The 71,181-nt window shown below is 46.8% G+C and overlaps 4 protein-coding genes and 1 pseudogene across 5 annotated transcripts in view; 3 read left to right on the forward strand and 2 right to left on the reverse strand.

The window, feature by feature from the left end:
* Positions 1 to 649, reverse strand: part of LOC125554086 (putative cyclin-dependent kinase F-2) — a 1,214-nt pseudogene extending 565 nt beyond the window's left edge.
* A 40,145-nt stretch (positions 650 to 40,794) lies between these two features.
* On the forward strand, positions 40,795 to 43,500 carry LOC125552561 (Phototropic-responsive NPH3 family protein). Its single transcript, XM_048716161.2, has 5 exons — positions 40,795 to 41,082; positions 41,291 to 41,360; positions 41,466 to 42,047; positions 42,136 to 42,684; positions 42,767 to 43,500. The coding sequence occupies exons 1-5, from the start codon at positions 41,030 to 41,032 to the stop codon at positions 43,337 to 43,339; spliced, it is 1,827 nt and encodes a 608-aa protein (XP_048572118.2). The 5' UTR covers positions 40,795 to 41,029; the 3' UTR covers positions 43,340 to 43,500.
* Positions 43,501 to 43,924: 424 nt separating this feature from the next.
* On the reverse strand, positions 43,925 to 48,885 carry LOC125552562 (CASP-like protein 5A1). Of its 2 annotated transcripts, XM_087518800.1 has the most exons (4): positions 48,302 to 48,440; positions 46,038 to 46,610; positions 44,786 to 44,918; positions 43,925 to 44,411 (listed from the first exon to the last, which is right to left on the reverse strand). In XM_087518800.1, the coding sequence occupies exons 2-4, from the start codon at positions 46,379 to 46,381 to the stop codon at positions 44,220 to 44,222; spliced, it is 669 nt and encodes a 222-aa protein (XP_087374926.1). In that variant the 5' UTR covers positions 46,382 to 46,610; positions 48,302 to 48,440; the 3' UTR covers positions 43,925 to 44,219. The 2 variants fall into 2 exon arrangements, with proteins under 2 accessions (XP_087374926.1, XP_048572119.1); XM_048716162.2 differs by lacking the exon at positions 46,038 to 46,610 and having other exon boundaries at positions 48,302 to 48,885.
* A 6,592-nt stretch (positions 48,886 to 55,477) lies between these two features.
* On the forward strand, positions 55,478 to 56,248 carry LOC125552559 (uncharacterized). Its single transcript, XM_048716160.2, has 2 exons — positions 55,478 to 55,699; positions 55,798 to 56,248. Exons 1-2 carry the CDS (start codon positions 55,615 to 55,617, stop codon positions 55,971 to 55,973), a joined length of 261 nt encoding a protein of 86 aa, XP_048572117.1. The 5' UTR covers positions 55,478 to 55,614; the 3' UTR covers positions 55,974 to 56,248.
* A 13,136-nt stretch (positions 56,249 to 69,384) lies between these two features.
* LOC125554085 (uncharacterized) overlaps positions 69,385 to 71,181 on the forward strand; it is a 2,532-nt gene continuing 735 nt past the window's right edge. Inside the window, exons 1-4 of the mRNA XM_087518801.1 lie at positions 69,385 to 69,647; positions 69,754 to 69,981; positions 70,585 to 70,853; positions 70,940 to 71,181. The exon at positions 70,940 to 71,181 is cut by the window's right edge and continues 735 nt beyond it. Coding sequence (XP_087374927.1) covers positions 69,619 to 69,647; positions 69,754 to 69,981; positions 70,585 to 70,639 — 312 coding nt within the window. The 5' untranslated portion in view covers positions 69,385 to 69,618 and the 3' untranslated portion in view covers positions 70,640 to 70,853; positions 70,940 to 71,181. The remainder of the gene's footprint in view (positions 69,648 to 69,753; positions 69,982 to 70,584; positions 70,854 to 70,939) is intronic.

Raw genomic sequence — 71,181 nt, forward strand, 5'->3', positions numbered from 1 at the left:
GCCAAGTAGAACGCCGTGCCGGCCTGGGTGTAGGGCGGCAGCTCGGACAAGGAGATCGCCAGCCCAAAGTCGCAGATTTTGACCAGTTCCCCGTCTTGGCCGATGAGGATGTTGGCTGGCTTGATGTCGCGGTGGACGACGTGGCGGTCGTGCATCTTCTTGGCGCCGGTGAAGAGCTTCCACATGATGGCGCGCACCGTGGACTCCGGGAGCGGCGGCCGCCGCCGCGGCACCTATTCCACAGGAACTCATGGAGGGTCGGCGCGGCGACGTACTCCATGACGAGGCCGTAGGCGCCGTTATCAGGGTCGCGCACCAGGCCCTCGAAGCCGACGGCGTACGGGTTCCCGTCGCAGGCCTCGAGGAATCCGGCCTCCCGCAGAAGCTCGGCGGGGTCGGGCGCCTCCGTGGACCCGTCCTCCCAGCTGAGGTACTTGATGGCGACGATCTTGCCGGTGGCGCGGTGGCGCGTCCGGAGGACGCAGCCGAAACCGCCCTCGCCGAGGCATGTCTTCTCCTCGTAGTCCGCGCTGCTCCGGATGTTGTTGATGCGGCTCCTCTTGCAGCGCGTCGGCGATCCTTGGGTGGTGGTGGCGTGTCCGGCGCCGAGGACGGCAGCAGCAGGTCGCTTGCGCGCGGCCATCGCCATCGCGCGAGCTCGACGGAAGGACTACGCGCTTCGGTTCATGGAGGCGGGGAGGATGGCAGCGGTGGATCGAGGGAGGAGGGGAGGTGGGTGATGAGCTGATGGATGGATCGATCGACGCGATTGGGCGTGGAAATATACGCAGGAGCGGCCCCGATTGGAGTCGGATTCAAATTCAAATCCGAGTTTTCGTTGGATTGCCGCCCGCGTTTTCAAAACGCAGCTTAGCTGTGCACTGCAGACACGACGATGTTTGGGGTCTTTTTTTTTTCTTTCTTTCTTGGCGATTGCGTTTTCGATTGCAATCTTCTCAAAAAAAAATTAAAGGAGGTTGTAGCATGAAGACATTTTATTAATTATTATTCATAAAGATCTTAAAAAGTAATAGTACTTCAATAAGCTTGAAGTCACCGTCTTGACAACGCCTGTCGCTACTCCTATCCCCTAGATGAAGGGCGTCGAGCCTAATATACCAAACAGACATCGCACCAAAATCTAACATCTAAAGTCGGATGCCCCTCCAAGCAACTACCTGGACCGGGTCACACACCAGTCCGGCACAGTTCCAGTGGGCACCACATGCGCACGCTGCAAGGACCGTCTCCTCCATCTTCCATCGCTCCATGCTCAGAGCAGAGCTGATGCATCGACCTTGCCAGGCCTCTCTGCCATCGAAGCCACCACGCCACCACACAACGTCATCCTCCTGCGCAAGTCCATCGCCACATATCGGATGCCGAGTCTCCACTGCGCCACGCCGCTGAGATATGCCCCCATCAATGTGTAGGATGAAGCACCGCTTCACCGAGTCTGACAAGGCTGCTGAAGACCAAGCACCGTGGAAGGACTTCGAGGCGGAGCACACCGCCACCAGACGAACTCCGACCACGCCACCAACCGCCACCAAGCAACCAAAGCATCACATTCACCCCAAGCTCACCACGACGACACCCCCAAGAGGGTGATGACGCCCGAAGCGCCGCTGTCACTCGATCCGGCAAGGATTTGGGATTTCACCCGGCATACGAGCTGGGGGAGTAAGAGGGGAAAGAGGCAACCTGGATGACACCGACAAGAAGGGTATGGCGCCCTTGGGCATCGCCGCCGCCGTGGCCAGCAGTGCTGGCCTCGGATTTCTTCGGAGCCACCTCCAGCCTCCACACTGGTCCAACTCCGATGGACGAAGGCCACCCAAGGGATGACCATCAGAGGCAGCCCTGGTTGAAGCAGATGGAAGCATCCAGATCTAGATCAAGCATCACCGAGCTGCCCGCATCACAAACACCACCCCCGCTAACTCCCTGCCCCCGCAGCCGAGGAAGAACGGCCGGCACAAACGAGCGCCGGACATCGCAGGCTTTATGTCAGCCAGGGTGGTTGTCGAGGCGTCGTGGGGGAAGTGAGGGCTCCTCACGTTCCGTCGTGCGCCACGCGTCAAGCCTGGCCCGCAGGTGGTTGGGGTCCGCGCCGTTTCGTCCTCTAACAGACGGAGACGTGCGCGCTGCGGGCCCGGGAGCTACTGTCGGGCCCGCGGGACTGGGGTTACCCAGGCCCGTCTACCTTCGGCCCAGGGCACGGCATTTGTCGAGGGCCCAACGGATGGCCCATCAGCAAGCTTCACAAGCAAGACTCCTCACGAGGCCCTCGTCAGCAGCCGTCCCGAGCTGACCGGATGGCGCCACCAGGAGCCTCCCGAGCCCCCTCTCGGAGGCGAACAAGTCAGGAGCTGCTCAGCCTGGTCGCGCGGCCCTAAGTCTTCACGTGGATGACGCGCACGGCGACAAGCAATGGCAGAGGCCTGTTGGGGAACGTAGTAATTTCAAAAAATTTCCTACGCACACGCAAGATCATGGTGATGCATAGCAACGAGAGGGGAGAGTGTGATCTACGCACCCTTGTAGATCGACAACGGAAGCGTTAACTTGGTTGATGTAGTCGTACGTCTTCACGGCCCGACCGATCAAGCACCGAAAGTACGGCACCTCCGAGTTCTAGCACACGTTCAGCTCGATGACGATCCCCGGACTCCGATCCAGCAAAGTGTCGGGGAAGAGTTCCGTAAGCACGACGGCGTGGTGACGATCTTGATGTACTACTGTCGCAGGGCTTCGCCTAAGCACCGCTACAATATTATCGAGGACTATGGTGGAAGGGGGCACCGCACACGGCTAAGAATATGATCACGTGGATCAACTTATGTCTCTAGGGGGTGCCCCTGCCTCCGTATATAAAGGCTCAAGGGGGGAGTGCGGCCGGCCAGGAGAGGCGCGCCAGGAGGAGTCCTACTCCCTCCGGGAGTAGGACTCCCCCCCTTTCCTAGTTGGAATAGGATTCGCGGAGGGGGGAAAAGAGGAGAGAGAGGGGGAAGGGGGGCCGGCCCCCTCTCCTTGTCCTATTCGGACCAAGGGGGGGAGGGGCGCGCGGCCCATATCTGGCCACCTCTCCTCTCTTCCACTAAGGCCCACTAAGGCCCATATACCTCCCGGGGGGTTCCGGTAACCTCCTGGTACTCCGGTAGAATCCCGATTTCACCCGGAACACTTCCGATATCCAAACATAGGCTTTCAATATATCAATCTTTATGTCTCGACCATTTCGAGACTCCTCGTCATGTCCGTGATCACATCCGGGACTCCGAACAACCTTCGGTACATCAAAATGCATAAACTCATAATATAACTGTCATCGTAACCTTAAGCGTGCGAACCCTACGGGTTCGAGAACAATGTAGACATGACCGAGACACGTCTCCGGTCAATAACAAATAGCGGAACCTGGATGCTCATATTGGCTCCTACATATTCTACGAAGATCTTTTATCGGTCAGACCGCATAACAACATACGTTGTTCCCTTTGTCATCGGTATGTTACTTGCCCGAGATTCGATCGTCGGTATCCCATACCTAGTTCAATCTCGTTACCCGCAAGTCTCTTTACTTTTTCCGTAATACATCATCCCGCAACTAACTCATTAGTTGCAATGCTGGCAAGGCTTCAGTGATGTGCATTACCGAGAGGGCCCAGAGATACCTCTCCGACAATCGGAGTGACAAATCCTAATCTCGAAATACGCCAACCCAACATGTACCTTTGGAGACACCTGTAGAGCTCCTTTATAATCACCCGGTTACATTGTGACGTTTGGTAGCACACAAAGTGTTCCTCCGGCAAACGGGAGTTGCATAATCTCATAGTCATAGGAACATGTATAAGTCATGAAGAAAGCAATAGCAACATACTAAACGATCGGGTGCTAAGCTAATGGAATGGGTCATGTCAATCAGATCATTCAACTAATGATGTGATCCCATTAATCAAATGACAACTCTTTGTCCATGGTTAGGAAACACAACCATCTTTGATTAACGAGCTAGTCAAGTAGAGGCATACTAGTGACACTCTGTTTGTCTATGTATTCACACATGTATTATGTTTCCGGTTAATACAGTTCTAGCATGAATAATAAACTTTTATCATGATATAAGGAAATAAATAATAACTTTATTATTGCCTCTAGGGCATATTTCCTTCAGTCTACCACTTGCACTAGAGTCAATAATCTAGATTATACTGTAATGATTCTAACACCCATGGAGCCTTGGTGCTGATCATGTTTTGCTCGTGGAAGAGGCTTAGTGAACGGGTCTGCTACATTCAGATCCGTATGTATCTTGCAAATCTCTATGTCTCCCACCTGGACTAGATCCCGGATAGAAATGAAGCGTCTTTTGATGTGCTTGGTTCTTTTGTGAAATCTGGATTCCTTTGCCAAGGCAATTGCACCAGTATTGTCACAAAAGATTTTCATTGGACCCGATGTACTAGGTATGACACCTAGATCGGATATGAACTCCTTCATCCAGACTCCTTCGTTTGCTGCTTCCGAAGCAGCTATGTACTCCGCTTCACATGTAGATCCCGCCACGACGCTTTGTTTAGAACTGCACCAACTGAGAGCTCCACCGTTTAATGTAAACACGTATCCGGTTTGCGATTTAGAATCGTCCGGATCAGTGTCAAAGCTTGCATCAACGTAACCGTTTACGATGAGCTCTTTGTCACCTCCATATACGAAAAACATATCCTTAGTCCTTTTCAGGTACTTCAGGATGTTCTTGACCGCTGTCCAGTGATCCACTCCTGGATTACTTTGGTACCTCCCTGCTAGACTTATAGCAAGGCACACATTAGGTCTGGTACACAGCATTGCATACATGATAGAGCCTATGGCTGAAGCATAGGGAACATCTTTCATTTTCTCTCTATCTTCTGCAGTGGTCGGGCATTGAGTCTGACTCAACTTCACACCTTGTAATACAGGCAAGAACCCTTTCTTTGCTTGATCCATTTTGAACTTCTTCAAAATCTTGTCAAGGTATGTGCTTTGTGAAATTCCAATTAAGCGTCTTGATCTATCTCTATAGATCTTTATGCCTAATATGTAAGCAGCTTCACCGAGGTCTTTCATTGAAAAACTCTTATTCAAGTATCCCCTTATGCTATCCAGAAAATCTATATCATTTCCAATCAGTAATATGTCATCCACATATAATGTCAGAAATGCTACAGAGCTCCCACTCACTTTCTTGTAAATACAGACTTCTCCAAAAGTCTGTATAAAACCAAATGCTTTGATCACACTATCAAAGCGTTTATTCCAACTCCGAGAGGCTTGCACCAGTCCATAAATGGATCGTTGGAGCTTGCACACTTTGTTAGCTCCCTTTGGATCGACAAAACCTTCCGGTTGCATCATATACAACTCTTCTTCCAGAAATCCATTCAGGAATGCAGTTTTGACATCCATCTGCCAAATTTCATAATCATAAAATGCGGCAATTGCTAACATGATTCGGACAGACTTAAGCATCGCTACGGGTGAGAAGGTCTCATCGTAGTCAACCCCTTGAACTTGCCGAAACCCTTTTGCGACAAGTCGAGCTTTGTAGACAGTAATATTACCGTCGGCGTCAGTCTTCTTCTTGAAAATCCATTTATTCTCAATTGCTTGCCGATCATTGGGCAAGTCAACCAAAGTCCACACTTTGTTCTCATGCATGGATCCCATCTCAGATTTCATGGCTTCAAGCCATTTTGCGGAATCTGGGCTTACCATCGCTTCTTCATAGTTCGTAGGTTCATCATGATCTAGTAGCATGACTTCCAAAACTGGATTACCGTACCACTCTGGCGTGGATCTTACTCTGGTTGATCTACGAGGTTCAGTAGTATCTTGTTCTGAAGTTTCATGATCATGTATGGATATAAGTTTCTATAAAACAAATCCACCACCGTGCTCTAAAAGATATAAGTGAAGTACTAGAGCAAAACTATATAACTCAAAAGATATAAGCGAAGCACATAGAGTATTCTAACAAATTCCAAATCATGTATGGATCTCTCAAAAGGTGTGTACAGCAAGGATGATTGTGGTAAACTAAAAAGTAAAGACTCAAATCATACAAGATGCTCCAAGCAAAACACATATCATGTGGCGAATAAAAATATAGCTCCAAGTAAAGTTACCGATAGAAGTAGACGAAAGAGGGGATGCCTTCCGGGGCATCCCCAAGCTTTGGCTTTTAGGTGTCCTTAGATTATCTTGGGGGTACCATGGGAATCCCCAGGCTTAGGCTCTTGCCACTCCTTGTTCCATAATCCATCAAATCTTTACCTAAAACTTGAAAACTTCACAACACAAAAATCAAAGTAGAAAATCTCGTGAGCTCCATTAGCGAAAGAAAACAAAAGACCACTTTAAGGTACTGTAATGAACTCATTCTTTATTTATATTGGTGTTAAACCTACTGTATTCCAACTTCTCTATGGTTTATAAACTATTTTACTAGCCATAGATTCATCAAAATAAGCAAACAACACACGAAAAACAGAATCTGTCAAAAACAGAACAGTCTGTAGTAATCTCTAGGTGAATTTCTCAAACAATTTCAAGATTACAAATTCCTCCATAATTCATGCCTTTCCATACATTTTCAACATTACAACCAGTGCGATTACCATAACTACAAATGCCCAAAAGTACTTGCAAATGGGTATTGGTAGTGCTTGATCTTCAAGCTTCCTAACCTTTTTCTTCAACATCCTAAGCTCAACAGCTAGCTCTCTGTCAGTGCGTGCTTTGCCCTCCATCTCTTCTTCCAGAGCTCGTGGTGCGGCCACTGCCGTTCGTGGCAGCATGCGCAACCATTCTTCATGCTCTTCTTGCAGTTCATTCATCAGAGTCTTGGCCAGAGCATCGACCCAAAGAAAGAAGCATGTCACCTTCATGAACACCAAACAGATCAACCCATTGCTCAAAGATCCTGACCACGAAAATGGTGCAATTGCCCCGATTCATACCCCATTCTCGCTGCACACGTAGAACGGACGATTCTTGTTCCTTGGTGTCTGAGAAACCCTCCGATCAACGCCCGCCCGGCACCGCGGACAGACGAAGACAGGCATGTCCACACGCACCTGGCTCTGCATCCGCGAGGTGGTGCGAGAGCTTGAGGAAGACATGGAGCTCGGAGCCGAAGGGGATCTCAACGCCGTCGCGCCCTCCACTGCTAGCTTCCCACCGCCGCGCCCTCCACAGCTAGCTTCCCGCCGCCGTGCTCTCTCTCTCGCTGTGGTCACCGCCATGCTCTCTGTCGCTGTGGTCACCGCCGTTGTCGCCCACTTATATAGCACACCCGCCAACGGCTCTCTGCTCAACGGCTCTCTGCTGGGTCCCACAAGCCACTTGTGCAATGGTCTGAATAAAATTGGTCGTCTCTGCCGCCTGGTCCCACCTGTAAGGGCCGAGTCAAAAGGTTGACTGACGGAGACGGCAGAGTTCATGGAACGAGTCGGTGCGCACGGACTAGGGGCAAAACTGAGCACAATTCGCATCTGAGGGAAAAACCGAGTACATGGACACCACTGAGGGCAAAAGGATAATTAACCCTTTTTTTCTAGCTCAAAAAAGAGCATGGACTTCTAAAGACACGTTTTCATCCAAGAGAAATACTGATGGACTCTTTCCCCTTTTATCGTTGGACTGTTTTCTTTTATATACGGGAAATCAGTCAAATCCTGGATTCTGTCCCCTTATGTTGTTGGACTATTTTCTTTTTACATTTATCGTTGGAGTTTTTAACGTAGTCCTTCTTAATTTCAGGGAACGGATGGAGCCTTTCCCTTTTCTAAACATGAGGCTTTCATTAATTATTTTTACGTGAGGTTGTCCACTTTTTTTCACACGAGGCTTTCATTGTTTTGTTTCACCAACATTAGTCGTGTCAGATGCGTTTTTTATAATACGGAATGATTGGCATTACATAAGGTTTCCTTTTATCCAGATCGTTAATTTTTCAATCTAACAGTTTAATTAATTTTGATGATGTGGATTAATGAGAGGTCATGAATGCCAATTAGTAAATATAAGATTATTGCCAAATTTTTATTGTCAATTGCATTACAATATACCAAAAGGGGCAATATCCTTATGCCAAAGGACAACGACATGTACCGATCCATCGAAACGATATGTTTCCTTGCTGTTTGGTAGCCAGCACACGCATACGCGACAGTGGCTACCAGCAAGTCATTGATCAACAACATCGGAGCAGACGTTGCAGCCTGTAGTGGCCATGCATGCAGCTTCCGTGCCACACGGCATGTCGTAATTTCGTCTTGCTCTCTTAGTTTAACAAAATAGTGATATGTTTTTACACTCATAACTATCTTTCTAGAATCTCTTTTTGTGTTGTTTTTCTTTTATACTATTATACAAGTTGCAACAATTGTATATATGAACTTGAGCTAGTAGACTAAAGCATATTTTAATACCCTTAAACGTATGTGTTCCGTGCTGAACATTTTGATATATTATACGGTTTTTTTGACATCGTATGCAAAACTTATAGTAGTTTTACTTTTTCATGACACTTTTTTGCAAAACATGTCCAAATTTAAGTTTTTTAATTTTCCTAACTAATAGATGTAGTAATATAACTACATCTCGAAGGATTTTACTTTTTGAAGTTTTTATCATTTTTTTTGTTTTTTCAAAACTGAAATGGCGATACACCGGGGGGCTAAAGTTTGATGGCGCAACACGGCCTGCGCCTCGACGATAAATTGTGCCAGTTTCATTTAGTGTGAGGTAAGGGATGTCATGATTGTGCCAGTTTCATTTAGTGTGAAGGAAGGGATGTCATGATTGTGCCAGTTTCATTTTGAGACGATTTCTATATACAACACATATAGTGCTTGAAAAGACCAGCATATTCATCTGCACTGAGTACGTTCAGCAACGACGTCCTCGCGCTCACGAGCGCGCGGCGCACCTGCTCGCATCCGTCCTCCGCCGTCACGACGCACTCCTCAAGGCTCCGCAAGCGTTTCATTGCCTTAGCAGGAGATGAAGCCATCAAGGAGGTCAATGCTCGCAGGGCAGAGGAGGCCGAGAAAGAGGCGATTCCGGCGAAGATGACAGCGGATGCGGCTGCCGCTACACACGTGGCGGCTGCAATGACCTCTGCTAGCGCGGCCTCGCTGGGGTTGGATGTGGCCACGGTGGAGGAGAAAGAATGGTGCAAGAAGGCGCGCAATGTGGATGCCAGGCGGGAGAAAGCATGATCGCAGCCACGGTGCTATTGCACCGCGGCAGCGAGGCGCGCGGTGTCATGATGGCGCAACGCGGCCTGCGCCTCGACGATGAGTTGCTTCAGGGACTGTAGCACGTCGCCGAAGCATTCGTACGCGTCGGCGAGGATGAAGAGTTCGTTAAGAAGCCGCTAGGTCGACCCCATCGCCGATCCATGTGCAGGATGCCTGCGCGGGTGCCTCGGTCCACCCGAGGAGAGCATCAGTGGAGTCATGGAGGCCTGCAACGGCAGGGTCGGAGGGGGTGCGGGAACGGGAGGAGGTCTTGCCCACGGTGATAGCCGCGAGCCGTCGGCGAAACCCCATTTTTCCTAGGAAGTGGAAATGCTGTCGGTGTGCGTGGAGTTGTGGAGTTGCTGGCTGAATTGGGATTGGCGACTCTTGCGTGGGAGGTGGAGTAGGAAGAGAATGTCTTTTATAGGGACGCGACTCTCTACTCTGCAGAGCACACCCCTTTATTTTCGTCGTGACCGATTGTGTATCCTACCACGAGTCTTACCGACTAACAAGGCATGACTTAATCATAAACTAAAAGTGGCGCACCGCAACTGTCGTGACGTCCCTCTGCCCATCGCCATGCATGGCTTAAGTTTTGCCACATCGTCGAGGGCACCATGTGAACTCAGACTATCGACATCACCACCTTTTGTTTTTCTCAACTGACAACCTTCTCTTTGAGCTTTAAATGCCAGTTCCCAATTGCGATTATTGTCTATTATTGCCAAATTTTTATTGTCAACTGCATTACAATTTACCAAAAGGGGCAATATCCTTATGCCAAAGGACAACGACGTGTACCGATCCATCGAAATGATCTGTTTCCTTGCTGTTTGGTGGCTGGCACACGCATACGCGACAATGGCTGCCAGCAAGTCGTTGATCAACGACATCGGAGCGGACGCTGGAGGCTGTAGTGGCCACGCATGCGGCTTCCGTGCTACATGGCATGCTGTAATTTCGTCTTCCTCTCTTAGTTTAGCAAAATAGTGATATGTTTTTACACTCATAACTATCTTTCTACAATCTCTTTTTGTGATGTTTTTCTTTTATACTATTATACAAGTTGCAACAATTGTATATATAAACTTGAGCTAGTAGACTAAAGCATATTTTAATACCCTTAAATGTATGTGTTTCGTGCTGAACATTTTGATATATTATACGGTTTTTTCGACATCGTATGCAAAACTTATAGCCGTTTTACTTTTTCATGACACTTTTTTGCAAAACATGTCCAAATTTAAGTTTTTTAATTTTCCTAACTAGTAGATGTAGTAATATAACTACATCTCGAAGGATTTTAATTTTTGAAGTTTTTATCATTTTCTTTTGTTTTTTCAAAACTGAAATGGCGATAAACCGAGGGGGGGGCTAAAGTTTGATGGTGCAACCTGGCCTGCGCCTTGACGATAGATTGTGCCAGTTTATTTAGTGTGAACTAAGGGATGTCATGACTGTGCCAGTTTCATTTAGTGTGAAGTAAGGGATGTCATGATTGTGCCAGTTTCATTTTGAGACGATTTCTATATACAACACGTATAGTGCTTGAAAACACCAGCAGATTCATCTGCACTGAGTATGTTCAGCAAAGACATCCTCGCGCTCATGAGCGTGTGGCGCAACTGCTCGCATCCGTCCTCTGCCACCACGACGCATGCCTCAAGGCTCCGCAAGCGTTCCATTGCCTTCGAAAGAGAAGAAGCCATCAAGGAGGTCAATGCTCGCAGGGCAGAGGAGGCCGAGAAAGAGGCGATTCCGGCGAAGATGACGACGGACGCGGCTGCCGCTGCACACGTGGCGGCTGCAACGGCCTCTGCTAGCGTGGCCTCGCTGGGGTTGGATGTGGCCACGGTGGAGGAGCAAGAATAGTGCAAGAAGGCGCGCAATGTGGATCCAACGCGGGAGAAAGCACGATCGCAGCCACGGCGCGCATGCACCGCGGCAGCGAAGCACGCGGTGTCATGATGGCGCAACACAGCCTGCGCCTCGATGATGAGTTGCTTCAGGGACTGGAGCATGTCGCCGAAGCATTCGTGCGCGTCGGTGAGGATGAGGAGTTCGTTAAGAAGCCGCTCCGTCCACCATGATGACGTTGTTGCCTGTAGGTGGCAGAGCAGGTCGACCAGTCGCTCTAGGAGTCGGCCTAGGTGGTCGACCTCATCGCCGATCCATGTGCACGATGCCTGCGCGGGTGCCTCGGTCCACCCGAGGAGAGCATCAGTGGAGTCATGGAGGCCTGCAACGGCAGGGTCGGAGGGGGTGCGGGAACGGGAGGAGGTCTTGCCCACGGTGATAGCCGCGAGCCGTCGGCGAAACCCCATTTTTCCTAGGAAGTGGAAATGCTGTCGGTGTGCGTGGAGTTGTGGAGTTGCTGGCTGAATTGGGATTGGCGACTCTTGCGTGGGAGGTGGAGTAGGAAGAGAATGTCTTTTATAGGGACGCGACTCTCTACTCTGCAGAGCACACCCCTTTATTTTCGTCGTGACCGATTGTGTATCCTACCACGAGTCTTACCGACTAACAAGGCATGACTTAATCATAAACTAAAAGTGGCGCACCGCAACTGTCGTGACGTCCCTCTGCCCATCGCCATGCATGGCTTAAGTTTTGCCACATCGTCGAGGGCACCATGTGAACTCAGACTATCGACATCACCACCTTTTGTTTTTCTCAACTGACAACCTTCTCTTTGAGCTTTAAATGCCAGTTCCCAATTGCGATTATTGTCTATTATTGCCAAATTTTTATTGTCAACTGCATTACAATTTACCAAAAGGGGCAATATCCTTATGCCAAAGGACAACGACGTGTACCGATCCATCGAAATGATCTGTTTCCTTGCTGTTTGGTGGCTGGCACACGCATACGCGACAATGGCTGCCAGCAAGTCGTTGATCAACGACATCGGAGCGGACGCTGGAGGCTGTAGTGGCCACGCATGCGGCTTCCGTGCTACACGGCATGCTGTAATTTCGTCTTCCTCGCTTAGTTTAGCAAAATAGTGATATGTTTTTACAGTCATAACTATCTTTCTACAATCTCTTTTTGTGATGTTTTTCTTTTATACTATTATACAAGTTGCAACAATTGTATATATAAACTTGAGCTAGTAGACTAAAGCATATTTTAATACCCTTAAATGTATGTGTTTCGTGCTGAACATTTTGATATATTATACGGTTTTTTCGACATCGTATGCAAAACTTATAGCCGTTTTACTTTTTCATGACACTTTTTTGCAAAACATGTCCAAATTTAAGTTTTTTAATTTTCCTAACTAGTAGATGTAGTAATATAACTACATCTCGAAGGATTTTACTTTTTGAAGTTTTTATCATTTTCTTTTGTTTTTTCAAAACTGAAATGGCGATACACCGAGGGGGGGGGGGCTAAAGTTTGATGGTGCAACCTGGCCTGCGCCTTGACGATAGATTGTGCCAGTTTATTTAGTGTGAACTAAGGGATGTCATGACTGTGCCAGTTTCATTTAGTGTGAAGTAAGGGATGTCATGATTGTGCCAGTTTCATTTTGAGACGATTTCTATATACAACACGTATAGTGCTTGAAAACACCAGCAGATTCATCTGCACTGAGTATGTTCAGCAAAGACATCCTCGCGCTCATGAGCGCGTGGCGCAACTGCTCGCATCCGTCCTCTGCCACCACGACGCATGCCTCAAGGCTCCGCAAGCGTTCCATTGCCTTCGAAAGAGAAGAAGCCATCAAGGAGGTCAATGCTCGCAGGGCAGAGGAGGCCGAGAAAGAGGCGATTCCGGCGAAGATGACGACGGACGCGGCTGCCGCTGCACACGTGGCGGCTGCAACGGCCTCTGCTAGCGTGGCCTCGCTGGGGTTGGATGTGGCCACGGTGGAGGAGCAAGAATAGTGCAAGAAGGCGCGCAATGTGGATCCAACGCGGGAGAAAGCACGATCGCAGCCACGGCGCGCATGCACCGCGGCAGCGAAGCACGCGGTGTCATGATGGCGCAACGCAGCCTGCGCCTCGATGATGAGTTGCTTCAGGGACTGGAGCATGTCGCCGAAGCATTCGTGCGCGTCGGTGAGGATGAGGAGTTCGTTAAGAAGCCGCTCCGTCCACCATGATGACGTTGTTGCCTGTAGGTGGCAGAGCAGGTCGACCAGTCGCTCTAGGAGTCGGCCTAGGTGGTCGACCCCATCGCCGATCCATGTGCACGATTCCTGCGCGGGTGCCTCGGTCCACCTGAGGAGAGCATCAGTGGAGTCATGGAGGCCTGCAACGGCAGGGTCGGAGGGGGTGCGGGAACGGGAGGAGGTCTTGCCCACGGTGATAGCCGCGAGCCGTCGGCGGAACCCCATTTTTCCTAGGAAGTGGAAATGTTGTCGGTGTGCGTGGAGTTGTGGAGTTGCTGGCTGAATTGGGATTGGCGACTCTTGCGTGGGAGGTGGAGTAGGAAGAGAATGTCTTTTATAGGGACGCGACTCTCTACTCTGCAGAGCACACCCCTTTATTTTCGTCGTGACCGATTGTGTATCCTACCACGAGTCTTACCGACTAACAAGGCATGACTTAATCATAAACTAAAAGTGGCGCACCGCAACTGTCGTGACGTCCCTCTGCCCATCGCCATGCATGGCTTAAGTTTTGCCACATCGTCGAGGGCACCATGTGAACTCAGACTATCGACATCACCACCTTTTCTTTTTCTCAACTGACAACCTTCTCTTTGAGCTTTAAATGTCGGTTCCCAATCGCGATTATTGTCTATCATTGCCAAATTTTTAATGTCAATTGCATTACAGTTTACCAAAAGGGGCAATATCCTTATGCCAGAGGACAGCGACATGTACCGATCCATCGAAACGATCTATTTCCTTGCTGTTTGGTGGCTGGCACACGCATACGCGACAGTGGCTACCAGCAAGTCGTTGATCAACGACATCGGAGCGGACGTTGCAGGCTGTAGTGGCCACGCATGCGGCTTCCATGCCACACGGCATGTCGTAATTTTGTCTTCCTCTCATTGTTTAGCAAAATAGTGATATGTTTTTACACTCATAACAATCTTTCTAGAATCTCTTTTTGTGTTGTTTTCTTTTATACTATTATACAAGTTGTAACAATTGTATATATGAACTTGAGCAAGTAGACTAAAGCATATTTTAATACCCTTAAATGTATGTGTTTCGTGCTGAACATTTTGATATATTATTCGGTTTTTTCGACATCGTATGCAAAACTTCTAGCCGTTTTACTTTTTCATGACACTTTTTTGCAGAACATGTCCAAATTTAAGTTTTTTAATTTTTCCTAACTAGTAGATGTAGTAATATAACTACATCTCAAAGGGTTTTACTTTTTGAAGTTTTTATCATTTTCTTTTTTAAAATAAACTGAAATGGCGATACACGCGGGGGGGGGGGGGGGGTAGAGTTTGATGGCACAACGTGGCCTGCGCCTAGACGATAGATTGTGCCAGTTTCATTTAGTGTGAAGTAAGGAATGTCATGATTGTGCCAGTTTCATTTAGTGTGAAGTAAGGGATGTCATGATTGTACCATTTTCATTTTGAGACGATTTCTATATACAACACGTATAGTGCTTGAAAAGACCAGCAGATTCATCTGCACTGAGTACGTTCAGCAACGACATCCTCGCGCCACTACTAGAAAAAGGGCTGCTAGTGGCGCACCTATTTTCGCTACTAATGGCGCACTACTGGTGCGCCATTAGAATCTGGTATTCTAATGGCGCACCGCTGGTGCGCCATTAGTATGGCCCACGGTGCGCCATTAGTATCTGGTATACTAACCAGATACTAATGGCGCACCACATAGAAGTGCGTCATTAGTAACAATTTTTTTTCAATTTTTTTCAGAATTTTTTTTAATTTTTTTCAAAAAAATTCAATTTTTTTTCAAAAAATTCATTTTTTTTTGTTTTTTTCTTAATCTCAGGTCATTATGTCTTAATCTCGGGTCAATATGCTTAATCTCAAGTCAAATCGCACTCCGTGGTCAAACTTCCCGAAAGGTCACCCATCCTCACACTACTCTAGCCCAAGCATGCTTAACTTCAGAGTTCTATCCAACCCAAGCAACAGCTCACTTCACAGGCAGTTGTTGATATATCTAGCATATCAATCCTATTATACCTTGTTGATGTCTAGGACTTTGTTCATGTTCATGACTATGATGAAATTTTGAAAAATATTTCAAACTTCCCGGTCATATTCCGTATCATTTTTTGAAAAAAAAATTAAAAAAATATATTCAAAACCTTTTTTTTGAATTTTTTGCCTCTAGATCTTGAAAGCCCCGTAACTTTTTTGTGTTAGGTTTTTGGGGATTTTGAAAATGTTTAACAGGGTTCCCATTTTTCATATATAAAACTTTTTAATCCGAGTTAGTATGCAAAAGTTATGCCCATTTTACAAATTTCCAGAGAGATTTTGCAAATAAAGTCAAAATTTATATTTGTAAATTTTCCCAACAACTAGACCACATATCACATGGCAAACTTATTTTCTTTTATTTTTTTGACATTTTTATCATTTTTTAATTTTTTTTAAACTGAAAAGGCGGTCCACGGGAGGGGGGGGGTGGGGATGCATTCGGTGGAAGCCGGGCAAACTAGTAATGGCGCACTGTGGAGTCGTGCGCCATTAGTAGTTAAACTAGTAATGGCGCACCACACCCACAGTGCGCCATTACTAGTTTTGAAAAAAAAAAGTTTGAAATTTTTTTGAATTTTTTTAAATAAACTTAGTAATGGCGCACTGTCCACTGGTGCGCCATTTTTTTTTGAATTTTTTTTTATTTTTTTTACTTTTTTTTCAAAACTTCTAATGGCGCACCGTGGGTGTGGTGCGCCATTACTATGTCAACTAGTAATGGCGCACCACACCCACGGTGCGCCATTAGTAACAAATTTTGTTTTTTTTTCAAAACTTCTAATGGCGCACCGCACACCGGGTGCGCCATTAGTAATATATTACTAATGGCGTACCTGTATGTGGTGCGCCATTGCTATATTCTAAATGGCGCACCACACACGTGGTGCGCCATTAGTGACCATTTCATCTATAGCCGTTTTCCTAGAAGTGCGCTCACAAGCGCGGTGCACCTGCTCGCATCTGTCCTCTGCCGCCACGACACACACCTCAAGGCTCCGCAAGCGTTCCATTGCCTTCGCAGGATATGAAGCCATCAAGGAGGTCAATGCTCGCAGGGCAGACGAGCCGAGCAAGAGGTGATTTCGGCGAAGATGATGGCGGACACGGCTGCCGCTGCACATGTGGCGGCTGCAATGGCCTCTGCTAGCACGGCCTCGCTAGGGTTGGATGTGGCCATGGTGGAGGAGCAAGAATGGTGCAAGAAGGCGTGCAATGTGGATGCGAGGCGGGAGAAAGCACGATCGCAGCCACGGCGCGCATGCACCGCGGCAGTGAGGCGCGCGGTGTCATGATGGCGCAACGCGGCCTGCGCCTCGATGATGAGTTGCTTCAAGGACTGGAGCACGTCGCCGAAGCATTTGTGCGCGTCGGCGAGGATGAGGAGTTCGTTAAGAAGCCGCTCCGTCCACCACGACGACGTTGTTGCCTGTAGGTGCACTACAAAAAAAAGACACATCCGTGACATTTTGGGCCGAACGAATTTTTTTTCTGTCATACATATGACACTTCTATGACGATAATTGTGAAAAAACTCGGTATCATCATAGATGTGCTGGTCTCCTACTTCAATGAAAAAAAATCATGACAGAAAATGGGCTTTTCGTCCTGGGTGGGCCGGAGACGCAGCTGCATGACATTCTTTGGGCCGTCCATGATGGGAAAAACCATGGTAGAAGCAAGGGGGAGGAAAATTTTGGGGAGTTCCCGGTTATGGTGGGAGGTCGGGGGCCGAGCGATGCGCGTTTCTCTCGTACACGTACGCGCGTGTGTGCGAGGCGTTGGCTCTAACTGAACCCGAGCGAGGCGTTGGGCTCTAACTGAACCCGAGCGATTGCACTTCAGGCTATGCATTACTGAACTCGAGCGATCGAGTGGTGGCTGTTAACTGAACCCGATCGAGCGATTCCTTGGCTACTGTTGCTAACTGAAGCCGATCGATGGGATGAACAGTGAGCGTTGCGGCGGGTTTTGAATGAACAGTGAGCGGTGGCATTGCCTCTGGATGAACAGGACCCCGTGGTGTGGTGGAGGGCTGGATGAACAGTAGACGGTGGAGGGGTGCCCGTGAGGGGTGGATGAACAGGACCCCGTGGTTTGGAGGGCGGGATGAACAATAGACGGTGGAGGTTGCCCGTGGAGGGGTGGTTGCACAGGACCCCGTGGTGTGGAGGGCTGGATGAAGAGTAGACAGTGGAGGGGTGGTTGAACAGTAGCCGGTGGAGTAGCGCGCGGTGGAGGCTGGATGAACAGGAGCCCGTGGAGGCTGGAGGAGGTCGACGGTGGATGAACAGTAGCTCGTGGAGGCTGGAGGGGGTCGACGGCGGAGATGAACAGTATCCCGTGGAGTCCCGTTTTGCGGTCCCAATGAACAGGACCTCCGTTTCGACCGTAGCGATCCAACACACGTCATGAGTCGTATAGAAGATACGATCAACATGAAGATGTTCACCGACGTTGGCTAGTCCGTCTCACGTGATGATCGGACACGGCCTAGTTGACTCGGATCATGTAATCACTTAGATGACTAGAGGGATGTCTATCTAAGTGGGAGTTCATAAGATGAACTTAATTATCCTGAACATAGTCAAAAGGTCTTCGCAAATTATGTCGTAGCTCGCGTTTCAGTTCTACTGTTTAGATATGTTCCTAGAGAAAAATTAGTTGAAAGTTGATAGTAGCTATTATGCGGACTAGGTCCGTAAACTGAGGATTGTCCTCATTGCTTCATAGAAGGCTTATGTCCTTAATGCACCGCTCAGTGTGCTGAACCTCGAACGTCGTCTGTGGATGTTGCGAACATCTGACATACACATTTTGATAACTGCGTGATAGTTCAGTTAAACGGTTTAGAATTAAGGCACCGAAAACGTTTTTGAAACGTCGCGAAATATATGAGATGTTTTGAGGGCTGAAATTGGAATTTCAGGCTCGTGCCCACGTCAAGAGGTATAAGACCTCCGACGATTTTCTTAAACCTGCAAACTAAGGAGAAAAGCTCAATTGTTGTGCTTGTGCTCAGATTGTCTGAGTACAACAATCGCTTGAATCAAGTGGGAGTTGATCTTCCAGATGAGATAGTGATGTTTCTCCGAAGTCATTACCACCAAGCTGCTAGATCTTTGTGATGAACTATGATATGCCAGGGACATATATGATGATCCTTGAGATATTCGCGATGTTTGACTCCGCGAAAGTAGAAATCAAAAGGGAGCATCAATCGTTGATGGTTAGTAGAACCACTAGTTTCAAGAAGGGCAAGGGAACAAAGGGATACTTCACGAAACGACAATTCAGCTGCTGCTCTAGTGAAGAAACCCAAGGTTGAACCCAAACCCGAGACTAAGTGCTTCTGTAATAAGGGGAACAACCACTGGAGCAGAATTACCCTAGATACTTGGTAGATTAGAAGGCTGGCAAGGTCGATAGAAGTATATTGGATATACATTGTGTTGATGTGTACTTTACTAGTACTCCTAGTAGCACCAGGGTATTAGATACCGGTTCGGTTGCTAAGTGTTAGTAACTCGAAATAAAAGCTACGAAATAAACGGAGACTAGCTAAAGGTGTGCTGACGATATGTGTTGGAAGTGTTTCCAATGTTGATATAATCAAATATCGTACGCTCCTTCTACCATCGAGATTGGTGTTTGTGTTGAGCATAGACATGATTGGATTATGTCTATCGCAATACGGTTATTCATTTAAGGAGAATAATGGTTACTCTGTTTATTTGAATAATACCTTCAATGGTCTTACACCTAAAATGAATGGTTTATTGAATCTCGATCGTAGTGATACACATGTTCATGCCAAAAGATAGTAATGATAGTACCACCTACTTGTGGCACTGCCACTTAAGTCATATCGGTATAAAACGCATGAAGAAGCTCCATGTTGATGGATCATTGGACTCACTCATTTTTGAAAAGTTTGAGACATGCGAACCATGTCTATTGATGTGTATGCATGAAGAAACTCCATGCAAATGGACCGTTTGGACTCACTTGATTTTGAATCACTTGAGGCATGCAAATCATACCACATGGGCGAGATGACTGAAAGCCTCGGTTTCAGTAAAATGGAACTAGAAAGCAAATTGTTGGAAGTAATACATTTTGATGTGTGCAGTCCAATGAGTGCTGAGGCATGTAGTGGATATCGTTATGTTCTTTCTTCACAGATGGTTTGAGTAGATGTTGAGTACGTTTACTTGATGAATCACGAGTCTGAATTATTGAAAGGTTCAAGTAATTTCAGTGTGAAGTTGAAAGATCGTCGTGACAAGAGGATAAAATATCTATGATATGATCATAGAGATGAATATCTAAATTACGAGTTTGGCACAGAATTAAGACATTGTGGAAATTGTTTCACAACTAATACAGCCTGGAACACCATAGTGTGATGGTGTGTCCGAACATCATAACTGCACCCTATTAGATATGATGCATACCATGATGTGTCTTATCGAATTACCACAATAGTTTATGGGTTAGGCATTAAAGACAACCACATTCACTTTAAATAGGGCACCACGTAATTCCGATGATATGACACCGTATGAACTATGGTTTAGAGAAACCTAAGCTGTCATTTCTTAAAAGTTTGGGGCTGCGACGCTTATGTGAAAAAGTTTCAGGCCGATAAGCTCGAACCCAAAGCGGATAAATGCATCTTCATAGGACAACCCAAAAACAGTTGGGTATACCTCCTGTCTCAGATCCGAAAGCAATTGTTTCTAGAATCGGGTCCTTTCTCGAGAAAAGTTTCTCTCGAAAGAATTGAGTGGGAGGATGGTGGAGACTTGATGAGGTTATTGAACCGTCACTTCAACTAGTGTATAGCAGGGCACAAAGAGTTGTTCCTGTGGCACCTACACCAATTGAAGTGGAAGCTTATGATATTGATCATGAGACTTCGGATCAAGTCACTCCCAAACCTCGTGGGATGACAAGGATGCGTACTACTTCAGAGTGGTACGTAATCCTGTCTTCGAAGTCATGTTGCTAGACAACAATGAACCTACGAGCTATGGAGAAGCGATGGTGGGCCTGGATTCCGATAAATGGCTTGAGGCCATAAAATCCGAGAGAGGATCCATGTATGAAAACAAAGTGTAGACTTTGGCAGAATGGCTCGATGGTCGTAAGGCTATTGAGTGCAGATGGATTTTAAAAGGAAGACGGACAATGATGGTAAATGTCACCATTAAGAAAGCTCGACTTGTCGTTAAGATGTTTTTCTGACAAGTTCAAGGAGTTGACTACGGTGAGACTTTCTCACTCGTAGCGATGCTAAGAGTCTGTTGGAATTATATTAGCGATTACTGCATTATTTATGAAATCTTGCAGATAGGATGTCAAAACATTGTTTCCTCGACGATTTTCTTAAGGAAAGGTTGTATGTGATACAACCGGAAGGTTTTGTCAATCCTGAAAGATGCTAATAAGTATGCAAAGCTCCAGCAATCCTTCTGAGGACTGGAGTAAGCATCTCGGAGTTGGAATGTATGCTTTGATGAGATGATCAAAGATTTTGGGTTTATACAAAGTTTATGAGAAACTTGTGTTTCCAAAGAAGTGAGTGGGAGCACTATAGAATTTCTGATGAGTATATGTTTTAACATATTGTTGATCGGAAATGACGTAGAATTTCTGGAAAGCATATAGGGTTATTTGGAAAGTGTTTTCAATGGAAAACCTGGATTAAGCTACTTGAGCATTGAGCATCAAGATCTATAAGGATAGATCAAAACGCTTAATGGTACTTTCAAATGAGCACATACCTTGACATGATCTTGAAGGTGTTCAAGATGGATCAGTCAAAGAAGGAGTTCTTGCCTGAGTTGTAAGGTATGAAGTTAAGACTTAAAGCTCGACCACGGCAGAATAGAGAGAAAGGACGAAGGTCGTCCCGTATGCTTAAGACATAGGCTCTACAGTATGCTATGCTGTGTGCCGCACCTGAAGTGTGCCTTGCCATGAGTCAGTCAAGGGGTACAAGAGTGATCCAAGAACGGATCACAGGACAGTGGTTAAAGTTATCCTTAGTAACTAGTGGACTAAGGAATTTTCTCAATTATGGAGGTGGTAAAAGAGTTCGTCGTAAAGGGTTACGCCGATGCAAACTTTGACACTAATCCAGATTATTCTGAGTAGTAAACTGGATTCGTATAGTAGAACAGTTATTTGGAATAGCTCCAAATAGAACGTGGTAGCTACATCTAGGAGATGACATAGAGTTTTGTAAAGCACACACGGATCTGAAAGGTTCAGACCCGTTGACTAAAACCTCTCTCACAAGCAACATGATCAAACTCTAGTAAACTCTTGGGTGTTAGTCACATGGCGATGTGACCTGTGAGTGTTAATCACATGGCGATGTGAACTAGATTATTGACTCTAGTGCAAGTGGGAGACTGTTGGAAATATGCCCTATTGGAACCCCAAAAATTCTAAAATAAATTTCTAGATGTGAGGCATTTATCTATTAATCATCTGAAAAAATAATTAACAAAATATCACTTTCCAAATAAAAATGGCAGCAGTTCTCGTGAGCGCTAAAAGTTTCTGTTTTTTACAGCAAGTGTAACAAGACTTTCCCCAAGTCTTCCCAACGGTTCTACTTGTCACAAACACAAAAAACACAAACGAAACAGAGGCTAGATAAATTATTTATTACTAAACAGGAGCAAAAGGCAAGGAATAAAAATAAAATTGGGTTGCCTCCCGACAAGCGCTATTGTTTAACGCCCCTAGCTAGGCATAACAAGCAAGGATAGATCTAGGTATTGCCATATTTGGTAGGCAATTCTTCAATGAGGCATCTACCATCTTTAGGAATTTATTTATTTTTATTGATTATCAAACTTTTAGGCACAAGATCGAAAAAAATCATTTGTAGCAAATGGTTCCTTAATGATAGCAAAAAGATTGGGATGAATACTTATAGATTTGAGATCCGCAGTTTCCTTACTAGAGGATTCATCCTTATTTTTAGGAACATACATAAGCTTGGAAATTTTAGCGGGAGGACTTGGAGTATTCTTTACGGAAGAAAAGGCGGTTCCCAAGTTGGTAATAATATCCTCAAGTTTATCGATTCTAGTGGAATCGTGATTTATTTTCTCATTAACTATGGGTTCCTTCTCTTTAATATTTTTCAAAGTGGCTCCTACTTTAGATCCATATTGAGAGATTCGGTTGTGGATCTTTTTATCCAAATTTTCAATTAACTCTACGGTAGGAACCTTATTTTCAATAATTTCAAGTCTTTGCATTACATGCTCCAAAGTTAATACAGTTCCATTAACCAAAAGAGGGGGTGAGCCAAACAAATCTATCATAGCATTATAAGAATCAAAAGTATGACTACCCAAGAAGTTCCCTCCAGTAATAGTATCAAGGACATATCTGTGCCAAGGAGTAACGCATACATAAAAATTGCGAAGAAGAACAGAAGTAGATTGCTTCCTGGTAGATCTATTTTGAGCATTGCAAATTCTATACCAAGCGTCTTTTAGATTTTCCCCCTCCCTTTGCTTAAAATTTAGAATTTCATTCTCGGGAGATAACGGAGAAGATAAGGGACTAGCCATAACGACAAGCAAATGAACTAACGCACAAGCAAACAAAAAGCAAGCGGGCAAAAAGAGGCAAATAGAGAAAGAGAGTGAAGATAGAGAGAGAGGGCGAATAAAACAGCAAGGGTGAAGTGGGGGAGAGGAAAACGAGAGGCAAATGGCAAATAATGTAATGCGCGAGATAAGGGTATGTGATGGGTACTTGGTATATTGACTTTTGCGTAGACCTCCCCGGCAACGGCGCCAGAAATCCTTCTTGCTACCTCTTGAGCACTGCGTTGGTTTTCCCCGAAGAGGAAGGGATGACGCAGCAAAGTAGCATAAGTATTTCCCTCAGTTTTTGATAACCAAGGTATCAATCCAGTAGGAGGCTACGCGCGAGTCCCTCGCACCTTCACAAAACAAATAAATCCTCGCAACCAACGCGATAAGGGGTTGTCAATCCCTACACGACCACTTACGAGAGTGAGATCTGATAAGATAATATTTTTGGTATTTTTGTGATAAAGATGCAAAGTAAAATAAAAGCAAAGTAAAAATCAAAGGAAATAGCTAAGTAGTAGGAGATTAATATGATAAAGATAGACCCGGGGGCCATAGGTTTCACTAGTGGCTTCTCTCGAGAGCATAAGTATTCTACGGTGGGTGAACAAATTACTGTTGAGCAATTGACAGAATTGAGCATAGTTATGAGAATATCTAGGTATGATCATGTATATAGGCATCACGTCCGAGACAAGTAGACCAACTCCTGCCTGCATCTACTACTATTACTCCACTCATCGACCGCTATCCAGCATGCATCTAGAGTTTTAAGTTAATGAAAACAGAGTAACGCCTTAAGCAAGATGACATGATGTAGAGGGATAAACTCATGCAATATGATGAAAACCCCATCTTGTTATCCTCGATGGAAACAATACAATATATGCCTTGCTGCCCCTACTGTCACTGGGAAAGGACACCGCAAGATTGAACCCAAAGCTAAGCACTTCTCCCATTGCAAGAAAGATCAATCTAGTAGGCCAAACCAAACTGATAATTCGAAGAGACTTGCAAAGATAACCAATCACACATAAAAGAATTCAGAGAAGATTCAAATATTGTTCATAGATAGACTTTATCATAAACCCACAATTCATCGGTCTCAACGAACACACCGCAAAAAGAAGATTACATCGAATAGATCTCCACAAGAGAGGGGGGAACATTGTATTGAGATCCAAAAAGAGAGAAGAAGCCATCTAGCTACTAACTATGGACCCGTAGGTCTGAGGTAAACTACTCACACTTCATCGGAGGGGCTATGGTGTTGATGTAGAAGCCCTCCGTGATCGATGCCCCATCCGGCGGAGCTCCGGAACAGGCCCCAAGATGGGATCTCGTGGATACAAAAAGTTACGGCGGTGGAATTAGGGTTTTGGCTCCGTCTCTGATCGTTTGGGGGTACGTAGGTATATATAGGAGGATGGAGTACGTCGGTGGAGTAACAGGGGGCCCACGAGGGTGGAGGGCGCGCTTGGGGGGGGGGGGGTAGGCGCGCCCCCCTACCTCGTGGCCTCCTCTTTTGTGTCTTGATGCAGGGTCCAAGTCTCTGTTGGGTTTCGTAGTAATTTCAAAAAAAAATCCTACGCACACGCAAGATCATGGTGATGCACAGCAACGAGAGGGGAGAGTGTTGTCTACGTACCCACGCAGACCGACTGCGGAAGCGTTGACACAACGTAGAGGAAGTAGTCGTACGTCTTCCCGATCCGACCGATCCAAGCACCGTTACTCCGGCACCTCCGAGTTCTTAGCACACGTACAGCTCGATGACGATCCCCGGGCTCCGATCCAGCAAAGCGTCGGGGAGGAGTTCCGTCAGCACGACGGCGTGGTGACGATCTTGATGTTCTACCGACGCAGGGCTTCGCCTAAGCACTACAACGATATGACCGAGGTGGAATATGGTGGCAGGGGGCACCGCACACGGCTAAGGAACGATCACGTGGATCAACTTGTGTGTCCTAGGGTAACCCCCTGCCTCTGTATATAAAGGAGCCAAGGGGGAGGGGGCGGCCGGCCAAGGAGGGCGCGCCAAGGGAGTCCTACTCCCTCTGGGAGTAGGATTCCCCCCCCCCCCAATCCTAGTTGGAATAGGATTCCTCGAGGGGGGAAAGAGAGAGAGGGGGCCGGCCACCTCTCCTTATGCTAATAGGACTAGGGGAGGGGGGAGGCGCGCAGCCCACCTTGGGCTGCCCCTTTCTCCTTTCCACTAAAGCCCACTAAGGCCCATATAGCTCCCAGGGGGTTCCGGTAACCTCCCGGTACTCCGGTAAAATCCCGATTTCACCCGGAACACTTCCGATATCCAAACATAGGCTTCCAATATATCAATCTTTATGTTTCGACCATTTCGAGACTCCTCGTCATGTCCATGATCACATCCGGGACTCCGAACAATCTTTGGTACATCAAAAATGCATAAACTCATAATAACTGTCATCGTAACGTTAAGCGTGCGGACCCTACGGTTCGAGAACAATGTAGACATGACCGAGACACGGCTCCGGACAATAACCAATAGCGGGACCTGGATGCCCATATTGGCTCCTACATATTCTACGAAGATCTTTATCGGTCAGACCGCATAACAACATACGTTGTTCCCTTTGTCATCGGTATGTTACTTGCCCGAGATTCGATCGTCGGTATCCAATACCTAGTTCAATCTCGTTACCGGCAAGTCTCTTTACTCGTTCTGTAATACATCATCCCGCAACTAACTCATTAGTTGCAATGCTTGCAAGGCTTATGTGATGTGTATTACCGAGAGGGCCCAGAGATACCTCTCCGACAATCGGAGTGACAAATCCTATTCTCGAAATACGCCAACCCAACATCTACCTTTGGAGACACCTGTAGAGCTCCTTTATAATCACCCAGTTACATTGTGACGTTTGGTAGCACACAAAGTGTTCCTCCGGTAAACGGGAGTTGCATAATCTCATAGTCATAGGAACATGTATAAGTCATGAAGAAATCAATAGCAACATACTAAACGATTGGGTGCTAAGCTAATGGAATGGGTCATGTCAATCAGATTATTCAACTAATGATGTGACCTCGTTAATCAAATAACAACACTTTGTTTATGGTTAGGAAACATAACCATCTTTGATTAACGAGCTAGTCAAGTAGAGGCATACTAGTGACACTAAGTTTGTCTATGTATTCACACATGTATTATGTTTCCGGTTAATACAATTCTAGCATGAATAATAAACATTTATCATGATATAAGGAAATAAATAATAACTTTATTATTGCCTCTAGGGCATATTTCCTTCAGTCTCCCACTTGCACTAGAGTCAATAATCTAGATTATACTGTAATGATTCTAACACCCATGGAGCCTTGGTGCTGATCATGTTTTGCTCGTGGAAGAGGCTTAGTCAACGGGTCTGCAACATTCAGATCCGTATGTATCTTGCAAATCTCTATGTCTCCCACCTGGACTAGATCCCGGATGGAATTGAAGCGTCTCTTGATGTGCTTGGTCCTCTTGCGAAATCTGGATTCCTTTGCCAAGGCAATTGCACCAGTATTGTCACAAAAGATTTTCATTGGACCCGATGCACTAGGTATGACACCTAGATCGGATATGAACTCCTTCATCCAGACTCCTTCGTTCGCTGCTTCCGAAGCAGCTATGTACTCCGCTTTACATGTAGATCCCGCTACGACGCTTTGTTTAGAACTGCACCAACTGACAGCTCCACCGTTTAATGTAAACACGTATCCGGTTTGCGATTTAGAATCGTCCGGATCAGTGTCAAAGCTTGCATCAACGTAACCTTTTACGGTGAGCTCTTTGTCACCTCCATATACGAGAAACATATCCTTAGTCCTTTTCAGGTATTTCAGGATGTTCTTGACCGCTGTCCAGTGATCCACTCCTGGATTACTTTGGTACCTCCCTGCTAAACTTATAGCAAGGCACACATCAGGTCTGGTACACAGCATTGCATACATGATAGAGCCTATGGCTGAAGCATAGGGAACATCTTTCATTTTCTCTCTATCTTCTGCAGTGGTCGGGCATTGAGTCTGACTCAACTTCACACCTTGTAATACAGGCAAGAACCCTTTCTTTGCTTGATCCATTTTGAACTTCTTCAAAATCTTGTCAAGGTATGTGCTTTGTGAAATTCCAATTAAGCGTCTTGATCTATCTCTATAGATCTTTATGCCTAATATGTAAGCAGCTTCACCGAGGTCTTTCATTGAAAAACTCTTATTCAAGTATCCCCTTATGCTATCCAGAAAATCTATATCATTTCCAATCAGTAATATGTCATCCACATATAATATCAGAAATGCTACAGAGCTCCCACTCACTTTCTTGTAAATACAGGCTTCACCGAAAGTCTGTATAAAACCAAATGCTTTGATCACACTATCAAAGCGTTTATTCCAACTCCGAGAGGCTTGCACCAGTCCATAAATGGATCGCTGGAGTTTGCACACTTTGTTAGCTCCCTTTGGATCGACAAAACCTTCTGGTTGCATCATATACAACTCTTCTTCCAGAAATCCATTCAGGAATGCAGTTTTTACATCCATCTGCCAAATTTCATAATCATAAAATGCGGCAATTGCTAACATGATTCGGACAGACTTAAGCATCGCTACAGGTGAGAAGGTCTCATCGTAGTCAATCCCTTGAACTTGCCGAAAACCTTTTGCGACAAGTCGAGCTTTGTAGACGGTAATATTACCGTCAGCGTCAGTCTTCTTCTTGAAGATCCATTTATTCTCAATTGCTTGCCAATCATCGGGCAAGTCAACCAAAGTCCATACTTTGTTCTCATACATGGATCCCATCTCAGATTTCATGGCTTCAAGCCACTTTGCGGAATCTGGGCTCACCATCGCTTCTTCATAGTTCGTAGGTTCATCATGATCTAGCAGCATGATTTCCAGAACAGGATTACCGTACCATTCTGGTGCGGATCTCGCTCTGGTTGATCTACGAGGTTCAGTAGTATCTTGTTTTGAAGTTTCATGATCATCATCATTAGCTTCCTCACTAATTGGTGTAGGTGTCACGGAAACAGTTTTCTGTGATGCACTACTTTCCAATAAGGGAGCAGGTACAGTTACCTCGTCAAGTTCTACTTGCCTCCCACTCACTTCTTTCGAGAGAAACTCCTTCTCCAGAAATTTTCCGAACTTAGCAACAAAAGTCTTGCCTTCGGATCTGTGATAGAAGGTGTATCCAATAGTCTCCTTTGGATATCCTATGAAGACACATTTCTCTAATTTGGGTTCGAGCTTATCAGGTTGAAGCTTTTTCACATAAGCATCGCAGCCCCAAACTTTCAGAAACGACAACTTTGGTTTCTTGCCAAACCATAGTTCATAAGGCGTCGTCTCAACGGATTTTGATGGTGCCCTATTTAACGTGAATGCGGCCGTCTCCAAAGCATAACCCCAAAACGATAGCGGTAAATCAGTAAGAGACATCATAGATCGCACCATATCTAGTAAAGTACAATTACGACGTTCGGACACACCATTAAGCTGTGGTGTTCCGGGTGGCATGAGTTGCGAAACTATTCCGCATTGTTTCAAACGTACACCAAACTCGTAACTCAAATATTCTTCTCCACGATCATATCGTAGAAACTTTATTTTCTTGTTACGATGATTTTCAACTTCACTCTAAAATTCTTTGAACTTTTCAAACGTTTCAGACTTATGTTTCATTAAGTAGATATACCTATATCTGCTTAAGTCATCTGTGAAGGTGAGAAAATAACGATATCCGCCACGAGCCTCAATATTCATCGGACCACATACATCTGTATGTATGATTTCCAACAAATCTGTTGCTCTCTCCATAGTACCGGAGAACGGTGTTTTAGTCATCTTGCCCATGAGGCACGGTTCGCAAGTACCAAGTGATTCATAATCAAGTGGTTCCAAAAGTCCATCAGTATGGAGTTTCTTCATGCGCTTTACACCGATATGACCTAAACGGCAGTGCCACAAATAATTTGCACTATCATTATCAACTCTGCATCTTTTGGCTTCAACATTATGAATATGTGTGTCACTACTATCGAGATTCAATAAGAATAGACCATTCTTCAAGGGTGCATGACCATAAAAGATATTACTCATATAAATAGAACAACCATTATTCTCTGATTTAAATGAATAACCGTCTCGCATCAAACAAGATCCAGATATAATGTTCATGCTTAACGCTGGCACCAAATAATAATTATTTAGGTCTAATATTAATCCCAAAGGTAGATGTAGAGGTAGCGCGCCGACTGCGATCACATCGACTTTGGAACCGTTTCCCACGCGCATCGTCACCTCGTCCTTAGCCAATCTTCGCTTAATCCGTAGTCCCTGTTTCGAGTTGCAAATATTAGCAACAGAACCAGTATCAAATACCCAGGTGCTACTGCGAGCATTAGTAAGGTACACATCAATAACATGTATATCACATATACCTTTGTTCACCTTGCCATCCTTCTTATCCGCCAAATACTTGGGGCAGTTCCGCTTCCAGTGACCAGTCTGCTTGCAGTAGAAGCACTCAGTTTCAGGCTTCGGTCCAGACTTGGGTTTCTTCTCTCGAGCAGCAACTTGCTTGCTGTTCTTCTTAAAGTTCCCCTTCTTCTTCCCTTTGCCCTTTTTCTTGAAACTAGTGGTCTTGTTTACCATCAACACTTGATGCTCCTTCTTGATTTCTACCTCCGCAGCTTTCAGCATTGCGAAGAGCTCGGGAATAGTCTTATTCATCCCTTGCATATTATAGTTCATCACGAAGCTCTTGTAGCTTGGTGGAAGTGATTGGAGAATTCTGTCAATGACGCTATCATTCGGAAGATTAACTCCCAGTTGAATCAAGTGGTTACAATACCCAGACATCTTGAGTATATGCTCACTGACAGAACTGTTCTCCTCCATCTTGCAGCTATAGAACTTATTGGAGACTTCATATCTCTCAATCCGGGCATTTGCTTGAAATATTAACTTCAACTCCTGGAACATCTCATATGCTCCATGACGTTCAAAACGTCGTTGAAGTCCCAATTCTAAGTCGTAAAGCATGGCACACTGAACTATCGAGTAGTCATCAGCTTTGCTCTGCCAGACGTTCATAACATCTGGTGTTGCTCCAGCAGCAGGCCTGGCACCTAGCGGTGCTTCCAGGACGTAATTCTTCTGTGCAGCAATGAGGATAATCCTGAAGTTACGGACCCAGTCCGTGTAATTGCTACCATCATCTTTCAACTTTGCTTTCTCAAGGAACGCATTAAAATTCAACGGAACAACAGCACGGGCCATCTATCTACAATCAAACATACATAAGCAAGATACTATCAGGTACTAAGTTCATGATAAATTTAGGTTCAATTAATCATATTACTTAAGAACTCCCACTTAGATAGATATCCCTCTAATCCTCTAAGTGATTACGTGATCCAAATCAACTAAACCATGTCCGATCATCACGTGAGATGGAGTAGTTTCATTGGTGAACATCACTATGTTGATCATATCTACTATATGATTCACGCTCGACCTTTCGGTCTCCGTGTTCCGAGGCCATATCTGTATATGCTTGGCTCGTCAAGTATAACCTGAGTATTCCGCGTGTGCAACTGTTTTGCACCCGTTGTATTTGAACGTAGAGCCTATCACACCCGATCATCACGTGGTGTCTCAGCACGAAGAACTTTCACAACGGTGCATACTCAGGGAGAACACTTCTTGATAATTTAGTGAGAGATCATCTTATAATGCTACCGTCAATCAAAGCAAGATAAGATGCATAAAAGATAAATATCACATGCAATCAATATAAGTGATATAATATGGCCATCATCATCTTGTGCTTGTGATCTCCATCTCCGAAGCACCGTCGTGATCACCATCGTCACCGGCGCGACACCTTGATCTCCATCGTAGCATCATTGTCGTCTCGCCAATCTCATGCTTCCACGACTATCACTACCGCTTAGTGATAAAGTAAAGCAAGACAGCGCGATTGCATTGCATACAATAAAGCGACAACCATATGGCTCCTGCCAGTTGCCGATAACTCGGTTACAAAACATGATCATCTCATACAATAAAATTTAGCATCATGTCTTGACCATATCACATCACAACATGCCCTGCAAAAACAAGTTAGACATCCTCTACTTTGTTGTTGCAAGTTTTACGTGGCTGCTACGGGCTTAAGCAAGAACCAATCTTACCTACGCATCAAAACCACAACGATAGTTTGTCAAGTTGGTGCTGTTTTAACCTTCGCAAGGACCGGGCGTAGCCACACTCGGTTCAACTAAAGTTGGAGAAACTGTCACCCGCTAGCCACCTTTGTGCAAAGCACGTCGGGAGAACCGGTCTCGCGTAAGCGTACGCGTAATGTCGGTCCGGGCCGCTTCGTCCAACAATACCGCCGAACCAAAGTATGACATGCTGGTAAGCAGTATGACTTATATCACCCACAACTCACTTGTGTTCTACTCGTGCATATAACATCAACACATAAAACCTAGGCTCGGATGCCACTGTTGGGGAACGTAGTAATTTCAAAATTTTCCTACGCACACGCAAGATCATGGTGATGCATAGCAACAAGAGGGGAGAGTGTGATCTACGTACCCTTGTAGATCGACAACGGAAGTGTTAACTTGGTTGATGTAGTCGTACGTCTTCACGGCCCGACCGATCAAGCACCGAGACTACGGCACCTCCGAGTTCTAGCACACGTTCAGCTCGATGACGATCCCCGGACTCCGATCCAGCAAAGTGTCGGGGAAGAGTTCCGTCAGCACGACGGCATGGTGACGATCTTGATGTACTACTGTCGCAGGGCTTCGCCTAAGCACCGCTACAATATTATCGAGGACTATGGTGGAAGGGGGCACCGCACACGGCTAAGAATATGATCACGTGGATCAACTTATGTCTCTAGGGGGTGCCCCTGCCTCCGTATATAAACGCTCAAGGGGGGAGTGCGGCCGGCCAGGAGAGGCGCGCCAGGAGGAGTCCTACTCCCTCCGGGAGTAGGACTCCCCCCCTTTCCTAGTTGGAATAGGATTCGCGGAGGGGGGAAAAGAGGAGAGAGAGGGGGAAGGGGGGCCGGCCCCCTCTCCTTGTCCTATTCGGACCAAGGGGGGGAGGGGCGCGCGGCCCATCTCTGGCCACCTCTCCTCTCTTCCACTAAGGCCCACTAAGGCCCATATACCTCCCGAGGGGTTCCGGTAACCTCCCGGTACTCCGGTAGAATCCCGATTTCACCCGGAACACTTCCGATATCCAAACATAGGCTTTCAATATATCAATCTTTATGTCTCGACCATTTCGAGACTCCTCGTCATGTCCGTGATCACATCCGGGACTCCGAACAACCTTCGGTACATCAAAATGCATAAACTCATAATATAACTGTCATCGTAACCTTAAGCGTGCGAACCCTACGGGTTCGAGAACAATGTAGACATGACCGAGACACGTCTCCGGTAAATAACCAATAGCGGAACCTGGATGCTCATATTGGCTCCTACATATTCTACGAAGATCTTTTATCGGTCAGACCGCATAACAACATACGTTGTTCCCTTTGTCATCGGTATGTTACTTGCCCGAGATTCGATCGTCGGTATCCCATACCTAGTTCAATCTCATTACCGGCAAGTCTCTTTACTCGTTTCGTAATACATCATCCCGCAACTAAATCATTAGTTGCAATGCTTGCAAGGCTTTAGTGATGTGCATTACCGAGAGGGCCCAGAGATACCTCTCCGACAATCGGAGTGACAAATCCTAATCTCGAAATACGCCAACCCAACATGTACCTTTGGAGACACCTGTAGAGCTCCTTTATAATCACCCAGTTACGTTGTGACGTTTGGTAGCACACAAAGTGTTCCTCCGGCAAACGGGAGTTGCATAATCTCATAGTGATAGGAACATGTATAAGTCATGAAGAAAGCAATAGCAACATACTAAACGATCGGGTGCTAAGCTAATGGAATGGGTGAAGGAAATATGCCCTAGAGGCAATAATAAAGTTATTATTTATTTCCTTATATCATGATAAATGTTTATTATTCATGCTAGAATTGTATTAACCGGAAACATAATACATGTGTGAATACATAGACAAACAGAGTGTCACTAGTATGCCTCTACTTGACTAGCTCGTTAATCAAAGATGGTTATGTTTCGTAACCATGGACAAAGAGTTGTTATTTGATTAACGGGATCACATCATTAGGTGAATGATCTGATTGACATGACCCATTCCATTAGCTTAGCACCCGATCGTTTAGTATGTTGCTATTGCTTTCTTCATGACTTATACATGTTCCTATGACTATGAGATTATGCAACTCCCGTTTGCCAGAGGAACACTTTGTGTGCTACCAAACGTCACAACGTAAATCGGTGATTATAAAGGTGCTCTACAGGTGTCTCCAAAGGTACATGTTGGGTTGGCATATTTCGAGATTAGGATTTGTCACTCCGATTGTCGGAGAGGTATCTCTGGGCCCTCTCGGTAATGCACATCACATAAGCCTTGCAAGCATTGCAACTAATGAGTTAGTTGTGAGATGATGTATTACGGAACGAGTAAAGAGACTTGTCGGTAATGAGATTGAACTAGGTATTGAGATACCGACGATCGAATCTCGGGCAAGTAACATACCGATGACAAAGGAAACAACGTATGTTGTTATGCGGTCTGACCGATAAAGATCTTCGTAGAATATGTAGGAGCCAATATGGGCATCCAGGTCCCGCTATTGGTTATTGACCGGAGACGTGTCTCGGTCATGTCTACATTGTTCTCGAACCCGTAGGGTCCGCACGCTTAAGGTTTTGATGATAGTTATATTATGAGTTTATGAGTTTTGATGTACCGAAGGAGTTCGGAGTCCCGGATGAGATCGGGGACATGACGAGGAGTCTCGAAATGGTCGAGACGTAAAGATCGATATATTGGACGACTATATTCGGACATCGGAAAGGTTCCGAGTGATTCGGGTATTTTTCGGAGTACCAGGGAGTTACGGGAATACAGGGAAGAGTATTGGGCCTTAATGGGCTTTAGTGGGAAGGAGCCAGGAGGTGGCGCGCGCCCCTCCCAAGCCCAGTCCAAATTGGACAAGGGGTTTGGGGCGCGGCCCCCCTCTCCCTTCCTTCTCCACTTCCCTCCTTTCCCCCCTTCTCCTAGTTGGACTAGGAAAGAAGGAGAGTAGGACTCCCCTTGGCGCGCCCTCCTCCTAGGGCCGGCCTCCTCCTCCCTTGCTCCTTTATATACGGGGGCAGGGGGGCACCCTAGAGACACAAGTTGATCCACGTGATCATATTCTTAGCCATGTGCGGTGCCCCCTTCCACCATAGTCCTCGATAATATTGTAGCGGTGCTTAGGCGAAGCCCTGCGACAGTAGTACATCAAGATCGTCACCACGCCGTCGTGCTGACAGAACTCTTCCCTGACACTTTGCTGGATCGGAGTCCGGGGATCGTCATCGAGCTGAACGTGTGCTAGAACTCGGAGGTACCGTAGTTTCGGTGCTTGATCGGTCGGGCCATGAAGACGTACGACTACATCAACCAAGTTAACGCTTCCGTTGTCGATCTACAAGGGTACGTAGATCACACTCTCCCCCTCTCGTTGCTATGCATCACCATGATCTTGCGTGTGCGTAGGAAATTTTTTGAAATTACTACGAAACCCATCAATGGGTCATGTCAATCAGATCATTCAACTAATGATGTGATCCCATTAATCAAATGACAACTCTTGTCCATGGTTAGGAAACACAACCATCTTTGATTAACGAGCTAGTCAAGTAGAGGCATACTAGTGACACTCTGTTTGTCTATGTATTCACACATGTATTATGTTTCCGGTTAATACAGTTCTAGCATGAATAATAAACTTTTATCATGATATAAGGAAATAAATAATAACTTTATTATTGCCTCTAGGGCGTATTTCCTTCAAGGCCAATCCCGCAGGCGCGAATAAGGAGGCTTTCCTCTTTTGTGCTATGGGAGCAAGGCCACCATGCCGGTTCCCAAAGCAACCCCAAAGGCTGCCCAATCGGTGTAAGAAGACCAAGACGATGGGCGCGCAGGGCGGAGGTCATCACCGAGCCAACCAGCGCGTCATGGACGGTGTGTTTGCAGACGAAGACCACCTTTTGTCAGGATAGAGTACGCCCCTGTCCCCCTTCAAAATTGTCGTTGTGTGACAATCCTTCCCGCTAATGTTTTCGGGTAAGAGGATCAAGGCAAGTATAAAAGGAGGGCAGGGTGCCGCCGTAGGAAAAGGACGATTCTTCCCCCCAATCCTTGTACTCTTCCTCCCTGGCGAGCGCAATCCAAACCAAGTAGAAGTAGGGTCTTACACCGTAAGGTGGCTTGAACCTGGGTAACTGGTGTGTTAGTGGCCCGTTCCCACTAGCTCACGCTCGCCGTATCCTCGCCGTGGTTCGTAACAGGAGGGAGTAAGGCGGTAGAAACGGCGCACCCCAGAGTTCGAACCTTTGGGTCCCCGGAGCCCAGATTTCAACACGAGTGATGATACAAGTACGTTACATTTAGTTGGAGGCGATAAAATTGTTTGCTAATTTAGGCCGGTCCTCCCCAAAAATCCATCTCTACACCCGAGCTCATCTGCACCCGTGCTAACGAAAAAGATCAAAACATATACTAGAATTTTTTAAAAAAATCTGATTTTTTTGTGTAGTAGACAATTTGATGCGTGAGGTACGCTTCAATTTTCAAATGATTTGGACATCTGAGGAGCTCTCAGCAAAAAAGACAAATTAGGGGTCTGTAAAAATGTTTATTGTTCATGTACTGGGGTGGTGGCGTGGCCGGCGCCGAGGACGGCAGCAACAGGTCGCTTGCGCGCGGCCATCGCTGTCGCACGAGCTCGACGGAAGGACTACGCACTTCGGTCGATGGAGGCGGTGGATCAAGGGAGGAGGGGAGGTGGGTGATGAGCTGATGAATGGATCGCTCGACGCGATTCGGCGTGAAAATATACGCAGGAGCGGCCCAAATTGGAGTCGGATTCAAATTCAAATTCGAGTTTTCGTTGGATTGCCGCCCGCGTTTTCAAAACGCAGTTTAGCTGTGCACTGCAGACAGACGCTAATTGGGTTTTTTCTTTCTTTCTTTCTTGGCTGTTGCGTTTTCGCTTGCAATCTTTTCAATTCCAAATCGGCTGTGCGTTGCTTTCCAGGGCGGCCCGTTGTGGGCACATTGCTCCTGTGGTCTCCCATTTACTTCCGGAGGGTGTTTCCCACTTGCAATATGCGGATGATACAATTATCTTGGTGGAGCTGGATGACACCTGCATTGCCAATCTTAAATTCATCCTGTTGTGTTTCGAAGCTGTTTCGGGTCTTAAGATTAATTTCGCTAAAAGTGAGGTCCTGGTGACGGGTGTGGATGAGGCGGAAGCCTTGCGGGTTGCCAGGCTTCTGAACTGTTCTTTGGGTTCCTTTCCCTTTAAATATCTAGACCTTCCTATCTCTCCTGGCGTGCTCCATGCTAAAGATTTCGCTCCGGCGGTCGCTAAAGTGGGGAACAGGGTGCTCCCTTGGAGAGGCAGATATAATACCAATGCTGGGAAAGTTGCTCTAATTAACTCCTGCTTATCCTCTCTCCCCATGTTCCTTATGGGCTTCTATCTTCTTACGGATGGCGTGCATGCTGGCTTCGACAAACATAGGGGATCCTTCTACTGGAATTCCGCGGATAACAAACGGAAATATAGGCTGGTCAAGTGGCAGCATATGTGTAAGCCTAAAAACCGTGGGGGTTAGGTATTATTAATACTCGGGTGATGAACATTTGTTTGCTTATCAAGTGGTGGTGGAAAATTTTAACTAGTGGGGCTGACTCGCTTTGGTTCTCGATTCTTAAGGCTAATACTTCCCACATTCCAACCCGCTGTTTGCCACCGCGAGGCGCGGCTCTCAATTTTGGAAATCCCTTGTCAAAGTCAGACCTATTTTCCTGGAACATGTTAAATTTAATGTTGGTAATGGGATGGCAGTCCGCTTTTGGTTGGACTGGTGGTCGGGGGATGCCCCCCTCGCTGAGAGTTTTCCGGTTTTGTTCTCTAACTGTCCTAATCCGGGTATCTCCATCGCGGAGGTGGCGGCTAATAACTGGGCTCTGGCCTTTCGTCGGGCCCTGTCTCCTGAAGAGTTGGAAGATTGGCAAAGTCTCTCGGCCCTCTTCCCCGTGCTCTCGGAGTCGGCCGATTCTGTAGTCTGGCCTCATTCGGCCTCAGGTAGATTTACGGTCAAGTCGCTTTATTCTAGACTTATTGGTGGTACTCCTTCGACCAGATTCTCTTGTGTTTGGAAGTCCAAAGTTCCTCCTAAGATTAAAATTTTCCTTTGGCAGCCTTTCGTGGTCGCCTGCCGGCTGCTGACCAGATTAAAAAGCGCAATGGGCCTGGCTCGGATTTCTGTCATCTATGTGGGGCCTTGGAGAACTCTGATCACATCTTTTTCAATTGCATGCTCGCCAAGCTGGTTTGGTGCTGTGTCAGATCTTGGCTTCAGGTCTCTTGGAACCCCCTCCTCTTTCTCCGATATTCGAACCCTAGCCAAAGCTTTGGTTGGGGTCACCAAGAGGGTGTTTTGGGTTGGCCTGGGTGCCTTATGTTGGGCTCTGTGGACCATTAGGAACAAATTTACTATTGAGCATATCTTCCCATCTAAGCCTGCTGACGTTTTTTTCAAATCATGTATATTATTGCAGCAATGGAGATCATTGACTAAGGAGGTTGATCGGGATGCCCTGGACCTGCTCATCGACAAAATCCGGGCTTCGGCATCTCACGTCTCCGGACGGGAACCTGTCGTCTAATCCTGGTGGTGCTGTTTGCGGAGTTTAGGTCTCACTCCTTTCCGGCCTGCGCGTCGTGTATGGCAGTTACCTGTATCCATCCTTCCTTGGCTACTCTTATATACTTTTTGTTTCGTGCGCTGTGTGCGTTCTCCTCGTTAACTGGTCTCTTTCCTGTTTGGTCTCATGACGCTGCCATGTGGCTTTATTTATAAAGTCGGGCTCTGGCCTTTTCTCTAAAAAAATCGGCTGTGCGTGTTCGTGCGTTTTTCCCTTGCAATCTTCGATTCCCAATCTGATACACCAGCGCCCTTGAGTAGTTTGAAATGGGCCAAAGTTCAAAGGGTTGTGGGCTTGTGTAAACAAATTCAGATTTCCCATCTATTTCTGTCACACAATGTAAACAACAAGCATTCTGCAGTTCAAATGATCAACTGTTGTTCCTGATCGTATGCTACCACATATCTGTCTTGGATCAACACCGGATCGTTTCAGAGGCCAAGCTCGAAGTTAAGGTGGCTGCAACCTGGGACCTGTTGATTATGGACTTGTGATTTTGTTGTTGTTCCATGGGTTGACACTTTGTCAGTTTGCTCTGTTGGTCACCCGAAAAAAAAACATTTGCTCTGTTGGAAGGCTAACTTGTTGGTAGTTGAGAAAATTACAAGAATCGCCATTGAACTTGCTGGCACGTAACGATATATTGTGCTTTCAAGAAAAAAAAATTGAGGAGTTTATGCTTTCAAGATATGTTGCCAATGAAGCATGAGGTACCAATGGTTGAGCATTTGGGTCGTCACGACACAGGTTGTAACCGTCTAGGGGTAGCCCATTTTATTAGGTATTGATTTTGCATCATGATAGTACCATAAGCATCATATTTATTTAATTTTAATATGTGAAAGGGGGATAATACCAATCCTCGCCTTTATTAAAGTAGAAAACCCTAAAATTTTGCCAATTGTCCAAATACCCTTTCCAAACCCTAAATATTTTGAAAAAAGCCTAATATTCATTAAGTGGGTCCTTCCAAAATTTTAAGGTTTAAAAGAATTTAATTTTGGGTTTGCATTAAACCCTAATTAAAACTGCAATATTTAATAAAATGCATTTATTTGATATATTTAAATCGAGGGATTTCACATGGTAATTTCTCTTTAAAACCTATAATTAGCCTCCCAATATTATTAGGAAGGTATGGCAATTTGTTCCAAATTTTGTAACACACTTATAGTTCAAACCCATTTAGTAATTAAATTAGGATTTTAGTCCAGAGAGGCTACACAAACAATTCAATTAATATGAAGCCCCCAAACATAAATTAAATAGGAGTTATCGCAATTTAATTTATAAAAGCTAGTGAAACCTCGTTGTGTGCAGTTTAAGTAAACTGCACCCATGAGCGTGGTGTAGCTGGTACGACAGCAGGCCGGCCCATGTATTCAGAAAATGTTGAATTTATACCATTAAAATGTTAAACATGTATTAGAAAAATGTTTTCTACATATAGGAAAAATGTAGAATGAAAATTAGAAGAAACAAAGGAAAACCAAAATAGAAGGAAACCGATAAAAACTATAAAAGACACAAAGTAAAACCAAAACAAAAAAGGGATATAAAAAAGAAAAGAAAAGAAAAAATGAGAGAAAACCGAACAACATAGAAGAAAAAGAAAGAAGGAAACCGAGAAAAATAGGTGAAAAAAGAAAGGCAAAACAAAACAAAAAACCAAGAGACCCGGGGTTAAATCCTAGTTTCCCATTTTTCTTCTCTCTTTTTTTTGAACGTGCACGAACAGGCTGACCAGATCGCTTTTTTTAGGGGTAAAGCCACTTTATTGATCAAACTTCGCAGAAGGTAGGATACAAACTAGATCATGTGGCTGGCCAAGCCACACATGACACCCCTGAGCTAGATTAAGAGCATACTTCGCTAAACTATGAGCTTCAAAATTAACAATTTGACGCTCAAAAATAAAAGTACAAGAAAAAGGAGCTGATCTGGACTTGATTTCGTTGATGATAGCTCCATAAGCACCCTGGTTGCCTTTCTGGATGTCACCATCAACTTGTTTAGATTCTGAAGATATAACGAAGTAGTGGAGCTAAAGATATTGAGCCAAGGAAATCGCCTCCCGATATGAAATGGCCTCCAGCGCCGCAGGGTCAAAAACCCGCGGGAGCATTCGCTTCAGCGAGACGGAAGTAGTACTCGCCTCTCTTTTTTTAAACGTGCACTAACAAGCCGACCCAATAGCTACAACGCGGGTGCATTCACTTCAGCGAGACGGAAGCAGCACTGACGTAAAGCAAGATGTAGTCGCCGCGGTCTCTGGGGCCGAGTTAAACGGGTTCCTTTGGGAATCAAGTCGTTGTGGTCCTGATTAGTTTTTGGTCCATGCATATATAATTGCTAATGGCCCATACTTATATGGGCCTACTTTGGCCGGAAACTCAGGCGCAATACTTTTGACCGATTCTCCCAGAATCTTGAGAATCGACCCTCCATCCAGCTTCTTCCAGAATCTTGTATCCAACTTTTTTTTACAATCCTAGTTGTGTGGGTTCAAGAGAAAAAGCTGGGTGGAGGATCGATTTTGATTATGAAAGAATCGGCCAAAAGAACCGGGCCTAAAAAACACAGAGACTGCAGCCCAATGAAACCCAGACCACTAAACCTCACTTAAGACAAAGATTCCAGTGGTTAAATGACGACAAGATTGCGAGATTTCCATCGCCGACACAAACTTCCAAAGCCCGAAGGGCATCTTGCTTCCAAGAACACCAAAAAGGAAGGCCGAGACAGTACGCGAGAGAAGACAAGGACATGTCCGAGCCAAGGATGAGGCCGAGTCGACCAGAGCTGTCCGTCCGATTTTCTCCCACCTATCCACAGGGAGGGCCGCCCCGCCCCTGTGTGGCAGACGGACTCAATCCGCGAGTGTTGCTCCTGCTTCACTCACTCGATGCTCTGGCTGGCTGCCCCGATTTTCCCACGACGTGGACGTCGGGTGAGATAAAGATGAAGATGAGCAGAACATAGAGAAGGGAGAAGAGAGAGCGGCGAGCTTGCGTGAGTGCTCCAGGATGCAGACCGATACTCAGTTCACCTCGGCCGCGATGAAGAGGACCAGCGACTGGTACGTACCTTCCCTCTGCTGCCTGTTTGAATCTACGAGCTCGCCATTACTTTCGCGCCATGAAACTGTTTTCAAGCAAGCAGCAGCGTGCAGTGACAACCCGTATTTTATATGTGGAACAATCACATACTGCACCTGAAGTTCCTTATGAGGATTAGCACTAGTTCATGAGCTCGATCCGACAAAAAATTTCAACTGGTTGGTGCAGGATCCGTTCGCAAGAATTCCCGAGCGATATTACCATCCAAGTCGGGGAGAGCAGCTTCAACTTGCACAAGGTAACCAGCCAACCAACCCCACCTTCTATTCAATTCTTACCGCGCGCTTAGAAACCACATGGAAAAATCAGCAAAAATCCTGAGTTCTGATGGCAAATTCTGCAGCTCCCACTGGCGTCTAAATGCGGCTACATAAGGAAGCTGGTGTCGGGGGCCAACGGGTCGAGGGTCACCCACCTCGAGATCGCGGGCATGCCCGGCGACGCCAAGGCGTTCGACCTCGTCATCAAGTTCTGCTACGGCGTCAACTTCGAGATCACCGCCGACAACGTCGCCATGCTGCGCTGCGCCGCCGAGCACCTGGAGATGACCGAGGAGTGCAAGCCCGGGAACCTCGTCGGCCGGACCGAGGCCTACCTGGAGGAGGTTGCGCTGGCGAGCCTCGAGGGCGCGGTCACCGCGCTCCGCAGGGCCGAGGAGCTCCTCCCGGCGTCCGACAAGGTGCAGCTCATTGGCAGGTGCATCGACGCCATCGCGACCATGACCTGCGGCGACGGCGGCCATGAGGGGCTGGACGACGTGGACGCGCCACCGAAGCCTGTCGATGACTGGTGGGCCGACGAGCTGACGGCGCTGAGGATCGATACTTTCCAGAGGGTCATGATCGCCATGAAGGCCAGGGGGTTCAAGGGCATCGCCATGGGGACGATGATCATGCTCTACGCTCAGAAGTCCCTTCGAAGACTGGTAATCGAGTCGAACACATCACCTAGAGCACAGTATATACTGTTGCTATAGCTAACGTCTGACAATGTCGACTTGTAACTTGTTGCAGGACATGAACGGGAGGGAGCGGAAGAAGATGGAGCCGAGGCAGGAGCACGAGAAGCGGGTGGTGCTGGAGACGATCGTGAGCCTCCTGCCGAGGGAGAAGAACACCATGTCGGTGAGCTTCCTGTCGATGCTGCTCCGGGCGGCGATCTACCTCGACACGTCGCTGGCGTGCCGGCTCGACCTGGAGACGCGGATGGCCGCGCAGCTCGGCCAGGCCGTGCTCGACGACCTGCTCATCCCGTCCTCCTCGCCCGAGGGCGCCGGCACGGCCTACGACGTCGACGCGGTGCAGAGGATCCTCGCCGGCTACCTCGAGAACGAGGGCGAGGCGACGCGCCTGGACTACAACACGGACGACGACTTCGCCTCGGCGGCGTCGCCGCCCAACGACGTCGGCCCCGTCGGCAAGCTCATGGAGAGCTATCTCGCCGAGATCTCCTCGGACGTGAACCTGCCCGTTGACAAGTTCACCGGCCTCGCCGAGCTCATCCCGGAGCGCGCCCGGTTCAACGAGGACGGCATGTACCGCGCCATCGACATCTACCTCAAGGTCCGTTCATTATAATCGATCTTCATTCGTCTACTTGTTGTTATAGTGGATAGTGCTCAGATGTGATGGATGGTTTGGGCAGGCGCATCCGTCGCTGGGCGAGGGCGAGAGGAAGAAGGTGTGCGGCGTGATGGACTGCCAGAAGCTGTCGCGGGAGGCGTGCGCGCACGCGGCGCAGAACGACCGGCTGCCGGTGCAGACGGTGGTGCAGGTGCTGTACCACGAGCAGCGGCGCCTCCGCGTGCCGCCGCCCTCGCAGGCGCCGTCGTACGCCGGGGGGGAGTCGCCGGCGCTGTCGTACAGGCCGACGCCGAGCTTCAACGGGCGGGACCGGAGCGCGCCGTCCAGCGAGGTGTCGCGGCTGCAGCGGGAGAACGACGAGCTGAGGATGGAGCTGATGCAGATGAAGATGCGCCTGAGGGACCCGTCGGTGGCGGCGCCGGTCCCGGCGCCGACGCTCGCGGCGGGGGGCACCCGGAGCTTCCCGTCGTCGGGGAAGCCGCCACTGCCGAAGAAGCAGGGCGGCAGCGGCGGAGGAGGCGGCGGCGGGTTCATGAAGAAGCTCGGGCGGCTCAACCCGTTCGTGCGCGACCCTCTGGCCGGCGGCAAGGTCCGCACGAAGCCGCCCAAGGATCGCAGGCACTCCATTTCTTGACACTACCGGATGGTGTAATCTAATCGTCAGTTGAAGATAAATAAGCATGTTAGCATGGACGTAGCACTGTACAGCTTTGTAATCTGCGTCACAGTTCGTGTCAAGTTCCTGCAATGAAGAAACTCAGGCCATTGTAGCAAATTTTTGCAGCTCGGGGTTCAGTCAGTGTAGTGCAGTTCTGTTCCACTGGCCGCCTGCTGCGATGTGGGCCGATCGGATCACTGCGCTCTCTACGATTACCACAACGTTGGAAGATGGAAGCATCTGATGTCGATCTCCACGATCCTCTCCCGTTTCTCGTGGGGGGATTGCGATAACGTTGGTATGGCTAGCAATGCATCCCCAGCTCAGGACAAACGACAACGAGCACCGAGACGTGGCTTGGAATTTGGCCCTGGTAGATAACCACGCCATATGGGCACGGGACAATCCTTGCACCAAACCAAGAGGCGAAAATGAAAAGAGATCAGTGGATTCCCATTCTCCGATTCTAAGAAAAGATAGCAACATTGCTCCCCTACTCATCATGGATCAGTCGGCAACACATGTCTAGTCTAGGCTCACTGTATGCACAATACACGACAATTCAGCGCAAAACTCAACCAGTTTGATTCAGGACATCAACCGTTTCACAGGGCACGAGCCTGCCTGGGTCAAAAGAATCCTAGTAGAGTCCCACAGCAACACAATGTTCAAAGACAAGCCATTTAATTACCTATTCCATTTTTTACATAGGTGTAATACTAGATACGTGTGTGTCTCCACAGGCGCACATCAGCTTCCGATCACGATGCGATTAGCTGTGCCACTCTATCCAGATGTCGCTAAACCGTAACTTGGGCGCACAAAAAGTCAAGCTATATCTTCCTCCTCGTTGTTTTCATCGGGAAGCCATCGACCAGAAGTTCAGCAGGAAGGAGGGCGTGAGGGCAAACCAGCTCATGAACGCCATCGCCGTCGCGGTCTCGAAGCTGCCACAGTGGTTCTCGGCACAGATGTTCAGGTCGTTGTCGATCAGGACGGTGATGCCTGCCGACGAGCATGCTGCGCCGAAGATGAGTGCTGCCGTGATCTACCAAGAAACAGCCATGATCACTATATTAGACCTCACACAGTCAAAAGACAATGCATTTATAATTTCCAGGGTGAAACTAACATGCAGGAACTTGCAATAAAAATGCAGTTTCATTCAATTGTCGTAACCTGAGCACGTATTTTATCTCACTGCAAGATTTCTTAGTCTATACACCACACAGCCAATATTGCTAAAAAGAATGATGGAAAAGCGGTAAGTTACTAGATACATGGAAAAGTTCACACGGGTAACACATTTTATATATATATATCTCAGCACATATTATTTAGATCAAAAAAGATGATACAGTAGATTGACCAAGTGAATCTCACAAGCATCAGAGACATGAACAGAGATGTCTATTGACTTACCCCATCTCCAATCGCAAACAGGCAAACAGCGCGGCGGTTCCTTAGACAACGCTTAACAAGCAATGCATAGATATCGACAATGGCAAGCGAGAAGCTCCACAGGCATTGCAATATGGTTGCTGCAACAAGATAGCTGACCAAAACAGCACTCCGTCAGTTTGTCAGAAACTAGAAATATAGAATAGCACTACCAGAGTAAACTTGAGAGAAGAAGAAACAAGCAAATAAACTAGACACAGCAGAGCTTCCTTTTATAACTCCAAAGCATGAACACAATATGTGTTGCTTGCTGTAAACTGGGCTAACAAAGAAGTGCCCACCCATGTCCATCTCACTAAAATACAAAATTTAGATCCACTCATCAAAAATGCAAATGTTGAATTTCTGTTACGCACAGGCATGCCCATATAATAAGCAGTAACAAAACCAGAGAAACTTATATGTTCAAGAAGGCTTAGCTAAATAAACTTGGAAAATATAAAAGGAGCACCATGATAGTTTTAGATGTATAAGTGTAAATTGATTCCTCTTAAAATGTTACACTGAAGTACTCCCTCCGTTCCTAAATATTTGTCTTTCTAGGGATTTCAACAAGTGACTACATACGGAGCAAAATGAGTGAATCTACACTCTAAAATATGTCTATATACATCCGTATGTAGTAGTTCATTTGAAATCTCTAAAAAGACAAATATTTAGGACAGGGGGAGTACATAGTATGATCGGATTTCCACATTGTAGTATGACCCTAGGGGTATTTTTTTATCTAATATCATTCAGAATAACTACATAATTAACTTGAAAGGTTGGGACTAAGTCGTTCTGTACAAACCCAACATACTTGTACCAGGAATTGTATAGTAAGGTAAACAGTGCCACAAGCGTAGTTTGTATCAGGAAGACCTTGGTTTATATATATGAATTCGGAAGGGGTGGCCCCTCTTTCTTAAAAGAAAAAAATTCCCAGAAGCACACACACACACACACCCCTTTCATTTTATCAAAAAGTTACTTTGAAGTACGTATGATAGCAAAAATAGGAAAATGCCTGCTAGTCCCCCAGTCTTTGCCAAAAGGAAATTTTGCGCTACAACTCAATTAAGGGTGTGTTTGGTTGGGGTCACCAAATGAAATGTAATGGGTCGGTTGCGTCCCCAGAGCCCATTCCAGTGTTTGGTTTGTCAAAGGAACGAGAACCCCTGCCGATTCCAGAGAATGGCATATTCCCTGTTTATGCAGAACTAGGCGGTACCTCCAAATTGAGCGGACGACACAGAACGGCTCGCTCGACTTACGCTCGTCTTTCCTCCCCGAAGCCACATCTCCCTCCCCAACCTTGCGCGCGCCGCCGCCATCAGCCCCACGGCGCGCGGCCATCAGCTGCCCTGGCCACCCCCACATGTCCCCCTCCGCTGCGCCGCAGCTCCCTCCGCAACCTTGCATGTGCTCCCGCCGATAGCCCCACCGAGTGCGGCCATGACTGGCCACCGCCACATCCTTGCGCTGGTGCTGCTGGCCGTCCCGCCGGCTGCATCCCAGCCGGGCGCACTTGACGTGTCCCACCGAGCAGGGAGGTCGGGCAGCCCTCTCACTCATCTTCTTCAGCCGAGCAGGGAGGCCGGGCAGCCCTCTCAATCATTTCCTTCCACCCAGGCATGGAGGCTGGGCGCTACTAAGGCACCATCGTCGGGGAGCTTTGGCTGCTGGACCAAGGAGCCCGTGGTGTGCAGTGACATTTGCTGTGGGTGTTTCTCCAGATCAATATACTGCAGCGTCAAGTACATCTGTTCTTCTGCATTCAGTGTTTCGTGGGTGTTCTTCTGTACTGCAGCGTCAAGTACATTTGTTTATTACAATCGATGTAATCAAGTGTTCTTCAACATTCAGTTCAGTTTAGTTTTCTATCAAAATCTAATTCGGTATGAATCAATGTAATAAAGTGAGACAAACAATTTCATTACATTCCATCTCTCAAACCAAACACCAAAATGTAACCATTCCATTCCTCGGAACTGCTCCTACCAAACATAAGGACGGAACCGACCCATTCTAGTGGAATGGAACCATGACATTCTGTTCCACTTCGTTCCCAAACCAAACACACCATAAAAGAACTTCATAATATGGATAAGACATAAGGGATCTCTGTTTTACTCTGGTGGATAATGTAACAACCCACTGTTCTGCCCATGGCAGTTTCATAAATAGTGAACAGAAATGCAGTTTAGTACATTGAGGATAAGTAGAAAAGGACATGTGGATGTGATATTTATGTTCCTATTGTAGTTCACTAGTTTGTAACATGGGGATCGTACCCCTGAGATATTCAGTAGACATTGAACCACAAAGCAAAACCGTCAACAACAACAAAAACCCTATTTCATATTGTAGTTCACCAGTTTGTGACATGTTCATATGCATGTGGTGGCATTATATTCCTATGATGTGACATGAAATTGCATGTTTTTTGGAAGTAGCAAATAGGTTAATCTTACAATTAGTTTCTTTGCTTCTAGAATCCTTGGCTTCATATAATTAACCTTACTAATAAATTCAGAATTCAAGTACTGCGCGCACTCCCTTGTTTTTGACACTTCGATCCAGCATACTGTCATCTCACCTTGAAATCGTGCACGTTCAGTGGAATAGCACATATATGCAGGGGATTGTACTACAACACAGAATTGTCAAAATAAATAAATAAATAAATACACCCTATTTCTGGATAACAATAGTCTTCACATGATTACATTTGCTTGCCCCCTCCATAAATATACTGTATTATGTATACTTATCCGCCTTGTAAATGTTTAAAGCAACTTTCTATGCATGCCAGAACACAAGTGCCTTACTAATACATTTAAGCACATTTTTGTCATTTTTTCAGAGGAGAAGTCCGTTGTCGTTAGAATTTGTTTTTAGCTGCCTATAGTATGCAGTACTAGATAATGATACACAGGCAGTAGTAGGTCACTACAGATAAGCTGATGCCTTTTAGTCCTCATCACTGAGGCAATCCATTACATTCAAAATGGAGAAAGTCGGCCAGAAAGATCAGAAGGTAAGTGTAACGAACTTATAGTCCAGAAGGTATAGTGTACTGAGGTTGGTACCCAACTGCCTCCAAATCCACACTCCTATAGTTCGTTATGAGCTGGGTTTAGCATAGACACATGTTCTCCACAATTTGTATTACAAGCATCACTCCAACCTTTGGGAACCTATTACCGAAATGAGCTAAGCTCCAACAGATGGAGTGATTAGAGTACATAGCGGATCAGATTTTCCGTTCCTGAACACACCGAATTCCCCACGGCCCCAAGCTTTAAGAGCGCACGCACACTTGACCCACCGGTGCATGTGAGATCATATTTCCTTTCTTGAGCAACGATTGGAAGTAGTAGTGGAATTGTAAAGCGATTGATGCTCGGGCCGTACAGAGCCAGTTGGGGCAAATACTAGTACTAGCGCGGATGATGAGAAATTAGTGGGATGGGGACTGGGGAGGAAGGTTACCAGAAGGCGCTGACGGAGGGGAAGTCGTTGGTGGAGGCCATGACGCCGAGGGCGACGCCGGCGAAGGCGAACTGCGCGAGGCGGAGCGCGAGGCCGCCGGCCGTGCCGGGCATCCCGGGCAGGTCCTTCATGAGCACCCCCGTGGGCTGCTCCACCGGATCCGTCGGCGGCGGCGCCTCCACCGGGTGCACCGCCGGCCTGCTCGCGAACATCTCGGCCCCCGACGGTGCAGGCTCCCCTGCGCGCTCGCCTCCCGCCTCGCCGCCGCGGGACCGGTGGTGGCTGGGGGGAGAAGGGTTTGGCCTCGCAGGGGACTGGATTGGGCGGAGTGGACGAGGGAGGGAGGGGCCACGCGCCGGGGTCGATCAGGGAGGGGAGGGGAGGGGGGGCTCGGGGGAGGCGCCGCTTGCCGTTGGTCTGCCTTGCTTTTGGCCGGTGGGAAAGGCGACGGCAGTTTCTGGGGAGCTGCAGCCGCGACGGCACGCCGTGGGGTCTCTCTCTCTCTCTCTCCTCCTCCGCGGCTCCGTGTCCGAGTGGTGGAGGGAGTGGGAGGGAAATGGGCCGGGGCCGGGGCCGGGCTGACTTTGCTTGCTTGCCCGTGCCGCCACTGTGCGCGGCGGGCCCGTTCCGCCCGTCCTTCTTTTCGCCTGGCCCCGCCTGTCTGTAACTCTGCCAGTGCTCCAGCATTTTTCCTGCCAGTGCGATCTCCCCCGTACGGATCACTAGCGTGGCATCAAGCAAGGGGCAGACGGACGAGCCGTTTGGTTTGAGCGCGGTGGTCGACGGCGGAGATCACGACCGCGGTGCCCGGCCGTTGCACGGACGACGCGCCTCCTGTAGTACGTACCTTTGCCGCGTGGCGTATATTCCGTCCCCCGGCGCCGGGAGCCGGGAGGGAACGAACGCGCGTGAACGGGATCCGGGCATGGGTGGTGGAAGCGTAGCCATGCCATGCTGCCATCCACACCACGCGCGTTGCCGTTCGGGTGCGGCATCGGCGTACGCCGGAGAACGCGCATTGCCGTTTCAGCAGCGAGAGCGCGGTCGGGGCTTTGCCTCCCGCGCGGGGATTCGTTCGGCCGTCGCGGTCACGCGACGCGGAGGAAAAATCAGTGCGCGCGCGGGGAAAAAATCACTGCAGACCAGGTCGGCCCGGAGAATTTCGCGCCGGCTAGAACCACCGGCCGGCCTAAACACGACCACACAAGGCTACTTTGTGGCCCACCACTATTGTGTGGTAGTAGTACCCGATACTAGTATTATTTCAAGATTTTTGCCTTGACTGATTTCGTTGTATAACTCCATTTTCGATGTATTTTCTCCGGTTGGTCGTCGTTTACTTTGAGACTTCCACCATGCACGGGCATATATTCTACAAAGAGGGACAAAAAATATCACAATTGTTCATGGACCGTTGTTCAGCCCTCTAGAAGCCTCAAGTTTTCTTTTTTACGAAAAACATCAGATCTATTATAAAAATTCAGCGAAAGTGCAAAGCATCTCAAACATAATAAAAATTGCATCGAGATTCCGGATCTACAAGCCTTCAATTAATTGTTATGTTTGTTTGGAAACCAGCATGTGGTTGTGTGTCCGGGGGCTCAGGCAGGGGGCTCCTTTATCCCCTTACTTTTTTTAATATGTGCTGAAGGGTTATCTAGTCTGCTAGCGCATGAAGAGGCTGTCGGTGGTATCCAAGGAATTAGGGTGTGCCGTAGTGCACTATCAGTTTCACACTTGTTATTTGCTGATGACTCCCTGATCCTGATGAGAGTGGATACGTTGAATGCCACGTCCCTCGAAAGTGTTCTAGATGTGTACTGTGCGAGTTCAGGGCAATTGGTAAATGATGCAAAATCCAGTGTTTTTTTCATCCCAAATACATTAGTGGAGGTACGAGCCGAGGTTTGCACGAAGCTTAATATTGTTTCAGAGGCTATTTCTGATAAGTACTTGGGACTACCGTTGAAGATCGGAATCGACCGTAGTGACTGTTTCAAACACCTAGTTAATAGAGTTTGTGCATTGATTAACAGCTAGATGTCGAAAATGTTATCAATCAGTGGAAAGGAGACGCTCTAGAAGGCAGTGGCACAGGCCATCCCGGTCTATGCCATGTCTGTTTTCAATATTCCAAAAAATATTTGCAAGGCAATTTGTGATGCTATTGCTAGATTTTGGTGGGGGGACACCCAGGATAAAAGAAGAATGCATTGGAAAGCTTGGTGGAAGATGTGTATCCCTAAAAATGAAGGGGGGATGGGATTCCGAGATTTGCACTGTTTTAATAAAGCTTTGCTTGCTAAACAGTGTTCGCGATTGTTATCTAATCCGGATTCCATATGTGCTCAGGTCTTACGCGCAAAATATTACCCGGATGGGAACTTGATGAATGCTACGCTGAAAAAAGGTTCTTCTTACACATGGCAGAGCATTTTGGCAGGGATGAAAACTTTTAAACAAGGAGCGATCTGGCGACCTGGGGATGGGGCATCAATTGATATCTGGAAGGATCAGTGGATCCCAACAAGCCATGATCGAAAGGTAATGACCCCTAGGGGGCTCTGTTTGCTGCAGAAGGTACAAGACTTGATTGATCCTGTAACCAGCAGTTGGGACGAACAGATAGTGAGGGGATTTTTTTGGCATGTGGATGCTGAAAGGATACTTTAAATTCCCCTTGCTCCACATGGCCATCCTGATTTTATCTCCTGGCGTTTCTCTAAGTTAGGATGTTTTACAGTACGTTCAACATATCATATCACGGGCAAACTGAATACAGAACAAGAGCTCAGATGAACCAGGGGCTGGGAAGAATTGATCCACACCCAGTTTGGAAGGAACTTTGGGGAAGATCGGTGCCCCACAAGGTGAATGTGTTTAACTGGAGAGCCTTACATGGGATCGTGCCATGCTACTGTACATTGTATGATCGACATTTAAAATCTCCCGTTTTTTGCCCAGTATGTCGAAATGACCCGGAAGATCTGCGTCATATGCTATTTGCTTGTGGCAGAGCAAGGGCTGTGTGGGAGGAGCTAGGACTGGGAGTCACAATTGAAATGGCAGCGGCCAATGAGCGGTCAGGATCGGTGATCCTAGAAAAACTCCTGTGCGCCGAGCTGCTGGGTGAAGGGAAAATACCAATTGAAAATGGTGTGGAGACGGTAATGGTTGCTGCTTGGTACTTGTGGTGGGATCGCCGGAGAATTAGCCATGAAGAGAAATGTGGATCGCCAGTACGATCAGCCATGAGTATTCGTGGGATCGTAGCAAATTCTTTGGCAGGAAAGGTAAAAGAACCTGTGAGAAAGGTCAGATGGATCAGACCAGCAAAGGGGGTAGTAAAAATGAATGTTGATGCAAGCTTCCATGCTGATGAGGGAGCGGGGGCTACTGGAGCCATCCTCAGGGATAGCTCGGGGCGTTCATTGCTGTTGCAGCATCTTATAAACAGTACACGATGGATGTTTCGACGATGAAGGATTCAGCCCTTCTGGAGGGGCTCCAACTAGCTGAAGAACTGGGAATTTTTTCACTGGTTGTGGAATCCGATTCGCAGGAGATTGTTTAAGCCATCCAAAATCCGATGGAGCACCGCGCTGCTGCTGCAGTGCTGACTGATGATTGCCGGAAGATGATGAAATCTTTTGGCAAGGTGACAATTGATCACTGTGCTATAGAAAGCAATACAGTAGCACATAGGCTAGCCAGTGAAAGTTTTAGAGGGAAGCTCTCTGGGTTCTGGCTTGATAAACCCTCCGATTTTGTAGTTTCTTCTCTTGTAACTGATATGATTACTACTTAATAAATATCGCCGAAGTTAAAAAAAACATGTGGTTGTGTGTCCCGTAAGCCGAAATATTCTTCGAGTGGGAGACCACGTTTCTTGACACAAGTTTGGTTTCTACACAAATGTGAATACATTTTCTACAACATAGCTTTGGTATCTATAAGACTGTGCATTTTTTTCCCTTGGGATTGATGTGTTTTGAGTTGGAACGATAGCTCTTTTTAAAGATCACATCGGAACAATAGGTGAAATGTATGGCATTCTTCGTGATGAATGCACTTACTCAATATAACATTTTTATGTGTTAATATATTCATGTGCTTGTAGTCGTCGCTAGGTGGACTATAGATGTGGATGTATTTTTTATTATTTCTGTTGTTCGTTGTACTGGCATGATTGAAGGTGAATAGATCAGAAGTTTTCATGAAAAAAATCCATGTGTTTCTTGTTTGTTTTAAGAAATGGAATGTGATAATCTATCACATCTCGTCATTTCCTTTCATGTTGGATTTGCACTTTCACAAGTTGTCTTGTACTACCACTTTGGTTTCTTGGTAGAGCTAGTTTGATATGGTTGGCAAGGAAATATGCAGTGAGACTTTTCCAACTAGGGCTCAATTCAGCACATTTTTAAGTTGCTGGCAATGGTACATTTTTTTGCTCTACAGTCCATCGATATTTCTTGTAACATTACCCCTCAGGTTTTTAAATATGCAGCGGAGATATTTCTACGTCACTTTCCAATCAAATGGAATAGCCCCCCTCCCTCGCGTCATCTCCTCGAGTGGTTCGAGCGGTAACCCTAGCCAGCACCACCCCTTCCCAAATACCACCTATCCTTGTCGCCGCCAGCCGATAGCGAGGGGATTGCGCTGCATCATGTTCCTCCCTTCCTCATTGTTGTCGCTAATCGATCTGCCCTTGCCTCTACTCGCCAGAGCTATGTTGTGTTGGTCGCGCCCCTCCGCTCCTCATCGACGTCAGATCCGCTTCATTGATGTTGCTCGACCTTTGTCGCAGAGCCTACGTCCTATTGTCATGCGGTCCTTCTACCCTCTCCATAGAGAGAAATCCTGCTCTGAACCTGAATTCAGGACGACAGTACTTCCTTCCCCATTGGATTGGAGAACCTGTTGCAGAGGCGCCAATGACGGAGGCACTGCCGCGGGTGTTGACGTTTTAGGCCGCGCAAACGGGAGTGGAGGTTGATGTAAAGATGGCAACATCAGTATCGAGAAGGATGGAGGTGAATGTGGCGTTGAAGGCGGCCAGTGCTGGAGGGTTCCCCCACTTGCCTTCGTATCCACATCTTGATCTACAACTAGAAAGGAGCTCTTTTTGCTTGGATCCATCCGGGACTAACTGACTTGGGCTTCAAATTATGTCCCCGGATTCAGGAACCTGCTAACCTTCGCCCTAAAATATTCGAGACTATTATGTGGATTATGAGAATTTAGAATGAGAGAATGCATTTTCTCCCTGAATTCAATAGGAAAAAAGAATCTAGGTGAACGAGGGGGCAGTGCTCTGTATGATCTGAAGATCTCGCGTGATCAAGCTAAACGAACTAGAAAGACTGAGGACAGGGGAAAAGGAATAAGCTATAGGATGCTGGAATCTAATCTAAGAAAAGGGGGATAGGTTGGAGGCAGGGAGAGAGACGATTGGCGTCGAAACTACTGAAACAAAACAGAGAAACGAAGGATTCGGATGAAACTGAGAAAAATAGCAGAAGATGGTGGATATGGACGAGGGGACAGAGATGATGCACAACAGGGGAGGCAGCGGATGATGGACTACAAATGTGAATACCAAGATTGGGGAAAAACACCGATGCCCAACAAAGATTGGGGGCAAAAACAAAGTAGCGGAAGCAAGTCGAGACCATCCTAGAAGATTAGAAAGAAGGAGAGATGAGTTGAAGGGGTAAAACGGGGGAATGGGTAGATCAGGGAGAGGGTCGACTTGGCAAGGGCGATTTAGAGGGAGAAGAGACCAACATGATGCTGATCGCCGCAAGTCGCCACTTGGGCACTCTAGGCCTGTAGCACGCCGCCTAACTCTTGCGCCATGCATGTCGAGTTACCACTTCTACCATCCAACAGCTCACACAGGCGACCTAACTCCATCCACCGATGTTGCAAAGTTTGTGGAGACGTAGCATAACATGCCATAGGTAGAGCTACCGAGTAGGAACCAGACTTGCTCTAGCTCCAAGAGAAGATATCTTCCTGGCGGGTATTAATTCTGACCACTGACATCTCGTCCCAGAGATTATTGTAGTGGATCAGAACACACGTGCTTAGAGCGCCACCAATATCCATGGCCCAGCTATTATTGGGAAGCCCATCGGCCACAAGCTTTGTGTTGATCTTTTCTAGGCACCATTTTGATCCAACCAAGCGGGATGATTTCACATACCGTATATTCCGATCCATCCACCTTTTCGAAAGAGGGTTTCGCGCCCATTGTGAATTTAAACCGTAACCAAAATGTGTAAGTTAGTATTGCCTTTATGGTCCGGATAAGCTCACGACCATGCCCCCGTTTTGTGGTGACCCCGTCAATCTAAATTGCTGTGTCAGCTCAACAACCTAGAGATGCTCATAAAAATCGAATGTACGTGCATGTCTACATTCATAGAAGTGAGTATGTGTTTGTACGTGAGCCTATGTGACATTGCGCACCACCCCGAAGCGCCAATACAGTCAGACATTTGGTTACCAGAAAGTTATCTAACATTTGCAGTGGAAAGACCTAGATTCATCAAACGGAGATCCACGGGAGCTTTAAAATAACCATCGCAGCTCATCTTCAGCCATCAACGGTGTCACGGTGACCCCATTCCTCTACCTCGAGCTCTGCCGCTGCGCCACGGATGCCGAGTGACGAGGCGGTGCATCGTCATCGCTCGACGATGAATAGTACGAAATATCTGAAAAACCAATCATCAACAAATAAAAATCAGTGTTGATGAATAAGAAAATATCTGGAAAACCCGTCAGCACCAAATAAAAAATCTCGCCGTTGCGAGTTACTAGTAGCAGCAGCTGACAAGGACCCAATTGCTGAGCTGAGCTCGCGCGGGCGACCTAATTCCATCCACTGACACGCCCCGTACGTAACCACCGCTCAACCGCCCGCCACATACCCGCACTCCCACGGGCCCCGCTTTATCAGGACCCCGCGCCTACGTGTGGGTGGGTGTGGCACGCCGCCTACGGCATTCCGGCACGTGCCGGCCGCCCCCCGTTAACAAACCCCCGCCACCCGCGTCCGCTACCCCGTCGCTTGCACCGCGGGCCCGCCATAGACCACCGCGCGCGTCAGTGCCCTGGAAAATCGAAGCATCGGTGCGTGCCCCCGCGTGTACAAATACGAGCGCCCAGAAGACGACCGGAGGCCCCGGTGTCATAACCCGGGAGTGCGAAGAGGACTGGGTAGAAGGGAAGGGGAGCCTCCGAGGGTCTGGTCTTGTTGCCTACGGCGGTGCAAATCTGACGACCGCCCGCCGCCGGCGATGGGCTGCTGGTGGGAGCGCCTCGTGCTGCCGGTGCGCAGGGCGTGGCTCGGCGTCGCCTCCCGCTTCGGCGTGCGCCAGTCCGGTAAGGCCGCGCGCCGCTAGCTCGCCGTTTCCCGACGTGCTGCAGAGGCTTCCTAGGCTGACTCCGGCGTTGCTTTTTGGTTGCTTGTTGATTTGCAGGGCTGTGGAGGCTCCGGCAGGAGGTGAGCACGTGCGAGTACGAGGACGTGCGCGTGATGTGGGAGATGCTGAGCCGCACCGCGACGGCGCCGCCGCCGCCGGCGGCCAGGCGCCACAGCAGGTTCCGGCAGCCGAGGCCGTGGGCCGACAGGCTCCGCCTCTGCCGGGACATCTAGACCAGGACCGTCGACCGGGGGCCGCCGCGCGCTTGCTTGCTTGCGGCTTACTGCTTGGTCTTGGTGGCCTGGTTAATTAGCTTCTTGATCTGTATTGACCTCCCTTCCCTTCCATGGGTTCTCGATCTTTTTCCTCTGCTACCGCCGCTGTATGTATGCACGCTGCTTGGGGCTCTGAGGTGTACTCCATTCCTCCCCGTGTATCCGGTCGATCCGCTTGTAGATGGGTGATACCTCTGGGGTATGTGAATGAACAGAGCTGTTCCGTTCGAATACATCTTACACGACTCCTTTCTTCTTTGCCTGCAAACTTTGATCTACCACAAATATTTATGTTCTGCAGTCTGTTTGTTCATGCTTCAGATAGACAAACCAGCCTGTTTGTTCAGGCTTCAGATAGGCAAAACCTAGTATCAGCAGGGTGGTGCCCTCGAGTTCAGAGAACTCGTCAGGTTTGATGCTCCACCGGACTGGAATATCCTAGACCCAGTTGTTGGTTGGGAAGTTATTTCTGCCGACCTGCCAATTAATTAGCAGCACCAAGATTTGACGTCTCAGTCCTGACCCGTCCGTCTCAATACGAGCTCGATCCGCCGTGCTGTGGTTTTCATTGCCCATCATCAACGCCTCCGGTGATCCGATCACCACACCACACACGGACACTGTACCGGACGCAAAACAACCGATAATAATTGCCTCCAACCAATATCTACCTTGACAATCTCCCGTGAACCGCACTTCAACTAACCTAAGATGGCCACTAGGACTGTCGACCAAGCAATGTGAGTTAGCGTCTTTAAGCAGCAGTAGCTTAAGCCGTAAGTATTCCTCTAGAGAAATGGAAAAGGAAAAGGCGGGGCTTTCGGTCGACCGCTGGACTGACTTTTGAGGCGCCTTTGGCGTAGACAAAGTGGAGGTGGAGGAGGCCGTTCCTGCTTCTTGATGCTGAACCACCCTATCCGATCAGTGGCTTCTGTCGGTGCCGCGATCCTACGCGGATGCCGCTGCCACACGAGTTTCTGTCAGGTTGGGATAATGGCGTACTGTATTCTGTACGATTATTCGTCCGTGCGCACGGCGCGCCTTCGGACTAAATTAAATCTGCGTTGATATCAGCTGTCTTTCAATTGGGCCAGCCTTGTCGTGTGCTGCTAGGATTGTTGATGATTCGTTCTGAAAGAAAAGCATTAGATGATTGTTCGGTACATTGGATAATGGTTCCAGCTTCCTGCTGGAGACTAGCACGGCGTGAATTTGCCAGTAGCTCGTCGATATCATCTCAATATATAGCTTTGTCATGATACGAAAAGAACAGATAAAAGGAAATCGGTGCAAGTGCAACTTGACACGATTTGCCCGATAATATTGTTCTTTTCCCAATATAAAAGGGCAAAAATGGACGCTATGACTGGGACGGCTTTATCTGTTTTCTTTTTTATTGCGGGGATGCTTTATTTGTTTCGAGGTTATTTTTTTGGTTGAAGAGAGCACTGGTACTGCTGACTGTTGGTGGCTGCTGCCGTAAAACAACAAAAGGCCACTCCGTATATGCCTTTGAACTTGACAAGCCCTTTTGTTCTCTAGTACTGCTATATAAGAAATTCTAGTATTCATATTGTTAGAACATGTCATCATATCGTTGTAATCTCAACCTTCTCCTCTATCTTGTATTGTATTCAAACTCTTGTACTCATCCTTGTACGCCAAGGCAAGGCCTTCGGCCCCATCAATATAAATGCACGCGGCTCCCCTCGAGGGAGTAGGAACACTTCATAATCTTACATGGTATCAGAGCCCCTCTTCCATACATCTAGCCACAAACCAGAAACAAAACCCTAGATCGTATCCGCGATCGCCGTCATGGCTTCCTCAGCTGGCGTCGCCCTGAACCTTGGTTCGCCTCCGTTAGAAAAACTTGCGAGAGGGAACTTCATTCTCTGGAAGACGCAGGTTCTCCCAGCCCTGCGAGGTGCGCAGGTTACTGGGCTTCTGGACAACTCCGACGCCGCTCCGCCCAAGACGGTGGAGGTCACAAAGGCGGACAAAACCACGGCCCAAGAGCCGAATCCTCTGTATGGACCTTGGATCGCCAAAGATCAACAGGTTCTGTCATATCTACTCAACTCCATGTCTCTTGAGATCCTTGCGCAGGTCGTCGGGAGGGACTCCACCTTCAAGCTTTGGACAACAATCACCAACCTCTTCGCCTCACAATCGCAGTCTCGGATTACCAATCTGAGAATTGCGATCACCAACACCAAGAAAGGCACCATGTCTAGTTCAGCATACATGGCGAAGATGAAGAGTCTCGGGGATGAACTAGCTGCTGCTAGCCGCCCCGTCTCTGATCCGGAGACAGTGGACTACATACTTGCAGGTCTGGACCGCGACTACGACTCCGTGGTGGTGGCGATCAGCGGTGTCAAGAATAGCATCACCGCCGATGATCTTTTTGCTCAGATCTCTGCCTTTGATCAAAGAATGAAGATGTTGGGCGACTCATCTTCAGGCGGGTTTCATACATCCGCTAATGCAGTCTACAAAGGCCGTGGCTCGTCCCACGGCAGATCCTATCGCAGGCGAGGAGGAAGGGGGCGCGGCCATAGTGGTGACCGCGGTGACCGCCAGCCTTCTCCCTCTAATGGCGGCGGCGGCTTCAGAGGACGCCCTCGGCAGCAGCAACAAAAGCAGGTGCGTGAGCAGCAACATGACTTCCCAGAGTGTCAGATATGTCTCAAGCATCATCCAGGGGGTGCACGTGTCTGCTGGTGGCGCTATGAAGAGAATGATCAAGAAGAAAAGGAGGCGCATGCAGTCTCCTATGGTGTTGACACAAATTGGTATGCCTACAGTGCATCAACAAATCACATCACGGGTGAACTTAAGAAGTTGACGATGCGGGAGAAGTACAACGGAGGTGACCAAATTCGCATGGCAAGTGGTTCTGGTATGAATATTACACATATTGGTAGTTCAATCGTTAAAAACCCCATGAAAAATTTGCACTTGAAAGATGTCTTGCATGTTCCAGAAACTTCCAAAAATCTTGTTTCCGTCCATCGTTTCACTCTTGATAACAATGTTCTCATAGAATTCTATCCTTATTTTTTCTTGGTTAAGGACTTGTCAACAAGGAGAATCATTCTTAGAGGACGGTGCGTGGGAGGTCTCTACCCACTCATATCATCATCATCATCTTCATGTCCAGATAAATAAGCAAATATTGTCACCAAGCCTTCTTCATCAAGGTGGCACAGTCGTTTGGGTCATCCATCTTCAGTCATAGTTAAATATATTCTTAGCAAAAATGAACTCTCTTACGAGCCTAGTGTTGAGTCAGTTTGTGATCCGTGTCAACAAGCTAAAAGTCATCAATTGCCTTACCCTATTTCTATTAGTGTATCTACTTCTCCACTACAACTCATCTTCTCAGATGTATGGGACCAGCCCCTACTTCAGTTGGGAGATTTTCCTACTATGCAAGCTTCATTGATGATTATAGTAAATTTACTTGGATTTACTTGTTAAAAAATGATCACATGTATTCCAAGTCTTTATCAATTTTCAAAATCTTTTTGAACACAAACTAAACTCCAAAATCATTGCTATGCAAACCGACTGGGGTGGTGAGTATGAAAAATTGAATTATTTTTTCAAAAGCTTGGCATCTCACATCATGTCTCTTGTCCTCATGCTCACCAACAGAATGGTTCCGCTGAGAGAAAACATCATCACATTGTTGCCATGGGACTAGCACTGCTAGCAAATTCATCCATGCCACTTAAGTTTTGGGATGCAGCTTTCTTAACTGCCACATACCTCATCAATTTGCTTCCAAGCAAAGTTATCAAACTTGACACACCTATTACACGTCTCCTCGGTGTTACACCCAACTACACATCTCTTCGTATTTTTGGGTGCGCATGTTGGCCCAATCTCAGACCCTACAACACACACAAACTTGCTTTCCGCTCTAAAAGATGTGTCTTTTTAGGCTATAGCCCTATGCATAAAGGGGTTAAATGTCTTGATGCTCCTACTGGTAGGGTCTACATATCTAGAGATGTTGTTTTGATGAGTCCGTGTTTCCTTTTGCATCACTTCATCCCAATGCCGGTGCACTCCTTCGCAAAGAAATTCTTCTTCTTCCTACACATCTTCGGTCTTTTGATCATGGGGGCGATGATTGTACTAACCAATGTGATGATATTCCTGCTGGTACTGGTCCTACTCTTATGCCTGTGCAGGTCCCTGGAGAAAACGGCGCTCAAAATGATCAAAATCTCGAAAATCTAGCTCAAAATGATCTTATATTCATGCTGAAGGAGACGATCCTGGCACGGACAACGAAGACGATCCGGCGGCGCCTGATACGCCTGCACGCACGCAGTCCTTGGATCACGCGACCGAATCCCCCTTGGATCGCGCTCCCACCACCACCAGCTTCGGCTCACGGGCCAGCCACTCCCGTGACACCGCGTCATCGACAAGTGGGGACAACAGCGGGACCGGATCTCCCTCGCCCCGCGTGCGCATGCAACCGTGGTCGGGCTGCGGATCCGCTGTGCCGCGCCGCGTGGTTACTTCGCGGATGCCTGCAGGAGCGACGGCCTCACCGGTGGCCACAGGATCCCCTGTGCAGGTTGCGTCAGATTCTTCTGCGTCAGCGCCTGATTCTCCTGGATCGGTTGTGGCGAGTGCACCTGCAGTCCAATCTGTGGCGTCTCCAAGAATCAAGACTAGACTACAAAAAGGTATACGAAATCCAAAAATAAGAACGGATGGGACTATACCATATGGCATGTTGTGTATTTCAGGAGAGCCAACAACTGTGAGTAGTGCACTTGATGATCCCAAATGGAAGAAGGCAATGGATGAGGAATATTCTGCACTTATGAGAAACAAAACATGGCATCTTGTACCAAATCAAAAAGGTAAAAATATAATTAATTGCAAATGAGTATACAGAATTAAAAAGAAGGCAGATGGCTCCATTTACAGGTATAAGGCACGTTTGGTTGCAAAGGGCTTCAAGCAACGTTATGGCATTGATTATGAGGACACCTTTAGTCCTGTTGCGAAAGTTGCAACTATCAGACTTGTGCTAGCCATTGCTGTGTCCAGAGGATGGAGTCTAAGACAGCTAGATGTACAGAACGCGTTTTTGTATGGTGTTCTGGAAGAGGAAGTGTTCATGAGACAGCCACCTGGATATGAAAGTAAGAAACTTCCACACTTTGTTTGCAAGTTTGATAAAGCACTCTGTGGCTTGAAACAAGCACCTAGAGCATGGTATTCCAGACTGAGCTTACAATTGAAATCTCTTGGCTTCATTGCTTCAAAGGATGATACATCCTTGTTAATTTGTAACAAGGCAGGAGTGGTTATTTTCTTGCTTATATATGTTGATGATATCATAGTTGCAAGTTCTTCACAAAATGTCACTAATGCTCTTCTGCGTGACCTGAGTTCAGAGTTTGCCTTGAAGGACCTAGGTGATTTGCACTTCTTCCTAGGTATTGAAGTCAAGAAAATTCAAGATGACATTATGTTAAAACAGGAGAAATAAATCACTAAACTTCTGTCTCGTATGGTAATGAAAAATTGTAAGCCGGTACCTACACCCTTGTCTTCTTCAGAAAAACTTTCAGCATATGAAGGAGAGGCACTCCAAGAGGAAGAAAGTTCAAGGTATAGGAGTACCGTGGGAGCATTGCAATATTTAACTCTCACACGTCCGAATATCTCATTTGCTGTCAACAAGGTTTGTCAATATCTACATGCACCTACTTCTGCACATTGGACACCTATCAAGAGGATTGTAAGATATGTAAAGCATACTATGGGAATAAGACTTCATTTCAAATGTTCTAATTCCACTCTTGTGAGTGCATTTTCTGATACTGACTGGGCAGGATGTAGTGATGACAGAAGATCAACTGGAGGTTTTGCAATATTCTTTGGGTCCAATCTTATTTCTTGGAGTGCCAGAAAACAAGCCACCGTGTCACGTTCAAGCACAGAGGCTGAGTATAAATCCTTGGCTAATGCAACTGCTGAAGTTATTTGGGTTGGATCACTTCTCGAAGAATTGGGAGTTAAAAATAATCGTATCTCATGCTTATGGTGTGATAATTTGGGTGCAACATATTTGTCTGCAAACCCGGTGTTTCATGCAAGAACAAAGCACATAGAAATTGATTTTCACTTTGTGCGAGAGAGGGTTGCAGCAAAGAAACTTGAGATATGGTTTATTCCCTCCAAGGATCAAGTGGCAGATGGTTTCACCAAGGCACTACCAACACGATCATTTGATGAGTTCAAGAGCAATCTTAATTTAAGATAGTTAAGATTAAGGAAGGGTGTTAGAACATATCGTCATATCGTTGTTATCTCAACCTCCTCCTCTATCTCGTATTGTATCCAAACTCTTGTACTCATCCTTGTACGCCAAGGCAAGGCTTTCGGCCCCATCAATATAAACGCACGCGGCTCCCCTCGAGGAAATAGGAACGCTTCATCATCTTACACATATTTCATATCACCTGGTTTTTTCTTGACTTATTATGTAGCATAGAGTTTGTTAATACGGACGGCCGACATAAAATATTTTCTCTTTGCGGACATTCAAGATTTTAATCATAGATATGTTGCTCCACTATGAGGTCATGATACTGTACCTTTTGTTTTGTCGCGTGGCCTCTTCTTTTTAGATTTCCAGGTGGTGGCACGAGCCACACGCATGCGTCCCCACCATTTCACTGACGAGAAAGTGAGTGATCATATATATCGCCACTCATGGTGACGAGAAATAACACGTAGCGTGATGAATATCAACGCACTGTATTTCTTTATCCGCAACGGAAATTTTGCGACCGCTAAAAGGATCAGTCTATTCCTCCGACCGGATATTTCCACACTTCAACTCGGAAGTCACGGCGAAATACGTTAAAACCGCTGTCCTTGACTTGTCCATTCGGATGTGCATTTACTAAGATGCTTCGTGTGTTTAATACTACTCTCCCACGTAAGCAAACAACTCGAACGTACCTCTCCAATCAGCATGGGCTGCATGTTAATTCGAAAAAAGAAGAAGCATAGGCTGCATAGCGCCATACTCTACTCAAGCCACAGAACAGAGCCAGTATAGCCGTCCGGGGTCGACACAGACGCGACAACGGTCAGGTATGTTGTTATGTGACCGATATTTATTCTTGTGTTGTGTGTCGGCACTGGGCAGCTTATTGTTCCAATCAAAAGCTGCAAAAGGCCAAAGCTGATACGACACTGATCATGTTCAATGGTTCAGCTCTCAACTCTCTGAAGTCTGAACGTGTATTAAGTTGTGGTTTTTTGTACAATATATACCCATTGTATATTGGGCTTGCACCGGGAAGGAAAAATCTCAGCTAGCACGCGATCATGGTTCATCTCTCTATAACTCTCTGTTAGCAGTGCAGCTCCAAGCTACCAAAGCCATCACTAATCATCGCTGACCGGTATTGTCAATATGACCAATCGGCGATGACTTTCCTCTGAGACCCTCTTGATAGACATCACTGACCAGCCAATTCATCAGTGATGCCACTCTGACAGGTTGAATATGAGTCAGCGATGAATGGTTCTGTCCGGTCAATGTCGACTAGTTTTGTAGTGGTGGATGCGATGGGCAAACTAACGTTGGGTTTATATAGGCGACAGAATAGAGTTTGCGTGGCAACGATCAAGTTTCAGCATTATGGCCACTCAACCACGTTTAAAAATGCGCATGCGCGCGCACACAGAGGGAGGGATTTTGGGCATCTTTGGGAGGCTTCTAGAGCTCTTCACCGTGAAGGGGAGTGGCGGTAACACGCGCGGAATGATGCTCGGTGCAGCCGGTTCTAGAGGTTCAAGATGAACTTAACATATGGGCTCCACCTATCAGTGGTTGAGATGGCGGAACCACGGGCGGCTCAACATAAGGCTGGAGAGCTCCTATATGGCGCTCCACAGTCCACACGCTGACAACGCAGCGGGCGCACACCTCCCGCTCCCACCTTCGCGCCCTTCTGGGCCGGCCCATGTGCGGCCGGCAAGCCGCCTGTTTTTTTTCGTCTTTTCCTTTGCGTATTTTCTCCTTTTTTTTTCAATAATTCATGATATCAAACAGCTTCTAAATTTCAGTAAAAGTTGCTAATTTTGTAAAAAACAATCATGATTTTGAAAAAAAATCATTATTTCAAAAATATACTCGGTAATTCAAAAAATGTTCATGAATTTGTAAAAAAATGTTCACAAATTTTAAAAATGTTCAAGAATTTAAAAATATATTCATGATTTCAAAAAAATGTTCATGCATTCGCCAAATGTTCACGAATTGGCAAAAACTGTTCATGATTACAAAAAATGTTCACGAATTTAAAAAATGTTCATGATTTCAAAAAAAGTTCATGCATTAGCGAAATGTTCACGAATTTGCAAAAAATGTTCATGATTACAAAATATTGTTTTGAATTTATGATAATGTTCATGGTTCAAAAAAATGTTCGTGAATTCAAGAAAATGTTCACGTATTTTTAAAAAATGTTCATGATTCCAAAGGAATGAACTTTTTATTAAATTTGATGAACACATTTTGAAAATCGATGAACAAATTGGCATTTGATGAACATTTTTTTATTTGAAGAAAAAAAATTGTATTAGAGAAACAATTTGGGAAAAAATATGGAAAATTTTTGCATTCGATGAACGTTATTTTGAAAAAATGATGAACAAAATTTTAATTCAGTGAACAAATTTTGGTTGTGATGAACATTTTTTGAATCTGATGAACAAAAAAGTTAATGAAAAAAAAGAAATAGCTGAACGTTTTTTTTATTTTGATGAACAACTTTTGAATTTTTATGGACATTTTCTAAATCTGATGAACAAAAAATTGAATTGGGTGAACATTTTTTGGATGGTTGAACATTTTTTTTGCATGGTTGAACATTTTTTGAATTCGATGAACAAAAAAAGTTGTTAACGAATTAAAAAAATGTGAAAAATATTAAAATTTTGAAAAAACAGAAAACGGAAAAAGGGAAAGAAAAACGAAAAACAAAAGAAAAAAATTGAAAAGAACGGAAAAAGGGAAAAACCAGTATAGGAAACAAAAAACAAAAAAACTGGTTCTGGGAAGGTTCTAGAACCTTCCCAAAATCGGCAGAACCAGAGAATGGGAAGGAACTGGGCCGACCCGATAACGGAAGGAAAGACAAGGGGGGGGGGGTACGCGCTACCGTGTTACGCGGCAACCTACGCGCCATATACGAACCCCGATAAGGCTGAGTAGCGCTCGAGCAATTCTGGTCCGTGGGGGGAGAGGGGATGGGCCAAGCTGTAACGCCCCATATGTAACTTGCCATATTTGTATTCCAACTCTTGTCATTTTCGGCACTAAGTTATGATATTCCTCGTGGTTGGGTTTTGTCTTCGTGTTGCTTTTGTCCATGTCATGCATCTCATATCATGTCATCATGTGCATCGCATTTGCATACGTGTTCGTCTCATGCATCCGAGCATTTTCCCCGTTGTCCGTTTTGCATTCCCGCACTCCTACGTCCTCCGGTGTCCCCTTTTGCCTCTTTTCATGCACGGGTGTTAAACGTTCTCGGATTGGACCGAGACTTGCCAAGCGGACTTGGTATACTATCGGTAGACCGCCTGTCAAGTTTCGTGCCGTTATTTTTTCCTCTCGCCGCCGCCGGACGAAATCTCCGCCGCCGGACACGTCCGCCCCGCTTCCCCCGTCCAACCGCGCGCCGCCACGTGGCGAGCCGCGCCCCACATCGCCGCCGGCCCGCCCGAGCCCGGGTCGGGCCCCCAAGCCCGACGCGCTCCGCCCGCTCCCCGCGCTCCCCACCGTCCCCCGCCATCGCCGGCTCTGCCCCGCCACCGCACTACTCGCCGCCGTCTACCTTCGCCGGCGCCGCGCGCCACCGGCGCCCTACGCCGCCACCGCGCCCGGCCGCGGCCTTCTCTGCCTCCCCGCGCCGGAATCCGGCCGGATCCGGCGAGATCCGGCCCGGATCCGCCATCTCCGGCGAGTTCCACCTCTTTCCCCGCCATCTCCGGCGAGTCCCGCGCCGGCGAACCTCGGTTTCCACGCCCGTTGACTTTGACCTCGAGGTTGATTTTTCCACTAAGTCCCCAGTCTGCAATATTTTTAGGCATGTTCACCTTACCATATCTCATCACCCGTAGCTCCATTTTGGGCGTGTAACATATCAAATTGTTCGTCTCGAGGTCCTCTTCATTTCATTCCATTGCACCATGTTCATTTGAGTTCATATTGATGCCCTAAATGCTGTTGCAAGAGTGCTATGTAATGTTAGTTTCTGTTTCTTAACAGATTTTGGACATTTGTCATTTTTTCCATGATTAATGTGTGCCTACTATGAACTTGAGCCCTACATGTGTTTTGGGCTATGACATGCCATCTTTACAGGGGTGTATGCCATGTATTTTTGTGATCTTTATAGTGACTAGCACAAGCATGCAAAGTAGCTCTCGTGATGTTGCTGATTTTAGGGACTTAGAATTCTTCTAAGTCATTTCCCTGATGATATTTTTATGCCTTGTATTCTTGTTGCTACAGAGTGATCCATGCCTCTTTTGAGCATGTTCAGTAAGGATAATTTTGAGATATTGTTATGTTCTATCCATCCATGTCTTTGTTTGCAATTATGGAGTACCCTATCATGACTTAATCTTGCTCTACTTTTGCTATAAAATGTTCCTGGCAGATTGTTTATGTGTTAATCAATTTTGCCGGGGTTGTTGTAGTTTATTCTTGCTTGCTATGAGTTGGTTCTTGCCATGGTTAGCTTATTGATCATGTCTTCTTTCTGGGTGTATGCTTAGTTTGTCATGCAATGCCTTGTGGTGAGTGCATCGAGCTCGCAAACATGCCTACGTAACTCTGTTTTTGCCATGTCCAGTTTTTCTGCTAAGTCTGAATCTGTTAAAGAAACTTGCTATGTTCACATGGGTGCCATTGTATTTTCTGATCCCTTTTGGCTTATGGTCAGTAAGGGACTTTTGTTATATGCTTTAATTAGTTTCATTCCATGCTTTGCTTTGCCATGATATGTTCCTATAGCATGTTGTTATCTTACTCTAAACATTGCTTCCTGATGTTAAATCCTGACATGTTGCTATTTTCACTAAGTCTGTGAACCTGTTATCTTTTGCACTTTTTCCATGCTTGTTTGAACCTGCTATGGTGTGAATTAGCCGTAGCTCAGTGTTCATCTTTTGTCAAGCATCTTGAGTGGATCACAGCCATGTGCTTTGTTGCTATGTTAGAGTGCAGTAGCTTATTTTCTTGATGCATTCTAGATGACATCGTACTGTTAATCGCAGAATAGTGCCATTATTGTTTTGCTTGCCATTTGCAAACCGTGCATCTGATTCCGGTGATCTTTATATCGATTTCGACCGAAATTCACTCATCTTTCCAGTGGCGCTCTTGGTTTGCCAAGTTGAGGCCTGGTTCAATCTTTTCCTTCCAAAGCACGCATATGCATTGCATATCACATCCCGCATATCATGCCATGTTTTGCATCATGTTGCTTGCGCATTGCACCGTGGTTGATCGTGGTTCCCTTTGCTTGTGTTCTTGCTTTGGGTAGAGCCGGGAGACGAGTACGTGATCGAGGAACCCGTTGAGAACGCTTACGAGGATCAAGCTTATGTCAACCCGAAGAACTTTGCAGGCAAGATGATCATACCCTCGAAATCACTTCTATCTTTGCTTGCTAGTTGCTCGCTCTATTGCTATGCCTATGCCTCGATACCTACCACATGCTTTATCATGCCTCCCATATTGCCATGTCAAACCTCTAACCCACCTTGTCCTAGCAAACCGTTGTTTGGCTATGTTACCGCTTTGCTCAGCCCCTCTTATAGCGTTGCTAGTTGCAGGTGAAGATTGGAGTTTGTTCCTTGTTGGAACATGTTTATTGTTGGGATATCACTACTATATCTTGTTTACTTTAATGCATCTATATACTTGGTAAAGGGTGGAAGGCTCGGCCTTATGCCTAGTGTTTTGTTCCACTCTTGCCGCCCTAGTTTCCGTCATACCGGTGTTATGTTCCTTGATTTTGCGTTCCTTACACGGTTGGGTTATAATGGGAACCCCTTGAAAGTTCGCCTTGAATAAAACTCTTCCAGCAAGGCCCAACCTTGGTTTTACCATATGCCACCTAGCCTTTTTCCCTTGGGTTCCGTGGACTCAAGGGTCATCTTTATTTTAACCCCTCGGGCCAGTGCTCCTCTAAATGTTGGTCCAAACTGAGCTGCCTATGGGGCCACCTCAGGGAAACTTGAGGGTTGGTTTTACTCGTAGCTAGTCTCATCCGGTGTTGCCCTGAGAACGAGATACGTGCGACTCCTATCGGGATTTGTCGGCACATCGGGTGGCTTTGCTGGTTTAGTTTTACCATTGTCGAGATGTCTTGTAACCGGGATTCCGAGTCTGATCGGGCCGTCCTGGGAGAAGGAATATCCTTCGTTGACCGTGAGAGCTTGTGATGGGCTAAGTTGGGACACCCCTGCAGGGATTTGAACTTTCCAAAGCCGTGCCCACGGTTATGGGCAGATGGGAATTTGTTAATGTCCGGTTGTAGAAAACTTGAAACTTAACTTAATTAAAATGGATCAACAGCGTGTGTAGTCGTCATGGTCTCTTTTCGGCGGAGTCCGGGAAGAGAACACGGTCTCGTGTTATGCTTGAACGTAAGTAGTCTAGGATCACTTCTTGATCATAGATTCTCGAACGTGCTTTGTCTTCTCTTCTCGCTCTCTTTTGCGCATGTTAGCCACCATATATGCTAGTGCTTGCTGCAGCTCCACCTCACATACCCTTTGTCTACCCATAAGCTTAAATAGTCTTGATCGCGAGGGTGTGAGATTGCTGAGTCTCCGTGACTCACAGATTACTTCAAAAACCAGATGCAGGTGCCGATGATACCATTCCAGGAGATGCGACTGAACTCAAGTGGGAGTTCGATGAGGACTCAGGACGATACTATGTTTCCTTTTCAGACGATCAGTAGTGGAGCCCAGTTGGGACGATCGGGGATCTTATGCATTTGGGGTTGTCTTTATTTTGGTTCCGTAGTCGGATCTTGATTGTATCTGGATGATTATAATGCTATATTTATGTATTGTGTGAAGTGGCGATTGTAAGCCAACTCTGTACGGACGCGGAGTAATTGATCCCGAGCACACAGGCTCTCGGAATCTGTCCCGCTCGATCCGGTGTTATGATTCGGCAGAAGAGAAACACGTGACGGTGGCCGGGCCCAGATGGGGACGTGGAAGTGATAAAGAAAATGAGTTAATTTCCTGGACGGTGGGGCAGCACGCGATTTTCTACCAAGGCCCTTGCGGGTTAGCGTCAGAGCCGTGGCTTGATTCGTCGGCAAACTCCTGATCCGTGCATCAGTCACCGCTAACGACGTCAATGAGATGGAGTAAATGAAGGAGAGGGGTTGGTGGTAGGTGGATATGGCTGGGTCATTCCTCTCGCACTTGTTGGTCGGCTTCTACCAAGGTCCATAGGCGGCGACAGCGGCGACTGTGCTAGGGTTCCTGAATCTCCGCTCCGGCGCCGATGGAGTTCTTGATGCAGCCGTTCAACAGGTGCGTAATGTGTTCATGTGTGCTCTTTGTTCTCTGCGTCTGTCGGATTTGGGATGGTAAATCATGGGATCTAAATCTCTCGACCTTGCTGTGGGGCCGTGTGCAGTAGAACCTTGATTGAAGAGGTGACTGACAGTGAGTTGCCAATGGAGCCGGTGCACCACCCTGTGCAGTCGCCGCCAGGCGGACAAGTGGGAGGTGCGAGCACTTCAATTGGCGGTGGGCAGATCTGTCCCCCATCGGTGGAAGGACAAGCAAGGAGTGGAGATAAGGCAGATGCTTCAGAAAACTCCGTGGAGCAGATTGATCCAAAAACGCCTGCTTGGACGCGAAGGTATAAAGTATAAACAATGGAATCATTGAATTGTTTAGTAGCAGCTTGAACAGTCTAGTTCGCAGTTAATCTCTAGCCTGCAAAGATTAAAATGAGCAGCAAAATAGATATGCGCTTTACATTACTGAAATATGATGAAGTACATACTGAATTATAGACAACAGACTGACGGAATATACTTATCTGGTGTACACTACTGAAGACTACATATGATACTGAATTTTAAGACAGTACACTCATCTTAAAATGCAGTTTTGAACAGTCTAGTTCACGGTTAGTCTCTAGCCCTGTAGAAATTAAAATGAGCAAGGAAATAGATATCCGCTTGACATTATTGGAGTATGATGATGTAGAATACTGAATTTTAGAGAGCAGACCGATGAAAAATAGATATGTGGTTGACATTACTGACGGCTGATGAAGTATGTTACTGAATTTTAGACAGTAGACTGACGAAATATGGACTGCTGGAATATGCGTTCGAATATGCAGGGTGTAACCTAATACGGGTTGGTTAGTAGCTGCAAGTAATTCCGATGCTATAGTACTGGTAGCGAGACAATCAGATTGCGGGATGATGTATTATGTTTTGTTTCATTTCAGGGTCAAGATAGGTGCTGCAGCACCAGCCACCAGGGCGTGCCCCATGCCCAGATAGGATGACTGCATTAGAGAAATCAGTCCGTTTTTTTGCTGAGGCGCCTAGGGAGAACATTGTACCGAAATTAGGGCACAGTTTCAATACGCTCGGCGAGGCCTATGATTTCTACAATCTGTACTCCTGGGAGAAAGGCTTCGGGATTAGATATGGAAAGAGCAGGCTAAATGTTAACCGGACAAAATGCATGCAGGAGATCGTGTGTGGTTGCGCGGTATGTATCCGTTCAGATGAGACTTTCCAATTTATGCAATTCTGTCTTGGTGTTATCTGACTCTTGGTGCCATGAACTGATTGCAGGGAAAACCAATAGTGGAGGATACTCGGTCATGCCGCTGCGAATGTCCTGCCCTTATCAGATTGCTGCGGTCGAAAGACAATGGGTGGTACATAGCGGAGCACAGAGATCATCACAATCATGCCTTGTCCAACACCTATGGGCAGACGTTGCACTAGCCATCACATAAGCACATCGACGTGTACATCAGGGATCTGGTGAAGCAGCTGTGAGAGAACAATGTGAATCTATCCAAAGTGTACAA

The sequence above is a fragment of the Triticum urartu genome, chromosome 4A (assembly GCF_056163025.1).
Source record: "Triticum urartu cultivar PI428250 chromosome 4A, HENAU_Tu73, whole genome shotgun sequence".
Taxonomy (NCBI): domain Eukaryota; kingdom Viridiplantae; phylum Streptophyta; class Magnoliopsida; order Poales; family Poaceae; genus Triticum; species Triticum urartu.

Bases quoted from the DNA above. Each gene is read 5' to 3' on its own strand.
- LOC125552561 (XM_048716161.2), top strand. From the start codon at position 41,030: ATGCAGACCGATACTCAGTTCACCTCGGCCGCGATGAAGAGGACCAGC. The intron at 41,083-41,290 runs GTACGTACCTTC...TGGTTGGTGCAG, and splicing joins ATGAAGAGGACCAGCGACTG to GATCCGTTCGCAAGAATTCC. The intron at 41,361-41,465 runs GTAACCAGCCAA...CAAATTCTGCAG, and splicing joins GCAGCTTCAACTTGCACAAG to CTCCCACTGGCGTCTAAATG.
- LOC125552562 (XM_087518800.1), bottom strand. From the start codon at position 46,381: ATGAGTGAGAGGGCTGCCCGACCTCCCTGCTCGGTGGGACACGTCAAG. The intron at 44,919-46,037 runs GTACCGCCTAGT...TGTTTTGGTCAG, and splicing joins GTCGTCCGCTCAATTTGGAG to CTATCTTGTTGCAGCAACCA. The intron at 44,412-44,785 runs GTAAGTCAATAG...GTTTCTTGGTAG, and splicing joins TGTTTGCGATTGGAGATGGG to ATCACGGCAGCACTCATCTT.
- LOC125552559 (XM_048716160.2), top strand. From the start codon at position 55,615: ATGGGCTGCTGGTGGGAGCGCCTCGTGCTGCCGGTGCGCAGGGCGTGG. The intron at 55,700-55,797 runs GTAAGGCCGCGC...GTTGATTTGCAG, and splicing joins CTTCGGCGTGCGCCAGTCCG to GGCTGTGGAGGCTCCGGCAG.